The sequence below is a fragment of the Setaria italica genome, chromosome IX (genome assembly GCF_000263155.2).
Source record: "Setaria italica strain Yugu1 chromosome IX, Setaria_italica_v2.0, whole genome shotgun sequence".
In the NCBI taxonomy this organism is placed as follows: domain Eukaryota; kingdom Viridiplantae; phylum Streptophyta; class Magnoliopsida; order Poales; family Poaceae; genus Setaria; species Setaria italica.
In genome coordinates, this window is record NC_028458.1 from 57647365 (window position 1) to 57715371 (window position 68007).

At 47.4% G+C, this 68007-nt stretch overlaps 8 protein-coding genes and 1 long non-coding RNA gene across 9 annotated transcripts in view; 5 read left to right on the forward strand and 4 right to left on the reverse strand.

The window, feature by feature from the left end:
• LOC101782018 (serine/threonine-protein kinase ATG1a) overlaps positions 1-2834 on the reverse strand; it is a 5447-nt gene extending 2613 nt beyond the window's left edge. Inside the window, exons 1-9 of the mRNA XM_012848764.3 lie at positions 2545-2834; positions 2348-2465; positions 2203-2261; positions 1674-1738; positions 1368-1452; positions 1201-1281; positions 991-1102; positions 740-794; positions 1-10 (exon numbers count right to left, since the gene is read on the reverse strand). The exon at positions 1-10 is cut by the window's left edge and continues 112 nt beyond it. Coding sequence (XP_012704218.1) covers positions 1-10; positions 740-794; positions 991-1102; positions 1201-1281; positions 1368-1452; positions 1674-1738; positions 2203-2261; positions 2348-2465; positions 2545-2784 — 825 coding nt within the window. The 5' untranslated portion in view covers positions 2785-2834. The remainder of the gene's footprint in view (positions 11-739; positions 795-990; positions 1103-1200; positions 1282-1367; positions 1453-1673; positions 1739-2202; positions 2262-2347; positions 2466-2544) is intronic.
• Positions 2835-13557: 10723 nt separating this feature from the next.
• Positions 13558-25906, forward strand: LOC101782831 (endoribonuclease Dicer homolog 1). Its single transcript, XM_004985875.2, has 19 exons — positions 13558-15094; positions 15177-15290; positions 18327-18537; positions 18691-19085; positions 19167-19389; positions 19531-19703; positions 19794-19916; positions 20247-20407; positions 20490-20720; positions 20804-20954; positions 21046-21225; positions 21357-21518; positions 21595-21690; positions 21778-22400; positions 22505-22605; positions 23065-23264; positions 23694-24605; positions 24741-24905; positions 24994-25906. The coding sequence occupies exons 1-19, from the start codon at positions 14081-14083 to the stop codon at positions 25558-25560; spliced, it is 5802 nt and encodes a 1933-aa protein (XP_004985932.1). The 5' UTR covers positions 13558-14080; the 3' UTR covers positions 25561-25906.
• LOC101782431 (nascent polypeptide-associated complex subunit alpha-like protein 1) lies at positions 25868-27289 on the reverse strand. The gene is made up of 3 exons (XM_004985874.4): positions 26995-27289; positions 26659-26792; positions 25868-26564 (listed from the first exon to the last, which is right to left on the reverse strand). The coding sequence occupies exons 1-3, from the start codon at positions 27179-27181 to the stop codon at positions 26223-26225; spliced, it is 663 nt and encodes a 220-aa protein (XP_004985931.1). The 5' UTR covers positions 27182-27289; the 3' UTR covers positions 25868-26222.
• An 825-nt stretch (positions 27290-28114) lies between these two features.
• LOC101783234 (peroxidase 5) lies at positions 28115-29534 on the forward strand. Its single transcript, XM_004985876.3, has 4 exons — positions 28115-28332; positions 28397-28588; positions 28664-28829; positions 28930-29534. Exons 1-4 carry the CDS (start codon positions 28159-28161, stop codon positions 29346-29348), a joined length of 951 nt encoding a protein of 316 aa, XP_004985933.3. The 5' UTR covers positions 28115-28158; the 3' UTR covers positions 29349-29534.
• Positions 29535-30050: 516 nt separating this feature from the next.
• LOC101771109 (syntaxin-52) lies at positions 30051-31548 on the forward strand. The gene is made up of 6 exons (XM_004987147.2): positions 30051-30325; positions 30400-30501; positions 30602-30708; positions 30816-30916; positions 31022-31066; positions 31249-31548. The coding sequence occupies exons 1-6, from the start codon at positions 30051-30053 to the stop codon at positions 31375-31377; spliced, it is 759 nt and encodes a 252-aa protein (XP_004987204.2). The 3' UTR covers positions 31378-31548.
• A 2097-nt stretch (positions 31549-33645) lies between these two features.
• Positions 33646-37465, forward strand: LOC101783643 (peroxidase 5). The gene is made up of 3 exons (XM_004985877.4): positions 33646-34027; positions 34383-34571; positions 36505-37465. Exons 1-3 carry the CDS (start codon positions 33800-33802, stop codon positions 37081-37083), a joined length of 996 nt encoding a protein of 331 aa, XP_004985934.1. The 5' UTR covers positions 33646-33799; the 3' UTR covers positions 37084-37465.
• A 10819-nt stretch (positions 37466-48284) lies between these two features.
• On the reverse strand, positions 48285-50264 carry LOC101784039 (B3 domain-containing protein Os03g0120900). The gene is made up of 2 exons (XM_022822750.1): positions 50144-50264; positions 48285-49700 (listed from the first exon to the last, which is right to left on the reverse strand). The coding sequence occupies exon 2, from the start codon at positions 49623-49625 to the stop codon at positions 48720-48722; it is 906 nt and encodes a 301-aa protein (XP_022678485.1). The 5' UTR covers positions 49626-49700; positions 50144-50264; the 3' UTR covers positions 48285-48719.
• A 7994-nt stretch (positions 50265-58258) lies between these two features.
• Positions 58259-59320, reverse strand: LOC111258415. Its single transcript, XR_002678990.1, has 2 exons — positions 59047-59320; positions 58259-58979 (listed from the first exon to the last, which is right to left on the reverse strand). It is a non-coding gene; the product is annotated as an uncharacterized LOC111258415 (long non-coding RNA).
• A 6668-nt stretch (positions 59321-65988) lies between these two features.
• LOC101784456 (heavy metal-associated isoprenylated plant protein 30) lies at positions 65989-67940 on the forward strand. The gene is made up of 2 exons (XM_004985879.3): positions 65989-66624; positions 67253-67940. The coding sequence occupies exons 1-2, from the start codon at positions 66433-66435 to the stop codon at positions 67643-67645; spliced, it is 585 nt and encodes a 194-aa protein (XP_004985936.1). The 5' UTR covers positions 65989-66432; the 3' UTR covers positions 67646-67940.
• Positions 67941-68007: the final 67 nt, after the last annotated feature.

Sequence of the window (68007 nt, forward strand, 5' to 3'; positions counted from 1 at the left end):
CTCGCATTTCCTGAAATGGCATAACCAACTAGCTTGGTCACAGGAGCAACTATAACATAATAAAACAAAACTATTCCAAAGGTACAGAAAACTCTAGAAAATACTGCATGACTGTTGCACATACGAATAGTAGTCTCATTTATATAAGTATATAATATATAATGCACTACAAGCTTTAAAATCACAAGAATATAAGGCATGATAAAAAACAAAACTCCTCCAAACATACAGAATAAAATAGTGGAAAAACTGCAGGTTGCAAAAGCTAGGAAAGACTACAGGACTCTTGCATACGCAAGCTCCTAAGCCCATTAACCATTATAGAAGTACAAAAATGCAGCATTCTACAAATAGTTGAGAAACAGGGATGAACTAAATATGATGCAGCAAGAACCACCACAATTCTTAGGTCAAATTCATCTGTGGGCACAAGAATGGAAGAAAAAAGGTAAATGGGTGCATACATGTATCATAGGCATTGTTTGTGAATACTGGTTGTCTTTGTTTTTTTCCCATACCATTTGAGCATATCACCGAAACGATGTACATACACACTGCATCACTAGTGGGGAATACTTTTATTTTGTTGGGGCAAACATTTCAGCATTGATGTAAGGATAACTGCCCATACAGGCAGCAGGGTTTTGCTAAGCTAAGCCTGCAGCATCTTTATTGAAAACAAACTAGATGATGGAACATTGCATATGGATGAACAGTACCACCAGAGTAAAGGATTGACCTTGTTGTTGCCAAAAACTTATGATTGAAGAATTCCTCAAAACTTATTCTCTTCCCTGCAGAACCAAAAGCATATATTAACCTGATTGTCCAATCGGTAAAGACTAAACCATCCAACACTAACAAATGACTTATCCATTCGAGATTGATCACATAAAACAAGAAATGACCAACTAAAAGTGCTATAAGATAAATCAGTACACACGTGCCTGCTTTGCACAAGCAAAAAGTAAAGTGCAAAAGCAGACTCACTTGGATCACGGAGCAAGAGTCTTCTGCACAAGTCAATGCAATCAGGACATAAATCAGCTTCAATTTCTGAAGGGAAGTTAAGTTCATCAGAAGCCAGGATGTTTTGTTGCAGCTGTGTTCAGGAAACAATGAGCAACCAGCAGTTTTGGCGGATACATGCATTGTGGTCGTATGCATATGAACAGTTGCTCAATTGTAAGAGTAGCAAACCTGGAAACAAGTACTCCCAGTATATGGCAGCTTCCCAGTGACTAGCTGAAACAGAATGACCCCAACACTCCACAAGTCTGACTGCAAAACTTTTTTCAAGCAGAGTTAATTGCTCAGTTTTTACAAAAAAAATAAATCCATGAATTTAATGAAAGATAATGAGCCACCTTTGCATCATAGTCCTTCCCTTGCCAAATTTCTGGGGCCATATAATATGGTGACCCACATATTGTGGCAGCTAAATTTTCATGCCTGAAACCATCCCAAACATTTCACTACACATTGCTCACTTACAACAAGCTTGGAGTAAATACAGTATTCAGAAACAAATATGTTGAGGATAAACATATAACTGTGAACTGGAAATGGTAACAGCTATTAAAAAACTTTATGAAATCAAACCATTCAGCGGAAGAAGGAAAAAACTGTCTTTTAACAAAAATATAAGCAACAATGGGGAAGAAAATGCTCACTTGGCAAACCCAAAGTCTCCGATTTTCAATATAATGGCATCATCATTGGTTGATAGGAGAAGGTTCTGCCAATTTCACAGGTTGATTAGTATGGATTAATAATGTATCATGAAAACATAGGAGCATAATCGACCATTGTTAGCCAAAACAAATGAACACATGAAAAAATTGCAACGAGGAATTCTGTACTTTCATTCATTGTATGTTAGTTGGACTTCAAATGCAAGCATGACTGAACAGAACAATCCTATGTGTGGTTTGACAGTTGATGGAACTGAAATTAATATGGATTGACACATTTTAAGTGACGTTCGTTGCTATTTATGGACCTTGCACAGGCAACGACAATAAATGTATTCAACTCCACACAAAGTCAGTCTAGGTTTGGCACTTTGTACACACAACATAAACATCCCAGAAGCCAATCAAGGTAATCGGGGAAAAAATACCAATGAACACTATAGGATGTCCAAACGGGGGAAAAATCACGCCTAAACCAACCAAAATTGACCAAATAAAAGACGCCAACCTGTGGCTTGAGGTCCCTGTGGACTATGTTCCTCTCCCTCAGCACCTTCAGCCCTTCCGCTACGCGTCCAAAACAACAGGGTAACGTCAAAACAAGGCCCAGATTATTTTTCTCCCAAAAATTCGAATCCAGATTGAGGCCATACCGAGCTGCCGCATCAAGTCCTTGGCGGTGGCCACCGGCAGCCGGCCGTGCTTGTGCAAAAACGCATCGAGGTCTCCTCCATCGCAGTACTCCAGTACCAGGTACATCATATTCGTCGTCTGCAGCGAGAACGACTCGTGTCAAATCCTCAACCGTGCTGCTCAGTTCGATCGCGGGGGTTTCGAGGGGGTTGCGTACGTCGATGGTGTCGAGGAGGCGGAGGATGTTGGGGTGATCGATGCTCTTGAGGATCTCCCTCTCCTTGAGGATCCCTTCGTGGACGCGCTTCTCGACCCGCCGGCGGTCGATCGCCTTCACCGCCACGCGCGCGCCGGTGCGGCGGTGCGCGGCGCGGAACACCTTGGCGAAGGATCCCTGCCCCACCAGCCTCTGGAGCTTGTACTCCCCCACCTCCCCCTCCTCCACTCCCTCCTCCATCGCCTCCCCCGAGCTCGCAGCCGTCGCCGGCGAGTTGTTTTGGGGTTTCGTTCAGTTTGAGCGGAGCGTGTACGGGTAGTAGTTTGGATTAGAGGGAGGGGCCCGCGTGGTGGTGCCCTCGTCGGTCGCGGAGATTTGAGGCGGTGAATTTGTCTTCGAGTTATCTCTGCTCCGGTCCCACACGTCAGCCGCCCGCTGAGATCTTTACCAGATATCTCCGCGCAAAACCACTTCGATTTCCAGCAGCCGGCACACTGACGAGTGGGGCTCAAACTTCGCGGGACCCGGTAGTCAGTGTGTCGAGAGGGATAGATATCTGGTTTTCTTTGCTTATCCGGTGCCGGGCCGGGCCCGCTGAGGAGTCAGTGCGGGCCTGGGCGTGGGGCACGGGCGTGCCTTTTCGAAGCTTTTCACACGAAAGTCTTCTACGGATGGGTATCGTGTGGTTCAAGTTGTTGCCTGCACGCGGGTCGGGTACCCTGCTGACGCGACAGGTGGCGTGTGCGGTGCGGCCACGAACTTTGGCGCGGTGTCGGACGGTGGTGTGGGAAGAGAAACTCGGCGAGGCCGGTCGGTGCGGTGCGGGGAGTCGGGCTCGCGTGCAGGTGCAGCCGTGAGTGAGAACGCCATGCACCTTTTTGTTTTCTTTGGAAATGGGTGGAAGGGCTACGAGATGCTTGGGCCGTCAAAAAGGTGGGGCGCTGGGCTGCTGGATCCGGTTTTATCTTTTGTAGTTGACATTTTGCCAGGCTCTTATTTTTATCTTTTGGTTTGGGTTTGGACCCCGAATGTTCTTCTTTTGTGCCAATTCCTCTGAGCAGAATGCTAGTGTCAACTTGCAATTGCCATGTTGACTGAAAGTTGGATGTTCTCTGGAATTGAGTTGCAAGTTGTTGTTGTTTGCTTGGAATAAACAAGGTGGTTTCTTTCTACTAGGAGTACACGAGATATGCAACCTGCCTGTACCAATACCCTTGGGAAAAAAATCTCATAATTGCGTGATTAAGTTTCAATAGCACTCGACAAAACAGATGAATCCATCGGCCTAAGACTTTTTTTGGCAGAATTGCGTGAAGTCATGAGACAATTATATGAACCCAGTTACTCTACCTGCAAAAAAAAACATAATTTGATTGCTCTGATCTGAATTCTGAGGCCACGAGCCCATGACCGATGGCTGGTGTTGGGCGCGATACACGTGATGAACTGATGCCTGACCCGAGCTGGTGCCGTCTTAAAGGCAGCGCAACCATGATGATACAGGATTCCCGGGCAGAGGATCCCCTGTCGGGGCGCCCATAAATATCTTGCGACTGGCACACTAGTATTGCTCGCTTGAGCCACCCTTGTCAGAGGCGAAGCAAAGGAAAGGGCAGGAAGCGTTCACTCCGATGTCCTGCAGGCAGCTGACGGACGTAAATTTTGGGGTGGAAAGGCGGCAGATTCTTCTCCAGGAAAAGCGTCAGCTTTTGATCAATGGCTCAATGCACTCGCTGTCAGGCTCGGCCGTGGGATAGCCGGGCAGGGCGAGCGGGGCGGCCGCGTAAGACCCCGCGGCTGAGAGGGGCCTCGCTGATTCTGATCGGCTTAGGAGTAAACAATATATACCCGCTAGATCTGAGCAAAATGTGAGCCGGGTCGGCAAAAAGCTTGGAATGTGTTCGGGCCAAAAAAACGTGAACAAGCCCGTCCACAAAAAGCGTTCAGACCAGCCTTTTCAGGCTTTTTTCGGGCCAGGCTCGGGCTGAGCTGGGCCGCCTAATCAAGTCACATTGCCGAACGGTCACGTTGATCAGTAGTTGACCCCAAACTAGTCGTGCAACGGTTCGGGGCTGTGTGCCACGTGCCCATCGGTTAAAAAGTTTTTTCTTTGGATTTTAATAGAAAAGAGATACAAAATTACAGATTGACCCTCAGCCTGATTCTTCGATTCAACCTAAGGCTCGGGGACTACTCCATATGGAGTGCGACTTTCGCCGCACTTTCATATAAAATTCAAAGATTCAAGACCAAATTAAATGAAGCTTGAGCACATTCTAGCCGCATGGCAGTACTCGAGTACGTTTGAAGACTCAACCCAATGAAGTACTCGAAGAGCACCAAAAACTAGTCGGAGAAGCCTACCAAAGTACTCGGAACTGCTGCATTTGACTAAAAATTACTCAGAGGCTTGTCGTACATACATCTATGGGCCCACTAGAAGGTTTTGACAGTCCTAGATATAGAGCTATGCACCGAGACGTGTCAGACACGGAGACTACGGTGCAGGACGGCGTGATCTACGTGGCAAGACAGAAACTAGTCGAGGATTAGAAAACTGCTCGTAGCAATTAGAGTAGAACTCACTAGTCGAATCCGACTAGTATTCTTATAAACAACTGACATGTAACCATGCCCCCGACAATATAAGGCGAGGCAGGAACCCCCTCCAAAGCAATTCAATCCAATTAACACACAGGACGTAGGGTATTACGCAATCTAGCGGTCCGAACCTGTTTAAATCGTGTGTTCGCGTTCACCTTCGACTTACTGATCTCGGCGAGCCCCGTGCATAAAACACTACATGGGGCACCCCCCTCGGTAGGTTGTCGGGTCTAAACACCGATAAGGGGTATCTAGATCGGCAGATAGAGAACCACAACACGGGACCAAATCCTCAATACCAAACAACACCCAAGCGCAGGACCCAATATACAATACCCCAAATAGGACATAGTGTATTACACTACTCTGACGGCCCGAACCTGTATAAATTCGTATCTTATGTCCTTGCTTTTACCTTCGAGTCCAGGTCAAACAATCCCCCACCAATCAATCTACTACCTCAGGATATCCCTCGGTAGGTTGTTGGGTATAAAACACCAACCGACTCATAGGACCCTTTGTGGAAGGTGTCGCTACTAAATTTTGATGACCAATCCTTCAACGTGGCTGGTGTCGGTGTTTTAGACCGGCAACCCGCCTAGGGAGTACCCAAGGTTGGTCTTTTTGTGCGGTGGGTGTCGTCGAGAATCAAGGAGCCGATGGTGACGTAAGGAACATGATTTAGACAGATTCGAGCCACTAGATCGCGTAATACCCTACGTCCTGTGTGTTGATTGTATTGAACTTGGGTCGAGTTGCGCTTGTTGTTTGGAGGGGGTCCCTGCTCGCCCTTATATAGTCGGGGGAGCAGAGTTACAGGGCAGGAGTCCTAGTCGAGTATATTACAGAGTCCTACTCTAACTCGGTAGAGTAGTTTCCTTTGGACCCGACTAGTCTTCGGGGGGGTCCATGAAGCCTACGCGCCCTGCAGAGTAGTCTTCATGTCCGAGCAGGTTTCGGGTATGTTCTCCTGATCAGGTCCGTACAAGTCAGTCTTCTAGGCCCGAGGGTGCCCAGCCGACAAGCCCCTGAGTACTTTGTAGTCGAGAGGAATAGTTCCGAGTACTTGAAGAATGTCGCCCGAGTCTCATGGTGCTCCTCGAGTACTTCTTGCTGCGGCCAACTTTCGAGTACTGGAGCTGTCCGTGACTGGAAGGTACTCTTAGCAGTTCCTGACATTTGCTTCGAGTAAATTTTGTCCTGAAACCTTTTATATGGTAGTGCGATGACAATCGCACTCTGTATGGAGTAGCCCCTAAGCCTTAGGTTGAATCGAAGAATCAGGCTGAAGGTCAAACTTGTAATTTCGCTTTGACTTATCTTAGTCTTCAGACAAAGAAAACTTTACCCAACGGGTACGGTATACGCAGCCCCCGAGCACTTGGGCGACTACTTGTCGTCGGTGAAGGGATCAATGTCTTGGTCAGAGTAGCCGTTGGACACTATCTGGTGGTAGATCTGCATCTTATCTGACCGTTGCTTGATTAACGGGTGGATCCCAGAAATGTTGCTGATATAATAGGAGGGCCCAACGCTAATTCTTGGCATACGTGTTTCAGCAAATCTGCAATTTGCGCCCTTTTGCAACCCTAGCGTTCTGCTTCTGTTTGTGCTACCACTGCCATTGTTGCCTCGCCCAAGCTTTGAAGAGAAATTGTTGTGGCCTTCTTCACCCCCTTTTTTCCTCGAGATTAGTTGATGCGCACCAAGAAAATGGGCAAGAAGCGTGAGAAGATCCAGGGGAGGCCACAACCACCAACAAGAGGAGAACTAGATCCAAGAAGGACAAGGAGCCTGAGTTGCCGGCACCCAAGTGTGGCCCGACGAACCAGACTGCACCGCCGCCTCTTGGGGCCACCTAGCAGCATTCTGTGATGAAGGAGTTGGCGGTTCAAGCCTTGGTTGATGCGAAGCTGCTCCAACCGAAGGTGGAGCTTGAGTGGAGGCCCGCATATGGAAATACGTGGCAATTCGAAGAACACCCCAAGAAGACAGTGATGCTGGCTCACTTTATCGAGAGAGGCCTGGCGGTGCCTACCTCTGACTTCTTCAGAGATATTCTCGAGTATTATAATCTTCAACTAGTCCATTTGAATCTGAATAGTGTGCTGCATATGGCTATCTTTGTACACTTGTGTGAAGTGTACTTGAGTACTCTGCCTAGTTTGGACTCGTTTAGGAAGTTGTTTTGGTGTAAACCACAACCCAGTGGGACTAGGACAGAAGTCTTTGGAGGAGCTGGGTTTCAGTTGAGAAACTTGGGTGCGTATCTCGAGTACGACCTGCCTGAATCCCACGACGATTGGAAAAGAAGATGGTTTTATATTGGGAACCATGATCCTGTCTTGCCAGTAGTCACCGGCCATGCTCCGAAACATGCAGACAACTGGGTAACGGAGCCTGAGGATACCCGTGAGATCACCGACTTGTTGGCGCAGATTACCGAGTTGCAAACTTTAGGGTTGACTGGGATCCACGTAGCCGCCAGTTTCCTTAAGCGCAGAGTACAACCCCTGCAGCAGCGTGATCATTGGGGCTTCGAGTACACGGGTTTTGATGACCCGTCGCGTATGTCCCCTGAAGATGTATCCGACAACGACGTGGAGGCGTTGTTGGGTAAGTTCTTTATGAACTATCGAGGAGTGCCAGTATTCCTAGGAGTCCTCCGACACTTCGACGGCTGGTATGAACCAGCAGAGGTATGTTTGCTTCTCTTTGTTCATTTGCGTAGTCGAAGATGTAGTCGGTTGATTTTGTTGACAAGTAGTACTTCCCGAGTAACAATGTTGTCTTGTGGTTTGTAGTCCCGGGTGCTGGCTGGTTCCTGGACCACACCTTCCAAGGATGAGGAGGTAGCCGGGGATGAAACTGAAGTTTCGCCTTCCGCTCCTCCGGCTAAGAAACGTCGAGTAGTGCGGAAAAAACCCACTACTCAGCATGCTGCGACTGTTTCGGACTTGACCCCCGAGGAGTCACGAGGTACCAAGGTACGTAGTCGTGCGTTGTAATTATTTGAGTACTTTGAGTTTCTTGTTGACTTAGTCGTATTGCTTGCAGAATACTGATGATATTAGTATGTATGTTGAAAAGGCTGCCGACTTGACTTTTGGTGATGACAAGGCTACTTCTGCTGAAGTAGTCACGATTGCCAGAGATGCGGCTGCAAGTATCGAGGCCTTTGAAGAGCTGCTCGTGGATGAGGCGCCATCAACCTTAGGGTCAACAACCCCCAAGGAGGTAGCCCCCGAGCCGGTAGCCCTCGAGCCGGGAGCCTCCGAGCTGGGAGCCCCTGGGCAGGCTACTGACCCAATAGGTGATGAGGCCACGGCTTCGGTGAACGAGGTCTGAGAGCCGTCGGCTGATAGAGTGGCAGATGCTGTGAAGACAGCAGAAGTAGCTGCTGACGCCTCATTGCCCGAGGATGTTACTGGCGGTGAGTACGGGATCTGTTCTGGTAGTCGTGCATACGTAGTCTCAACCTTGGTTCTTTCAAGACTTGGCGAGAATGTGGAGGACTTTCCTCCCGTGGCCCCCTGTGGAGCTAGTACCGAGTGACCAGCCGGTGGTAGTCGAAAAGAGGCGTGTTCGTCTGGCACCGCGATCAGCCCGGTAAGGACTCGTCTAGTCTTTTCTTTTGTTTGATGATTTTTGTACTCTGTAGCCGGATGATAATCTTGTGACTTGATCGATCCAGGGATGCCGAAGACATTATTCCCATCGAGGTGGAGGCGGAGGTTGAGGTTGGTCTGTCGACTATTGTTCCTAAGCCCGTAGTCGACTTGACTATGGATGATGTACCTGAGATCGAAGATGCAAGTCTCGTGGGTGCTACCATGACTATGCTGCAGGAGGTCATCCACTCAGTGGAGGACCTTACAGTCCCCGAGAGTTCTGGAGGTGTGCTGCCTACAACAGCTGAAGTTACATCGACTGTGAGCGCGACTGGTGCTGATGCTCTGGCATTGATTATTGCGACAGGAGTAAGCGAAGCCGGTGCAACAGGTATGTTATTGGAGTAGAGATGCTATTGAGGGGGAGCTCCCTTATACCCAGTAGCTAACCTTTGGTTTTTTTTCTTGTCAGGGTCTTTGTTATGAGTAAAGTGCCGGAGCCTCAAGTCGTCAAGAGCACTATGGGTCCAATACTCGAGCTGCCATCGGAGTCGGAGATCAAGAGAGCTATCCAAAACTTTCAGGTGCGTATATAACCCATTTTTTTCGAGTAATTATATTTTGACAAGTCTTGATGCTTGTTTTGTGTTGTTGTAGGATCCGTATGATAAGGTCCAGAAAAATACTCGGGCTCTTCAGGAGCGCAGTGAAGCCGTACAGTGGGTGGCGCAATTGGAGCAAGAGTGTCGCCGCCTTACAGATTCCTTGAGAGTTCATGAGGAGGCCGCAAAGTCTTTTGCGATTGAGACGAGCCATCATGAAGTCCTTCAGGAGCGACTGGAGAATCGCTATAGATCTTTAAATCAGAGATATCAGGATGAGCACTCGTAGTTGAGTATGTTTAATCGTAGTCATAGATTCTTCTTTGATATGTTTGTTGCTTGACACAGAGCTCAAAGGCAAGAAGGCCACTGTGAGTAGCCAACTGCTTGACTAGAGAAATGCTCACGACCGGGTGGCCGATGAGGCTATCCACCTCAGGGCGTCACTGGCTGAAACTCAACCGGCTTATGAGCACGAAAAGGAGAGAGAACATAGGATGGCAGTGATGCTGGCGTTGGCTATGATGTCCTGTAGAGGTCATGCTAGAACTGTGGAGAAGGTAAAGGGTGATCTCCAAGAGTTTACTAGTGCCACTCAGAATGTAGTTGTGATAACTCGAAGAGACTTGATGAAAACAAGTCGAGGGCGGAGCGCTGGGGCTCGCGGAGCTGAAGAGCTCGAGTGGCTGTGAATAGTCGAGGAGTTGTGATAACTCGAGGAGACTTGGTGGAATCAAGTCAGAGGCGGAGCGCTGGGGCTCGCGGAGTACATATCTTGTAGTCTGCTACGGGTAATAGCTTTCAGAGCTTGATGTTACAATCTCCGTAGTGCTTCCCTCTACGCGGGTTGAATTAAGCGGGATACCCTCTCGATATGGGAGGTTGTTCATATGAGCGACAAGGCGCGACTCATAATCTTGGGCAAGGAACGATGGCTTCATCCCAGGCCAATAAATGAATCTACCTTGTGGAGTCGAAGTAATTACAAACTTTAAGCTGGGCCTGATAAAGGAATCTCTTGGATGGAGTCCGAGTCGTAGTCACAGTCTTTAACTGACTCGAATTCGGGTTGGACTTATTTAAGGAGTTCTTGGCAGACTCTGGCTGCGTTGCGGAGTTTGATTGGGAACCAACTTCGGGTTGGAGTCGGTTTGCGTGATGACTTAGACGCCAGTCGACGTTTGCTAGTCCGAGTCGAGGTTGAGTTCGAGGTGTAGTCGAACTCGATGTCATTGATGTTGAATTTTTTGATTTTCCCGACGAAATCCTCTGCTTCTTGACGATCAGAGTTTTCATCAGGACACTTCTTCTCCTAATTGTTGATGATGTAGCGTTGAAAAGATCCAGCGCCATCGGCGATGCAGAGCCAGGAGTCGAAGACGAAAGTTGCATCCGCTTCGAAAGCGAACACTGGCTTGATGACTACTGGTGCCATCGATCTCGCGCGGAGAAACTCGGCGACACCCCCTACCTGGCACGCTAGCTGTCGGTGTTTTAGACCGGCAACCCGCCTAGGGAGTACCCAAGGTGGTCTTTTGTGCGGTGGGTGTCGTCGAGAATCAAGGAGCCGATGGTGACGCAAGGAACACGATTTAGACAGGTTCGGGCCGCTAGATCGCGTAATACCCTACGTCCTGTGTGTTGGTTGTATTGAACTTGTGTCGAGTTGCGCTTGTTGTTTGGAGGGGGTCCCTGTCGCCCTTATATAGTCGGGGGAGCAGGGTTACATGGCAGGAGTCCTAGTCGAGTACATTACAGAGTCCTACTCTAACTCGTAGAGTAGTTTCCTTTGGACCCGACTAGTCTTCGGGGGGTCCATGAAGCCGACACGTCGTGCAGAGTAGTCTTCATGTCCGAGCATGTTTCAGGTACATTCTCCTGATCGGGTCCATACAAGTCTTCTGGTGGGCCCGAGGGTGCCCAGCTGACAGCTGGGTTATGGTAACACGCAGAGTCGTGTTAATTGAGCTGAGCAAGGTTCGGTTTCAAGTTTTGTTTTTATTTTTAGATAGAAATTATTCTATAATACTCCCGCCGTTTTTATTTAAAAGGCGCACACGTATATCATGGTTCAAACTTTATAATCTTTGACTAATAATTTGACTATTAATTTTTTATTTTTATAATTTAAAGTTTATATAGTTGAATTCGTAATCAAATATACTCTACAATGGTTATAAGTTTATTGCAATAAACAATATAATATAAGATAAATGAATGGTCAAAATGTTGTTTGGAAGACCGTGTCAAGTCATATCATGCATTATAACACATAGATGGAGGGTCTTAGAATAATATATTTTGTGAAAGTCAGTTATTTTTGGAGGTGATATAAAATAACATGAAGAAGAAGTATGTTTTAGATCGGGCTAAAGTAAAAAAAATGATATTTTATTTGTAGCTCGAATGGACAATCAAAGATCATGGCTATGTAAAGTTCATCGAATCTGTTTCATTTACCTATAGATCAGCGGCCAGCATGGTATTTTTCTTTTGTTTGTGCTTGTTCCAGGTGACCATTTGCACCTACTTATCAAGTTTCGGATCTCAAATGAGTAATTAGACATGGAAAAAATTTGCGACAGGAGACATAAAAGGTAATGTTGGTTTGTCGGAAGACATCACGTAATATGTTTGGTGACACTCTAGTTGTGTATTAATTTTGCTGAAAGACATATGATGATGAAAATAGTGCTTCTGGATTGAGTAGGGGAGAGAAATTGAGCGAAATATTCTTTTTGACCCATCGGCCAGACCGCCAGGCCCTTTCTTCTTCCCACCTCCCTCCGCTTCTCCTCTTTCTTCTTCCTTCATTCCTCTAGAAGTATCGACCTTGGTTTCCGGCAAAGAGATCCACGTCTTCTAGCTGTCCTGCTCGGGAAATTTAGACGAACCATGTTCCTGCTCTATCCTCTCCTCCTTCACCCAGCAAAGTAGCTGCCGCTGCATCTTCAAGCCGTTCCACCTCTTCTTCCTGCTGCGACACATCAGCACCAGGTCCGCTCGAGAAGGAGCTCGATTTTAAGGGCCCTACGTCCGCCCGCAGCAAGCTCCACGTTCAGTGTGGCAAGCTCCGACCCATCAAGCTTAGCGGCCGACGCAGCGAAGTGTGCCACACTAGGAGGTCCACAGGTGGTCAAGATCCAAGATCACACTTGGATCGTGGAGTGGAAAAAAAAGAAGGAGAAATAATTGGAGGGGAGGGACTGAGGGAGGAAGGAGGATCTGACCATTAGAGTCATGAGCAAAAGTGATATTTCAAATTGTCATAAAATGAGAGTGTGTGCCCAGCATAACGTGTTTTGAACTGTGTCCGTCAACAAATAGACGTTACTTTGTCCTATAGCAAATTTTGCCAGACATTACTTTGTCCTATAGCAAATTTTGCCTTAGGAATATTCTATGCGGAGCACGGTTCCTAAGCTAATTATTCCCTCCATCCTGAAAAAAATGTCCCGAGAAGTCAACTAATTTTAAATTTGATCAAATTTATATAAAATAGTATTAATATTTATGGTATAAAATAAATATCAATAAATTAATTATGTAATATATTTTCATACTAAATCTACGCAGAGACGTGAATATTAATATTTTTTTATATAAATTTGATCGAACGGTGTTCGACTCCGAGTTGCATTCTTTTTTTTTCCCCGCAGAGTATGCATCTCAAGCAACCGCCTCGCCGCGGGTACGGACGGGCACTGACGCCGTGCCCGCCGTACGAAGCCGCCCACTCCGGCGTTGCGGCCGAAGCCCTGGCCATGACCCATGAGCCATGGGCGAAGAGCCGCTCTGACACGCCCGCACACAGAGAGGACAGAGGAGTCCTTCACACCAGTGTCCTGTCCAGCCTCGGCACTCGCGGCACACGCCACCCCTCATGGACCCGCGGCCGCTGCGGCTGGGCCCGGCACGGCAGGTCATTCCCGCACGACAGGTAACAAACGCCCCAGTCCAAGGGCAGTTGGACCCGTACCGCACGCGCCCCACTAGGCGCGGCAGGCCCCGCCCATGCGCCCCGCCCCGTGCACGACGAGACGGGCCCTAGGCCCTAGGCCCGGTCCACCGCGCCACACCCTGGCCTGCACCCCTGGCCCGCACGTCAGTGGGAGAGCCACTGCTCCCAGGGGAGGGTGGGAGGGTCCATTAATCGGGTTCCCGTGTGCTGCCTCCGCCCTCCTCTTCCTCGCCCCCCTCTTCCCCCTGTTTCGTCGAGTCTCTCTCGGCTGGGGGCGCCTCCCTCCCTCAATCAGAGCTGGGAGAGCACACGAGGGACGTGAAGGGAGAGAGAGAGAGAGAGGATCAGAGCTAGAGAGAGAGAGAGAGAAGAGAAAGAGTAGCGTTGATACACCGTCGAATGAATCGGAACCCAGCATCGCCATCCCCCACCCCCATATCGGAATCGGAACCCAGCATCGCCATCCCCCACCCCCTTTCCACTCCATTCCCCTTCCACCCCCCCTGCGCTGCGCATCGCCGCGCGTTTGCGTGATTCGTACGGTTTATCACCGCCTCTTTCTCTTCCACTCTCTCTCTCCCGGTCCACCCGCCGCCGCGACGCCCACAAGTAGTAGCGACATTCGTCTTCGCCCCCCTTCCTCTGAGATTCTTATTCCGATTGTTCTCTGTTCTCCTGCTGCTGGTTGATTACTGGAGGAGTTGTGTGGTCTGTAACTATCGCTGTGACTGCTGTTGGTGCAGCTGTTTCGCGGCGTGATGGCGGGAGGAGGAGGAGGCGGTGACGCCGGCGGCGGCGAGCACGCGGCGGCGTCGTACTGGTACGACGCCTGCGAGGACGGCGCGTCGCTGCTGTGCGGCATCGACTTCGCCGCGTCCGCCGACTTCGACCCGGGCCTCATACCGGCGATGGACTGCGGCGCCGACGACGGCTTCGTCGCCGAGATCGATCGGATACTCGAGAGCATCAACGCCGAGAGCGCCCCCACGCTGGCACCGCCGCCGCCGCCTCCTGCGCCTGCGCCCGCGCCCGCGCCCGTTGCTCCGCCGCAGCTGCAGCCGCAGTTGCAGGAGGTGGCTAAGGCCGTGGCCCACAATGCAGTGGCGGTGGTGGACGCGGCGCAGAGGAACCACGCTGTGGAGGCGAGGAAGGAGCCCAGGAGGGAGTCCCCGGTCGCCGTGGCCAATGGCCGCGGTGGCGGTGGGGAGTGGAGGGACGGCAAGCGCCAGCGTCTCACTGCAGGTGGTACCGGGGAATCACGGCACGACTGTCGGCGGCGTCCGATGCCGCCTCCTCCCTCTCGTGGTTGGGAGGACCGGCGTGGACGGCGGGAGTACGAGAGGCCGCGTAAACGCGACCGTGACCACGGTCACTACGCCCATGATCACCACCGACGCGAGGCCCGGGGTTTCTGGGAGCGTGACCGTGGCGGCAAGATGGTGTTCCGCCATGGCATGTGGGAGGCTGAAGTGGACCGCCAAGGAAAGCGTGCCAGGACTCAAGATGGAAACCCTGTGGAGAGTAAGGTGGAGGTGGATCGGACAGTAGCCGCGCAGAAGGAAAAGCCTGTCACCGAGGAGCAGGCGAGGCAGTACCAGCTCGAGGTGCTTGAGCAAGCAAAGAGCAGGAACACAATTGCCTTCCTTGAGACTGGTGCCGGGAAAACTCTCATAGCTGTGCTACTCATTAAAAGTATTTGTGACAAAATGCTCAAGGAGAACAAAAAGATGCTTGCTGTTTTCTTGGTGCCTAAAGTGCCTCTTGTGTATCAGGTATTGATAAAAGAGTGAGCCTTTAGAAGTTCTTGTCGCAAGTTTTGTGGTTGCAATTCATATTTTCTTGGTGGAATTGCAGCAAGCTGAAGTGATACGCGAGAGGACTGGCTATCGTGTTGGGCACTACTGTGGGGAGATGGGGCAGGATTTCTGGGATTCTAGAAAGTGGCAGCGAGAGTTTGAGTCAAAACAGGTAAATTCTTGGTGTTGTTGCTCTTTTATTTCCAAACTGTTGTTATGTAAAAATGTCTCATGGCTAAGTTCTTACCAAACCTGTGCATAGCCCACTGCGCTTTGACTTAGGAGACTAATGCTCACTAACTTGTCCATTTAACTGGTTGATAGCCAAGACACCTGAATGAAGTCTAACTGTTTCTTTGCAGATTATTTGAGTTGTAATAATAATATCTTGCTCTAGATGTCTTGCTCCAGATGTAGTTTCCTTTCCTTCTATATGCAGTTGCCATTACTACAGTATATTTCCTCAGAACAATTAGTTTATATATTTGAGTAAAATAGTGCACTTGTCACCTAACAGGAATATTTTTTTTACTAGTTCAGCAGATATATTTTTTTACGCCTCTCAACCTTTAGCATCTGAACATATGCAAACACACACGCACACCCACTCACACCGTACGTACACCCTCAGACCTACCAACTGCACTTAGTATTATAAAACTGCATCCTTGAAGAGATCACCGGAACCGTTCAAGGTCTCGTATACGATGGGCACATCACATCCCAATTGTGGCTTCATGCGAGAGAGGCTACAGATTTTATTTGGAGACTCAGCCCGGTGAGAGCACCTGCTGGGAAGCTAGGGTTTGAACGCTGGTGAGAAGCGTGCTCACCAGCAAACGCCACCAACTGAGCTACAGCTCGTTCTCTAGTTCAGCAGATATTGATATAGACATAAACTAGAGTTTCTCTTTTCCTGTCTTAATAGTCTGCGTTCACTGATTCAATGTGGTGGCTGCAATCCTACCTGCTATTTTCAGTTTTTTTTGTCTGTATTTTCCCTTAAGATGCAAGGCAGGTGCTCTGTGATAATCATTTGGGTTGTATTGATATAATTATACTAGTTACTACAGAGATAATTTTCAACTGCTTTGCTTCGTAGTACGAGAGCTTGTAGCTGTAGGTAATATTAGATGGAGCTGACTAAGAGAAAATGACACGATGACTCCAAGAATCCAAACGCTCAATTTATTGATATTTGCAATAATTTGGAAATGTGAGAAAGGAGTTGTTTTTTAAATCACTTATTTTTGCATAACTAAAGAAAAATGTTTTAAGTAAAACAATTTTTCTTTTTAGAAAAGAAATCGAAATTCTTTTGAAATTTATTGATTAGAAGAGTGGCGGAAAATAAGGATCCACACCAAAGAGGCTTCAGACCTATGTCCCCTGAAGCAAGGTGTGCTTGTTCAATTTTCTAGAAAATATGTTTTAGGCATACATAACTTTAATCAAATTGACTTGTGTATTTATGATTTCTAAACTATTCCATTCATAGGTGTAGTCATGCATAAAAGAATAACGAATGATTCTTTCTTAAGGACTTTAAAAACAAAAACCTATAGTAAAGCTGTTACTAGGGGGGAAATTCCAGCTGTTACAGGAAAAAAATCCATCTCATGTAATAACATTGTTATTAAGATATTTTTTTGAATGTTGTGTTTGCTTAGAGACCAAACCTGACATGGGAGGAGGCAGGAAAAAAGGACTTCAAAGGGTGGAGTATACCGAGAGAATTGTCCTGGGATAGAAGCGCATGGAAATCCATGTGCTTAACCATGAATAAACCTTTATCTCCTAATAATATTACTATTATTGATGTTTTGTATTTTTATATAAGGTTTTTCCCCTTTTTTCTTTTCCTTCCTGTTGGTGGCTCATATTGGTTTTCATCTCTAACCTACCCCAACTTGCTTGGGACTTTGGCTTTGTTGTTGTGTTTGCTTAGACTTAGAATCATTTACACTTAATTTGCAGGCAATTCAGTCAGAATTAGCAAATCTATAATAGAGATATGTTATTTACATATCTAAAGGTGACTAATGTATTGGTGATGTGGTTTTATGTAGAGACTTAATTTATACCTTATTTTAGGGAGGGCTTAGTTTGTACTTAATAATGTTAAACGGGAGAGATAAAGTGTTGCTGCCTTCTATCTTAGCTTCTTTGTTTAAATTAGGAAGGTTGTAGATGTAATTAGACTGGATCCAACATATTAGTCTTGGTAATCATATTAACTATCTATAAATATATAGGAGTACCTGTAAAACGATGAAAGATTTAGAAAACTCGCACTCCCGATCTCTATCCCTTGGGTGTGGGCAAGCCGCCACCCCTGTCTCCCCCTCCCATGTGCATCTTCCCTGCCTTAGCCATGACCCTCTACAGGACTGCCGGCTGCAAGGGAGCTGGTCATGTCCTCCTCCATCTCCATTAGAACAGTGAGGAGCCGGCAGTTTTTTCCACAGCAAGAGGATTCTCTCCGTAAGACTAACAATTAGAAAGGTACCCCTTTGTGCTTGATGGCTATGGTTCTGGTTGAGGTCGGGTTTTGTATGTATCAGAAGGCGAGTCTGTGCAAGCTTTTTGTTTGGTGAGAGAGTGGTGTTGTACAGGCTCTAAACCCTTTTCTTCTTAATATAACGATACACAACTCTCCTGCGTGTCTAAGAAAAATACACTAACAATTAAAATAAAAAAATTTAGAGTTGAATTTTATTCTTTTTTTTATTAAGAACGTTTTGATGGAACCTCTTCCATGTCGAGAGGTACATTGTTTCTTTTTTGTATCTAACAGGAATTCTCATGGTCCTGGAATGCAATACGTTTAACTGATTTGTATCCTTATTAATTATGTTTTTCTTTCTTGCATTAGCTTGTTTTAACATGGTTTATATGCACAAGTTGAAATCTCTTGGCTTGTTGGAGCTGGTAAGTGACAAAAAAATTCTTAGAATAAAATTAGACTAAACTTGCAAGTATAAGAGAGCTTTTTGTCTTGCAACTAAGTAGTGGATTTATAGCCTACTTAAGGGATCCTGATTTGTAGCCTTCAAAATTAACGCGCGTTCATCTCACCCATGGCTTCCACTTTATATGATATAAGATGTGGCACTTGTATTGTACTGCACATAAATCACATGTTTATCCTTTTCATGCTATCGTTTCTATCAATGTTATTTCTGTTACTTATCCATGACTCATGCAGGTACTTGTTATGACAGCTCAAATTTTGTTGAACATCCTTAGGCACAGTATTATTAAAATGGATGCCATACATCTTCTGATTTTAGATGAGTGCCATCATGCAGTGAAAAAGCACCCATATTCTCTAGTCATGTCAGAATTTTATCACACCACTCCAAAGGACAAGAGGCCAGTTGTGTTTGGCATGACTGCTTCACCTGTTAACTTAAAGGGTATGGCTTTGCTGTCCCCTCAGTGTATCCTTGCTACTCCATGTACAATTTTCTTTAGCATTTCCTGACTCATGTTTAGTTTAAATACGGCTTTGCCTTCTGTTATATGTATGTTTTTTTTTCTGATGCTTCTTAATACTAATATTTGGATAGGAGTGACTAGCCAAGAAGATTGTGCTATCAAGATACGAAATCTTGAGAGTAAACTGGATTGCATAGTATCTACGATCAAAGACCGGAAAGAGCTTGAGAAACATGTTCCCATGCCATCGGAAGTCATTATCCACTATGACAAAGCAGCCACTCTTTTGTCTTTCCATGAACAGATCAAACAAATGGAGGCCACAGTTGAAGAAGCTGCACTTTCTAGTTCTAAGAGAACTAAATGGCAGTTCATGGGAGCTAGGGATGCAGGCTCCAGAGATGAACTGCGCCTTGTCTATGGTGTTTCTGAGCGTACAGAAAGTGATGGTGCGGCTAATTTAATTCAGAAGTTGAGAGCTATAAATTATGCTCTGGGTGAACTAGGACAATGGTGTGCTTACAAGGTACTGGCTTCACATTTAACAGTGAACTAGTGTATTGCTAACTGCCATGTGTTTCTAACTGCTATTTCTGCACAATTTCAGGTTGCACAGTCATTCTTAACAGCACTACAGAATGATGAAAGGGCAAACTATCAGGTTGATGTCAAGTTCCAAGAGTCATATTTGAAAAAGGTTGTTGATTTGTTGCACTGCCAGTTGACTGAAGGGGCTGCAATGAAAAGTGAGAATAATGATGTTGAAATGCATAATGCTGAAAACCACAAGCCAAATGACCTTGAGGAGGGGGAGCTACCTGACAGTCATGGTATCTTTTTCTTTTTAACCTTTTCCTTATGATTTTTCATTATTTCTTCATTCTATCATTAGCACCTATTTTGTTTATTCTTTTTATCCTTTATTGTACTGATGCCCCAGTTTCACTTTTAACGCTGTTATTTTCCACCAGCTGTTTCTGTAGGTGAACATGTAGATGAAGTTATTGGTGCTGCTGTGGCTGATGGGAAAGTTACTCCTAGGGTGCAGGCTTTGATTAAAATACTTCTCAAGTATCAGCAAACTGAGGATTTCCGTGCTATCATATTTGTAGAGCGAGTGGTTACAGCATTAGTCCTCCCTAAGGTGAAGACTATGCTCTTCCACATTCCAAGATCAATTACTTCTGAACCATTTATGAATTCTCTGATTTGTTTCCCTTTCTTGACATCATAGGTTTTTGCCGAGCTTCCATCATTAGGCTTTATACGGTGTGCAAGCTTGATAGGCCATAACAACAACCAAGAGATGCGGTCAGGCCAAATGCAGGATACAATTGAAAAATTTCGTGATGGTCGTGTATGTTTCTATTCATAATTTTCAATGGGATGCACCCATCTTTTGTACATTCAGTGCTATCTATGCTAGCATGGCTTAACTATCTGTGATAATGTGTGACTAGATTTTTAAATTTCATGATTTCCATGTATGTTTCTACTCATAACATAATTTTACATTTGTATTTTTCTTTCTAAGTACCTATCTATTATAGTTTTAATATTAAGTAGGTTTAACTGTGTGCTATGCATGTTATGCAGCTCTATTTTAGGGGCATCTATTAGAGCTAATCTGTGCAGCTTGTACTTTCATACTTGACCAATTATCAAAATCACTGTCATCGGTTTTCAGGTTACGCTGCTAGTTGCAACTAGTGTTGCAGAGGAAGGACTTGATATTCGACAGTGCAATGTTGTCATTCGGTTTGACCTTGCAAAGACTGTTTTGGCTTACATACAGTCTCGGGGTCGTGCTAGAAAGCCTGGATCTGACTACATATTGATGCTTGAAAGGTACTTGTGTGTCACCTAATTTTTTGGTACAATTAAAATATGCTCTGTTTAAGTCCACGAACTTATAAATTGATTGTGCTAGGGGAAATTTGTCGCATGAAGCGTTCTTGAAACATGCTCGGAGTAGTGAGGAGGCATTGAGAAAAGAAGCTATTCAGAGAACTGATCTCAGTCATCTTGATGGTACTTCTATGTTAAGCCCTGTTGATACACCTGACTCTATGTATCAGGTTGAATCCACAGGTGCTGTTGTCAGTTTGAACTCTGCAGTTGGACTCATACATTTTTACTGCTCACAGCTGCCAAGTGACAGGTACAGACTTCTTCTAATTTGTTGGTATACTAGCTCAAATGATTTTTCAAATTGCAGGCTCATCCTGAGTTTCCTACTCTCAGATACTCAATTCTTCGTCCGGAATTTATTATGCAAAAGCATGAGAAACCAGAGGGTTCAGCAGAATATTCTTGCAAGCTTCAACTCCCTTGTAATGCTCCATTTGAGAAGCTTGAAGGCCCTATATGCAGTTCAATACGTCTGGCACAACAGGTAGCGGCAGTTCCATTGGAAAAATTATTATTCAGTTTTTGACCTATATTTTGTCCATAAGTTTGAACCATGTCTTACTCTTTTTGTGCAGGCTGTTTGTTTAGCTGCTTGTAAGAAGCTACATGAAATGGGTGCCTTCACGGATATGCTTTTACCTGATAGAGGAAGTGGGGAAGGAGAGAAGACAGAACAGAATGATGAAGGTGATCCACTCCCTGGAACAGCACGCCATAGAGAATTCTATCCTGAAGGGGTTGCTGAAATTTTGCGGGTGAGTATTTGCTTTCTCACTCATTATCTATGAGTTTGAACTTAGGATTGGTCTTAGTGGTGCTTTGCAATTGGTTTATAATTCTAGTTACTTTCTCGCAGTCTCATTTCACTGTATTTTGTTTATGACAGGGAGAATGGATTTTATCTGGAAGAGATGGTTGCCAAAGCTCCCAGTTTATTAAGTTATATATGTATTCTGTGAACTGTGTGAACATTGGGACTTCAAAGGACCCCTTTGTTACACAACTTTCAAATTTTGCTCTTATTTTTGGCAATGAGCTGGATGCAGAGGTAAATTTGTTATCTGGTGGTATTATACAATTTGATATAACAAATGTTCTAGAGTCTGTAATGTTTTGATTTTTAGGTTTTATCGACGACGATGGATCTCTTTGTTGCTAGGACGATGATAACAAAGGCATCTCTCGTATTCCGTGGGCCAATTGAAATTACAGAAAGTCAGGTTGGTTTGCTTGGCAAATGTGAAGCATCAGCCCTCATTTCCATAATTTTACGCTAATGTAGCTAATACCTACTCCTGTGATTCCAGCTGGTCCTGCTGAAGAGCTTTCATGTTAGGCTCATGAGCATTGTACTTGATGTGGATGTTGATCCCTCAACAACACCTTGGGATCCAGCAAAAGCATACCTCTTTGTTCCTGTGGGGGCTGAGAAATGTATGGATGTTTTGAGAGAGATAGATTGGACATTAGTTAACAGTATTGTGAACTCTGATGCCTGGAACAACCCTCTACAGAGGGCACGCCCAGATGTCTATCTGGGCACCAATGAAAGGACTCTTGGCGGAGATAGGAGGGAATATGGGTTCGGAAAATTGCGTCATGGAACTGCTTTTGGACAGAAGGCCCATCCTACTTACGGTATTAGAGGCGCCATTGCTGATTTTGATGTTGTCAAAGCATCTGGATTACTTCCTGCTCGTGATAGGGGGCATTATAATGATTATCAAAACCAAGGCAAGTTGTTCATGGCAGATTCATGTTGGGATGCTAAAGATCTTGCTGGAATGGTTGTAACGGCAGCCCACTCAGGAAAGAGGTTCTACGTGGACAGTATTTGCTACAACATGAACGCAGAAAATTCATTCCCCAGGAAAGAGGGCTACCTGGGTCCACTGGAGTACAGCTCGTACGCTGATTACTACAAGCAGAAGTAAGATAACGTTTTGAACCTGAATACAAGCAGAGTACTGCCTTTCTTTCTGTTAAAATAGCTTTACAGCAGCATATTGTGATCCTTCGTGTTTTTGTTCTCAGGTATGGTGTTGAGCTAATTTATAAGAAACAACCTCTCATACGGGCACGTGGTGTTTCATATTGCAAGAATCTACTTTCTCCTAGATTTGAGCATTCTGAAGGTAAAGCTGTGCATTTCTTTTTCATGAGACTTCATTTAGATTATTTCAGTCTTAATATTTTACTATTCTTTATTAGTCTTGGTCTATCAGTCCCATCCAGGATGTCCCATTGAGCCTTGGATCAACTTAATAAAGAAATACTCCGCCTGTTGCAAATTATAGTTCACTTTATATTTGTCCCAAGTCAAACTACTCTAAGTTTGACCAAGCTTATAGAAAAAAGCAATATATTTACAGCATCAGGTTAGTTCATTGAATTCACCATGAAATATGTATTGGTGGTGCATTTATTTGGTACTGTAGATGTTATTATATTTTTCTATAAACCTGGTCAAAGTTAGACAAGTTTGACTTAGAGCTAAAGTGAACTATAATTTGGAACAGAGGAACTTAGTTCTTAACACAGTTACAAGTGGGACCATTCATGTATAATGATTGTATGCAACTATTGTTTTGCAGCTACCAATGGAGAGTTCTCAGAGAACCTTGACAAAACATACTATGTATATTTACCACCCGAATTGTGCCTTGTGCATCCTCTTCCTGGATCACTCATTCGTGGAGCTCAGAGGTTACCCTCAATAATGAGAAGGGTGGAGAGCATGCTTCTTGCAATTCAACTGAAGGACATAATTGGTTATCCGGTTCCTGCAAATAAGGTACATCTGCATCCCTCAAGCCAACATTTTTTAGGGGAGACTTTCTAGTATCCCCTAGTACTAGAATTTACTCGCAAATGGGACACTTAAAATTTATCCTAAGACTACTGACATCCAAGTGAGTGTGCAACACACCTCTAAGCCTTCATTGTGGCTCCTAGCCTTGGTGGATCATGGTTGTTAGTGAGAAAAATAGCTAAATAAACCAGGACAAAATTCATGTGCTATTAATGCTAGTTTTGGACATGACAATAGGCATGGAAAAATTTAAGTGTGTAGCCTGCATTATAAAGAAAATGTGAAAAGAGCATAAACCTGTTCTCTATGCACCTAGATTCATCGAGCAAGAGATAAATTATATTCTCAAATAAAATAGAGATCGTCCATATCAATTAAGAGCTCTTTCTTTTTGTGTCTGGCTCATGGCAGATATTAGAAGCCTTGACTGCTGCATCATGTCAGGAGACATTCTGCTATGAAAGAGCAGAGCTGCTGGGTGATGCATACTTGAAATGGGTTGTAAGCAGATTCCTTTTCCTAAAATATCCTCAAAAGCACGAGGGGCAGCTCACAAGGATGCGACAACAGATGGTTAGCAACATGATCCTGTACCACTATGCTCTGAATAAAAGCCTCCAATCTTATATCCAAGCAGATCGGTTTGCCCCATCAAGATGGGCAGCTCCGGGAGTGTTACCTGTATTTGATGAAGAAACAAGAGATTCTGAACGATCCATCTTTGATGAGGAATCTACTCCTAGTAGTGAATTACTAAAGGATTCTTATGATGACTACGCAGATAGCATGCAAGAAGACGGTGAAATTGAGGCAGATTCAAGCTGCTATCGTGTTCTGTCAAGCAAAACTTTAGCAGATGTCGTGGAAGCACTTATTGGTGTCTACTATGTAGCAGGAGGGAAGATGGCTGCAAACCACCTGATGAGATGGATTGGGATTCATGCAGAGTTGGATCCTCAGGAGATCCCTCCTTCAAAGCCATATATCATACCTGAGAGCATAATGAAAAGCATCAATTTTGACACATTAGAAGGTGCACTGGGTATCAAGTTTCAGAGTAAAGGCTTACTTGTTGAGGCTATCACACATGCATCAAGGCCGTCATCTGGTGTTTCATGTTACCAGCGCTTGGAGTTTGTTGGTGATGCTGTGTTAGATCATCTCATTACAAAGCACTTATTTTTCACTTATACCCACCTACCTCCTGGTCGCTTGACTGACTTGAGAGCTGCAGCTGTTAATAATGAGAACTTTGCAAGGATTGCAGTTAAGCATAAGCTGCATGTACATCTTCGCCATGGATCGTCTGCATTGGAGACACAGGTAGGCTACTCTTTATTTGTTCAGCAGTGAACTTCCCTGTCTATATGATGTAATGGTTGGACTGGAGTTCTGTTATGTTGAAATTGTTTCCGCGTTTTGGAAGCAATGCTGACTATTTCTCTCTGTCCTCTGAAGATTCGAGAGTTTGTAAAGGATGTCCAGGAGGAGCTTTCAAAACCAGGTTTCAATTCTTTTGGGCTTGGGGATTGTAAGGCTCCCAAGGTCCTTGGAGACATTTTTGAGTCTATTGCTGGGGCAATATTCCTCGATAGTGGGTATAATACATCGATAGTCTGGAAGGTAATTAGTTTTGTATCCTTGAGACAAAGCTCTGTTCATCCTCATGTGAAAATACTGAAGTTTCTTTTTTATTAAACCGCTATGCCAGGTTTTTCAGCCTTTACTTGATCCAATGGTAACACCGGACACCCTTCCAATGCATCCTGTAAGGGAGCTCCAAGAGCGCTGCCAGCAGCAAGCTGAAGGATTAGAATACAAAGCATCCCGGACAGCCAATGTAGCTACCGTTGAAGTTTTTGTTGATGGTATTCAGATTGGTGTAGGTCAGAACCCACAGAAGAAGATGGCACAAAAATTGGCAGCGAGAAATGCGCTTGTTGTCTTGAAGGAGAAGGAAACCGCAGCAAAGAAAGATTCAGAAAAAGACAGCGAGAAGAAAAACGGCTCTCAGATGTTCACTAGGCAGACCCTGAACGACATCTGCTTGAGAAGGCAATGGCCAATGCCACAATACAGGTGCATAAACGAGGGTGGCCCTGCCCATGCCAAAAGATTTGTTTATGCGGTAAGGGTGAATACATCTGACCGTGGATGGACTGACGAGTGCATTGGAGAGCCAATGCCGAGTGTGAAGAAGGCTAAGGACTCTGCGGCCATTCTTCTCCTTGAGCTTTTGAATAGGAATTACCGTGACAAGCCTGACGGCAAAAAATAGTTGTGTTCTTGGTGGCGGTAGTGGTGATGTGGGGGCATTCAGCATTCTTATACCATTCAGTGCTTTTCAGCCTTCTTATACCCATTCAGTGCTTTTCAGCCCTGACAAATAAAAAATAAGCGGAGCTGAGGAGTGAGATTAGAGGATTATTTTGTTGAGGCCGCTGGTTACTGTTAGGTATTTACTGGTGAGGTATTGAGGTGTCACAATAGGAGTTGCAAATTGCTATAGAAGAAAGGATATGTCGGTATAGGATATTGTTGGCCTCTCATTCGTCGATTGTACAAGGTGTTTACAGAACAATGCATTGATCCAATAAATTTACAATAATGATATCTATGTTGTCTTTCTATGAATTCAGTGCTTAGTTACTGCTTACAGCATCTCACGTTCTCACATTCCGTGTAGTAACATGCACGATCAAAACTGTCATCTTTGCAATGGCATTTAGACTCGTCTAGAAATATACTAGAATTCGATTAACAACTTGAAGATGACACTAATCTGGAAACTGACATGATCACAACGTCCTTAAGGTGAACAAACAAAACATCTTATTCAAATCTCAAAATTGAACGGCGACACACACGATGCATCTGACTCCACCGGGTGTTTTCTGACGACGAAGCAGCAGCAGTACCAGCAAACGAAGGCAAATGGTATCAGGCCGTGAGCTCCATGATGGCGCTGACGATGTCGCCGTCGTGCGCCTTGAGAGCCTTGACGGCCTTGGCCCTCGGCACGCTGGCCTGCGTCATGACGAGGTCGATGTCGCGGGGCTCTATCCCGGTCTCGTCCACCTCCTCCTCCTCGTCTGCCGCCGCCGCCGCCGCCGCCGCGTCCTGCTTGGCCATCACCTTGCTGAGGTCCTGCATCCTGAACTGCTGCGCGGCCTGGGCTTGCAGCTGCGAGCTCAGGTCCTCTATCTTGGCCTCGCCGAATATCACGTACGTCTCCGACGTCGGGCTCTTGAAGACGTCAGGCTTCGACACCACGAACAGTATCTGAAACGAATAACGGCTGTCGGTAATAAAGACTAGGAATTGCACGACGAAATCAAGGAGGAAAATTTTGTGTTCCTGCCGAGTTCTGGCTTACGTTCTTGGCTCTCTTGATGGTTATCCTGCTGACGCCGGTGACGGGTTTCATTCCGAGCTTCATCATGGCCTTGCGGCTCTTCTTCTCGCTCCGGCTCTGCTTGGAGCCCTCGGTTGCCCCTGCACCAAGCTCACCTGCACGGGCACAGATACTGCAGGTCATATTCCCAATCTGGCAGGTGCTAAATCTATTCAAGCACCACATATACTAACTAGCTAGCTATTCAAACTAAGAAACATTCACACTGTTGCGTGCTGTCAGTGCCAGAAGACGAGAAGATTCCACTCGGTGGAGACAAAATCAAACAGAGGCCAGGATGGAAGAGAGCTCTGTTACCTTCACCAGCGTCGTCGTCGTCGTCGTCGTCATCTTCATCCTCGTCGTCATCGTCCTCGTCCTCCTTGACGTCCTCGACGACCGGCGCCTCGTCCTCCGCAGGCTGCTCAGCCTTGGGCGCGGCCTCCGCGGGCGCCGCCGCCTCGCTCTTCTCCACCTCCGCCGCCGGCGCTTGCTCGCTGACCATCCTGCCTGGTCCGCGGCCGATCGAGCACGGGGTTTGCGGTGGCGGTGCACGGGAACGAACGGCGCCGGCCTCAGGATAAGGGGCGGGGAAGCGGAGTGAGCGAGCGCGGAGACCGAGTGTGCCGCCGCCGCAGGCCTTATCTATCCGCAACCGTCTCGCGCCCGCTGGGCTTGGGTTCCGGCCCGTGTTGGCCGGCCTGTTGGGTTTACAGCGCAGCGCGCGCACTCACGGGTGGAAATGGCCCGAACATGAATCCGGCCCATCAGATTATCGTAGAAAACTGTTGGTTCCTTGAGAGTCTGATGATGCATGCTCGCAAAGCTCCCAGTTACATGAGCATCATCTAGTCTACAACAGTATAAAATAGTTTCAAGGTTGATCGTTGATGGCCACCGGGCTATCTCCATTAACTGCTCGTGCAATCTCTCCGGAAATTGCATGGTGGAGTGGAGCACTACAGGGTGGAACAGAGCTCGCTCGGCACCAAAAGTAGACGCGCACTATGCTGCACAGCACACATGTTAGTTGATCGACTTCTATGGTCACTGCTCCCTAAGTTAATTGCCGACGAGCATGTGTAATCCACGGCCAAATCCTAGGTGACACCAAACATGGATGAGAGTTAATTTAGACAGGTCGAATCGCGTGCACTCAGTTGGCAGATGATGCAGGGAGCTGGGCAGGTCAGTGATTTCCTGCGTAACACCCACATTGCAGATCATGCTGCAGAGCCTTCAAGCAAGTGCCACTTCACCTAACGACATGCATAGCACGTGTCAGGATCAGGCCTGGCTATATATACGCTCCTTGACTTGCCTGGTTTGTCAGCTCAGCTCACAATTCCCTGCTCCAGCTAAGCCGGCGATCGTAGAGAGAGGCGCTTCACTGTTTGGATAAACATTGGTTCCAGTACAGAGTGTGTGATGGGGTTGTCGATCACGATTGGAGCAGTGTACTCGCTGTGCGCTCTGGTGGCGATGTGCGCTGGCTTCCCTGCCGGAGGGAACGGGGCGCTGCAGCCCAACTTCTACGGGGCGACGTGCCCGCAGGCGGAGACGATCGTGCGGCAGGAGGTCATCCGGTGGTTGCACAGCGACATGGGCTTCGCCGCCGGGCTCGTCAGGATGCACTTCCACGACTGCTTCGTCAGGGTAAACTACCTGACTGGCTCTCCGCATGCAAGCGGCGCACGCGCCCTTAACGATTGCATTGCAGGGGTGCGACGCGTCGATCCTGCTGGAGTCGACGCCGGACAACACGGCGGAGCGGGACTCCCCCGTCAACAACCCCAGCCTCCGCGGCTTCGAGGTTATCGACAGCGCCAAGGCCCGCCTCGAGGACGCCTGCCCCGGTGTCGTCTCATGCGCCGACATCCTCGCCTTCGCCGCCAGGGACAGCGTCGCGCTGGTACCTAAAACCTCAACACACACATGCCTCTGCCTGCAGTGACATTTGACGACCGTGCCGTGGATGGATGTGCAGAGCGGCGGGCCCCGGTACGACGTGCCGGGAGGGCGGCGCGACGGCACGTTGTCGATGGCGTCGGAGGTGGCCGACAACATCCCCGCACCGACGTTCAACCTGGACCAGCTCACCCAGAGCTTCGCCGCCAAGGGCCTCACCCAGGAAGAGATGGTCACCCTCTCAGGTACATACGTTTTTCCCAGTGCACGACACGGTCATGTCGCGTTCCCGTGTGCATGACAGCATGAGCACGACGCGTTCACCTACTGCATATGCCATGGCAGGCGCGCACACCATCGGGCGGGCGCACTGCACGGCGTTCAGCGACCGGCTCTACAACTTCAGCGCGACGGGCGTGGCGGACCCCACCCTGGACCCGCCCTTCCTGGCGCAGCTGCAGCACGCCTGCCCCGCCGCCGGCGACGGCGGCGTCGACCCGGGCCTCGTGGTGCCCATGGAGCCCCGCACGCCCCACGCCCTCGACACGCTCTACTACTGGGGCGTCCTGCGCAACCGCGGCCTCTTCGCCTCCGACCAGGCGCTGCTGGCCAGCGCGCCCACCGCCGCGCAGGTCCGCCAGAGCGCCTACGGGGGCTACCCGTGGAAGCTCAAGTTCGCCGCCGCCATGGTCAAGATGGGGCAGATCCAGGTGCTCACCGGCGGCGGCGGACAGATCAGGGCCAAGTGCAGCGCCGTCAACTGAAGAATCGGCTAGCATCCCTACGTTCCACCGATTTTTCGTCGTGCAGTGCAGTGCAGTGCTATTCTGCTGCTTTTGTGGCCGTGGAAATAAAACAGTTGTTCCTGACTGTTGTGACGGTGTCCTATGTTGTTGATGTGTCGTGTTGTATACTGGTATGTGGTGACAATAAAAGAAAGATTAGAACAACAGCGCCGTGCTAAGCTGATCTCTTCTGCAAACCACTGGCCCGACTGGTTTCGAGAGTTAGTTTCTTTTTTTTAGTGGAATTTCGAGAGTTAGTTTCTGATGTGATAGGAAGAAGCACGCGGGTTTTTCTTTGCCAAAAGAAAAGAAATACGTTTTCAAAAAAAAAAGAAAAGAAATACAGGAAAAAAAGTGTTGGGCCCTGAACAGAACGTGGACGGGCCACGACTCAGTCTGGACCCAGAAAGCCCAAGCTCACATTCAGATGGGCCACAAAGTCGTGATCGAATCGGAACCAGGAAAGGAAACCTGAATCAACTCCTCGTGCTCGTAGCTAATTTCTACCTCCTGGTCGAATCGCGCAATGGACGGCACAAAATCCTCCTTCGTGCTGCAATGCGCAATGCACAGGAGTAACTCGAGGAGCAATTTCCTTGCTGGTGGAATCCGTCGGGATTTTGCAGGGCGAATCAAGCAAGAAGAAAGTCTCCCAGCATAGCCGCCGGATAGGGCAGCGGCATGGCGCGTCCGATGCTTCCGATCACAAACCCGCACGGAGGCGATGCTCGATCGTCGTCTTCCGCGCTGGACCAGTGGACGAAGCGGTTCCAGGAAGCCGAGCGGCTGGTGGACGACGTCGTCGAGCGGATCGCCGAGAGGGACTCCGTGCCGCCGTCGCTGCCGCGAAAGCTGCAGCGCCGGACAGCCGAGATCCGCCGCAAGGTCACCATTCTCGGGACCAGGCTCGACATGCTGCAGGAGGACCTGTCCGATCTCCCAAAGAAGCAAAACATGTTAGTATTGCAGTTACTACCTCGCTTGTTTATAACAAGAACATATTAACAAGTTGTTTTCACGTTCATTGCAGAAGCTTGAAACAGCTGAACAAGCTAGCCGAGAAGCTCTCCGGTCTGAGCTCCAAGGCGAAGGAGGTTGGCGGTCAGTTCACGATGAATCACTCATCGGACGGGTGAGTTAATCTGCCATCGTGTCGATCTGCTATCATCTTCTGCTTTGCTTCAGGGCATGACTGAATCTCGAGAAACTTTTTTCTCCACCTGAATCTTCAGGAATGACTTGTGTGGATCGAGCGAGAAGAGCACAAAGATAGATGTGAACAGCATTGCCGACATGGACAACCGAGACATGGTCAACTTGCAGAGGAAGGTCATGAAAGGTAGGGCTCTGCCTCTTCGTTTTATTAGTCAGTAGCAATTGCGCCCCTGAAATTACCTGTCGGTGCGATACGCGTATGCTAAAGTGAGGTCCTTATACATGGTGCAGAGCAAGATTCTCAACTGGAGATTCTGGAGGAGACCGTTGTCAGCACGAAGCACATTGCGTTAGCGATCAACGAGGAGCTGGATCTGCAAACTAGGCTGATTGTAAGTGTCAGCCTGCCAACAGTATTTCCTGAAAATAAAAACCGGACTCAACTCGCCCTTTTCAGAATAACCTGGTTCTAAATCACTTTTACTTGAACTTTGCAGGACGACTTGGACGAGAGCGTTGAAGACACAAGCACCCAATTACAGGTACATGTCTCATCTCTACTTCAAAACTTTCATCCTTCCATATCCAAACGAACCTGCTAAGTAATTTCCTCCAAGATAGATGACAATATCACTTCTCATCAAGTCCATGTTTCAGAAAGACCTATACGTGCTATGGTTCTTAGATAAGCTAACATGTTGATCCTTATTTGTAATACCTGCAGCGTGCCGTGAGGAGGCTGAAAAAACTGAGCACGCGCATGAGGAAAGACGGTTCTTGTTGGGGCATAGTCTTGGCGGTCATTGCCGCTGTAATCTGTGTTGCCGTAGTCTGGGCTCTGATAACAACCTAGTAACACTGACGGCCAAGAGACCTTAAAATAAGTTTCAGTAACTGAACTTTTCTTTCAAGGATGCTCAAACATTACCGACCGAGATCTATGTCTCTATTCATGTATTCTAGTATGTATATGATGTGCACATATACCGGGGGCGCCTGCGTACCTGAGAATCCTCTGAATAATGGGCACCAACCAAAACGCTGCATGATTAGCGCGCCTGGCCTGAGCTCGAGCCTTTCTTCGTGCTAATGGCCTAATGCTAGTTTTTGTCCGTAAAGCCGAGGCCGGAAAGGAGCAAAAGCTTGCGATGGCTATGAAAGCGAATCCAACTTTGCAGCGCGAGCCAACAGCATGGGGGGTTAGTGGCTGGCCTTGGCCACAGCACACGATAAGGCTTTCTTTTCCTCGTATAAAAGATGAACCTGAGCGTTTTTACTTTCAATAATAGAAAAAAAGGATGGACCTCTGCAAGCATAAGATGCCGAATTTGATCCGCAAATTGAGACGTCTCAAGAAGAACACAAAACTGGCTGCATTTTGTTTTCTTTTTTCAGCAGCGTTGCCTTCCAAGCATGAACTGAAGCTTCCTCTGGGCTGTGACGTGGCGTTGCTCTTCCTGGAATCGCGGTCAAACCGACAGCGGTCCATGATCTACTGACTGATGGGCTTCGAATAGCAATGGATCCCTGACTTGTGCGTCCACCCAACACTCACCTGCATGTGCAGCCACCCTTTTCACCAGATTGCGTTGGCATGGCAGCCCCCCTACAGCAGAGACCTCAACAGGTAGGTAGTAGCAGTTAGCGATATTCTTTTCAGTTTCCACTTTACAGTGAAAAGCACATTTCCGATCGTATGAATGACAGTATAGTTTCCTGATGTCCCCTGAAGTGAAGTGGCCCCCTAAATTTTACCATAACAGTACCAAGCAGAGACCTCGACTAGAGTGCAGTCGTCGAAGCTGAGCTAGTGATGTTACAGCACTGTGACAAGATAAAGCATTCCCAGTTAGTTCCACAGTGAGCCAGCGATGCAGATCTCAGTCCCTTTCAGCATTCAGAGACTAGCTTTCAGCCTTTCACTAACTTTACCAAGAAACTGCGTGGACCAGCCGGGGCGCCCCTGCTCTGCATGCTTCCCTTTCGGTAAAGTTTCTGCACTGACGGATCCGATCTAAACGTGGTGGACTCTTGGCACTTCATCCCCGTTAAGAAATGGCTCCGCTGAAGAAAGCTTCACCTCCTTAACGTGGAAGGCACTCGAATCTGGCCTCTCTTTTTTCTGAAGCCACAGAATCTGGTGTGATCTGTCTGGCCCTGACTAACCACACTTCACTGCTCCAAGTAATTAGTACCAGGACAAAATGGAATTGCTTTAATCATGCGTCTTAAGAAAGGCTTTCACTCCATGCAAGCGTTAGAAGACAGGAGTCCAATCCATATCCATGAATCAATCATGCAGTGCATGTTGGGTGCCCGTGGATCCCGTAGGCGGCGCGTAGCTAGCTAGCTGCCATGATTGCGCGTTCCGCCGCTCCTGATGACGACGATCTTTGCTTACGGGACGCAACTGATGAAGCGATGATAGCTCACAAGCACTGACATTGTTTACCACCCTGCTTTCTGAAGCAACAAATCGTTATATACAGTAGACTATAAAATAGTAAAAAACGTCCACGTGTAGCACAAGGGAGGTGGCTCACAATGATGAAGTTGTTACGTGTTATTATTATGCATCTAGACGTACACTATATTTAGATGTATTATAATATTTATGAACATAGAAAAGTCAGAACGTTTGACACAGCATTTTAATGCGGCCACTGTGCTGCCATCCCCATTCATCATCCACCCATCTCTTGAAGTACTAGTACCCGGTGCATCTGAGCTTGGCCTTGGGCGAGAGATCGAACTGACGAGAAAGTTCCATGTCAGAGAAGTGGAAAAGAACATTATCATCACTACGGTTCTTCCCAGCTCATCCTAGCATTACAGTCCAATCATTGGCTTTGTACTGCTGGAATCACTGGGCCGGGCCCTCTGTCCAGTCCGATTGTCCATGCAACAATTGCTCGACGACGTTTTACAGCAGCAGCAGCAGAAGATGGAAACCAAAAGCCTGAATCGTTTTTACAGATCTCATCAAGCAAGCATCTGGCGCCTGCCTGTTTTATCGCCTCAATCATGCCCCAAAAGGGCCCGTCTCTCCTCCACTAACGATGGCCCTCGCACATGGGGTGGCCACCCCGCCTTGGCCTTGCCCTATAAATCCGACTCGGCCGACCGGAGTCCCACAACCTAGCGTGGAAGCATTAGCGACGCTCCAAGAAAGAAAGAAAAAACGGTGGCCTCTTGCAGCAGCCGCCGCCGGCCGGAGTAGCGCCTACCGCTTAAGCAAGGACCGGAGGCGAGGCGAAGCGAAGCAAAGGGAAGGGATGGAAGCGCGAGGCAGCAGAGAGAGAGCGGCGCGGCTCCTGAGGCTGTGGGTGGTGGTGATGGCGGCGGCGGCGGGGGCGCGGGCGCAGCTGCAGGTGGGGTTCTACGACATGCTGTGCCCTGCGGCGGAGATCATCGTGCAGGAGGAGGTCAGCAAGGCCGTGTCTGGGAACCCCGGCGTCGCCGCCAGCCTCGTCCGCCTCCACTTCCACGACTGCTTCGTCAGGGTACGTATACGTCAGTGCCTCCGATCTCTCGTTTCATTGATGGCACTGGCAGCTGCTCCGATTGGCACAATCGCACTAGCAGTAGTTGCCTGATTGAGATCGGGTGGCTTCGAGTGATCCAATGCAATTCGCCTTGCATGTGGAGCCTGCCTCTTTCGCCGTGCACATTGCTCTGCATCCTCTGCTCCCGCACATATTCTTTTTTTCTCTCTTACAGCAATCAACCACCGGTGGGCCGTGGCCAGCGCACGGTAACTTGCCGGGTGTTGGAATGTTGACAGCCTGCTGCATGCAGTAAAAAGCAGCTGGAACAAAGTCGTTTTTACTGATAGTGACGATTAACGGCTTCTTGCAGGGCTGCGACGCGTCCGTGCTGCTGGACTCGACCCCGGGCAACCAGGCTGAGAAGGACGCGTCCCCGAACACGAGCCTCCGGGGCTTCGAGGTGATCGACAGCGCCAAGACGCGGCTGGAGCAGGCCTGCTACGGCGTCGTCTCCTGCGCCGACGTGCTCGCCTTCGCCGCCAGGGACGCCCTCGCGCTGGTACGCCATCCCCTGCCGGCCTCACTCTCACTCCACCTACCACAGCATCCCCTCCTCCTCTCCTCCGGTTCAGCCAATAATAAAAGCGATTACCGAGAGAGCAGAGACACCACGCAGTCCTAGCAAGTGGAGAGCTCCTGTCTAGGATCACGCGCGCGGCGCACGCACAACGCGATTGAAGAGGCATGGCCGATCCGTCGGTGCTCTGGGTTTCTCTTCTCTAATCCAGTAGTAGCCTTTATTCGGCGATCCCAAGCCTTTGACAGAAAGCAAGCCTGTGACTGCACCGAATGAACCTGCAACTGCACGTACGTCGCCATCGGCATCATCATCCGGACAGGACAGGGGAATCCGGTGCGGCCTCAGCGTAGCTACGTTCCCAAGCAACGCAACGCAGCGCACGCGCGGCCGGCATGGGGGCCCCGTGCGGCGGCGGGGAGCCGTGAGCCATCGTTTTCTTTGGGTACACGCCGGTCGCCGGTCCCTCGTTACTGCACGACGCACGGACCTACCGGTCGGTGCCCGTAGCAGCGTCACACGATCGTGTCGTGCTCACATCAAAGGCTGTACGATCAGGAAGACAACAACCTGCTTCCTTTTCCCTAATCCTCTTTTGATGAGAATGAGATGCGGCAAAGGAAGGCTCCAAAGGGGAGCAGTACAGTCCAGCAATGCAACAGGTGTGTTCGGTGCATTGCTGGAGAGAAAAAAACTTGGTAGAAAAGCTTGCTTTCTGCAAGCCCTTTTGCACAAAGGTAGTATTTTTAGCACTGGAAATCAAAAGACTCGTGTACCGGGCAGCGCCAATCATTCCCCAAAGCTCGGGCGGTGATCTACACGCACAAAGTCCATGTAATTCAGTGCAGGGGATGTTCAAACACCAAGGCGTGCAGCTGCCTCCACTCTCCGGTGCTTCTCAAGACTTTTCTTTAAGGAAGTGCAGGCCCAGCGTTTGTGATTTTCTTTCATCTTCTTCTGACGCTTCCAACAACGGTTCAATCCAATGCAAGTTGGAGTGTTTTATGCACCGCGGTGATGTTCAGATAGATGCCGTTAGGATCATAGCAGGGAGATTTCTGATGCATTATTGGTGTGGTCATACGCCCGTTGCAGTTCTATCGTAGTGTTCCAGCAGTACTAATAATTTAAAAGTTGCCTTGAGCCATTGTGGCTGGGTCCTATCTGGTCAGCTACATTCTGAACTAGGATTGAGTACATGGGCAGCAGCAGCAGCACTAAAAACATTGATACTGCTAAGTCAACTACTAATGATATATGATTAAACATCTCGATTGCTTAGTACTCCTAGTAGTTGTCTAGTCGAGCTTGAGTGGCTGCAGTCCCATTCTGACGGTGCATGGTCATGTAGCACCAGCTGGCGAGATCGCTCGTCGCAGGCAGCGTAGGAAGGAGAGCTTTCCGTTTTGCAGCTGGAAAACAGAGCATGAGAAGGACATAAACCAGCCAAAGGCTGGCGGTTTGACGTCCATGTCCCGTGACGGATCAGCGAAACCACCGGCGTCCGGCGAGGAAAGAGTGCGAGCTACAACTGCGAGGAGGGCCTGGGTAACCTGGTGGGGCACGTTCGCACCCATGTGACCAGTGGCCGGCACACCCCCTCGGCCCTCCCTCCCCACATGCCATCCCATGCCGGCCTCCCTCCCAGTTGAGGTTGAGGAGCCGTGCCCGGCCATGGCCATGTGCCTAGTCCCCGTCATTGTACAGTTTCAAGGGGGACAAGCTGCCCCATGTTCTGCTGGCACTCCCAAAAAACTGCGCCTTCGTCTTGTTCTGTATCCATCAGCTGGTGGTCCGTCACCTCCACTTGACGTCCAATTAGTACGCTACAAAGGAATGTATGAGTCCAAATTTCACACAATAACCGCTCACGTTTGGTTCTGAATGAATGAACGAACGGGATTACATTGTGCAGGTGGGAGGCAACGCGTACCAGGTGCCGTCGGGGCGGCGGGACGGCAACGTCTCGGTGGCGCAGGAGACGAGCGGGAACCTGCCACCGCCGACGGCGAGCGTGAGCCAGCTGAACCAGATCTTCGGGAGCAAGGGCCTGACGCAGGCGGACATGGTGGCGCTCTCCGGCGCGCACACCATCGGCAACGCGCACTGCAGCTCGTTCGACAGCCGGCTCTACGCGTACGGGCCCAACGCCGGGCAGGACCCCAGCATGGACCCGTCCTACCTGGCCGCGCTCACGCAGCAGTGCCCCAACCAGAGCGGCGGAGGGCCCGACGGGACGGTGGCCATGGACCCCGTCACCCCCACTGCCTTCGACACCAACTACTATGCCTCCATCGTCGCCAAGCGCGGCCTGCTCGCCTCCGACCAGGCGCTCCTCGCCGACCCGACCACCGCCGCCCAGGTCGTCGCCTACACCAACAGCCCCGACACGTTCCAGGCAGACTTCGCCGCCGCCATGGTCAAGATGGGCGCCATCGGAGTGCTCACCGGCACCGCCGGCACCATCCGGACCAACTGCAGGGTCGCCAGCTGATCCCGTCCGTGTCCATCCATCGGTGGGCGCGCTGTCTTGAACCTTCATTCCTTGATTGGGGGGTGGACCGTGTGATTAAATTGTATGTAATGCGCGGCTTAGTAGAGTGTTGCTCTGCCTCTGATAAGGATGGTTCAATCGTGACGGGCTGTAGCTGTGTACGACTTAGTAGAGTGTTGGTTTACATTTTTTTTGGTCGTCCTCTTCTTCTTCTATACTTTTTTTTATGGTTCTGATGATGAGAGATATATAGCTTTGTTTATTCTTTTATTAGCTTGATTGAGTGCTTGTTTGTAACCATGAGCCGGAGGTCATCAAGAAACTGTATGTATATCTAAGGATTGCGAGAACAGTGGTCAATAAAAAAGTGTAGTTACAGAAATCCTCTGATCTCCAAGGCAGTGTTCCTGACTTCCTGCTTACCAGGTATGACCGTATGAGCAGTACAGTATCAGTCATGGTACATCCAACATCAAAAGAGAGATGAAGCAAAGCCCCGAGCAGAAACTCAAAACACTGATTTTGGAAACAGCCGAGGAGGATTGGGTTTTTTTTCTTTTTGAAGAAAGCAGAGGAGGCTTGCTGATTTTGCACTTGAACCACCACCATGTGACTGTGATTTCGGCGCTCGTAGTGGGCCGGTGGGTAGAGAGAAATCTTGATGATGGATGGGCTCTAAGCAGTAGGCTTGGTGCTTGGACTATTTTTGGGCTTATTACATATACAGTTGCGCCAGACAGAAGGGTCTGTACACACCAGGTGGGCTGTGCCACTCAAAATCCTTGACAACCACCTAGCTAGGGTGTCTACAAGGGCCCGTAAGAAGTGGACACCAGTACGGGCCATGAGCTGTTGGTGGGCCTCTGAGTGCTCTAGTTACAGAACGAAGCTCGCCGTCTCATGAAATGCGCATATCATATCACAGAGGATCAAGTGGCAGGCACCACCACGGCTGCCCACCCCACCCATGAGGAGGATTGAGGATGAGGGGGACCCAACCCAACCCGACGCCATGGCCCACTCATGCAGGCAACGCAGCACGCTTCGTGGAAAAAAGGCTGGACTGACTGACCGGCTAGTAGCTGGTCCAGGGCGCCTACACTGTGCGGCGTGGAGTAGCACAGTGCCCGCTACAGCGGCGTCGCGTACCACGGTCGATGCGCTGCCGCTGCCGCTTCGGTGGTGGTCTCCCAGTCTCGCAGGTCGCGCAGCGGCAGATCTGTCTGCGCACGCATGATTCCTCATGCATGGGGGGTAACATGCCTGTTACCTGTCGTCGCCGCCAGATCGCCTGCACCGGCCTGGCCGATCCATCCGTCCATCATGGCGGTGCGGGTAGGTAGGCAGGCAGGCCGAGCGCACCACGCACACTCACTCGCACATACAGTAGCGCCTGCTTTCCTACTACAGCCCCTTCGCTTTTCGTTGCTGTTGGGACCTACAGTACTAGTTCATATTCAGATACCCCACCGTGTAATCTGTTCACTAACTAGTGTCCGTATATGTACTAAGTATTCTTGCTCATGCTCTCCCGCTCTTTGTGGATACCTGAGAACGCTGCATCCGATACGTCGATTCGAATCTAGAACAGTCTCAAGTTTGGTCGATTGGCTAACCAGCTAAGCATGCCAGAAACGCATGCACGCCCGATGCTTTTGGACTTGATGAAAGAGAAGTACCTGTCGACATCGACGGGTGGATCGGTCGAACAGTCAGCTGGGAGCTTCCTGCAGGGCCCCATTTGTTCAACCCCGCGTCGTACTGTGCGTATTGGCTTCTACGACAAGTCATGATCCGTCAGAGATGGGCGGCAGAGAGATTGCGTTGCGTTGCGTCTCCCTCTTGGCCGGCGCGGTCTCTAGCTATCGTATCGATCGGTATGCATGACGAGCGCCAATCATCGTCCATGATGAGGGTTACTTCATTCGAGCAAGATATTGCTAGCTGCTGAGATGTTGATGACACGGAGACAGACATCTATCGATCGATCTCCCTCTGGAGATAACATATACGCTATCGATCCTCGGCCGATACGGCTCCTCAGCTCTCTTCCAAGTGTGACCTGACCTGCCTGAAGCTAGCTAGCCTGCCTGAAAGCTCCATGTGTGGAAGCCGTGCGTTCGCTGGAGGTAGCTATATTCCAAGGCAGGCGCTCTGATGCCGTATGCGCTTGCGTCCGCCTCTCCTGATTTCATTTCTTCCAGAAGCTAGCACCGTAGTGTCCCCGTCGATGTATAATCTCCTTTTGACCTGACCTAACAACAACCCTTTTACACATGACACGTACGGTTCGTTCCTGCAGGGAATATGGACTGGATCGATCGGCACAGGGCTTTCTTCCTGATGGACGCGACGTGGGAGCAGTAGTAGTCTCTGATTTGGATTCTAGCTCCTTTCACTGTGCTTCTCAGCTTCTCTTCTCATGCAGCAGGCAGCAGGGGCACTTTGTGTGAGCAGTAAACTAACAAAGCGATAAGATTCCGCGTGTGGCATGATCGACGCCGCCTCTTTGGCTTTTGCAGCAGCGCGCGCGCTCTGAAGTGACGGTTGCCAGCAGCTGCAACACACACTTCGTCGCAGCACGCCCCCGGCAGGCATCAGCTATTCAGCTCGACGGGATCCATCCGCCGCCCGCCCCTGCCCCTCTCAAAAGTCGTCGCCGTCCCGTCGCCTTGTTTTGCTCCTCTTTTCCGGTCGTTCGTTGCTGTCTTTTCGATGAGACGTCCCTGTTCAGGGCCGTCCGGGACAGCCGGACCCCGGCCAGGCTCCGGCGGGTTCTTCGACCGGCCGCCTGCACCTGCACGGGAGCCGAGAGCCCCATCCAGGTGACGTGTCTGCACTTGCCACTGTAGCAGTCATAGCTTGCATCGTGTAGGCCTGACCCTGACCTGACCTGAGAGACCTTGTTTGTGTCTTTGTATCTAGCTCTAGCTAGCCCGTGCATGTTCACGGACATGTATCTTTCGCGCCATTAATTGTTAATGACCGTGCGATGCAGGGCATGCTCAGCAGCTCGATCTCCATGCTACAAAACGCCGTGGTGGCTATGGGGCCTATGGCTATGTTATGTCGCCAACAGCTATCATATCCCCGCCGTGGCTGCCAGATTTTCAGTTGCACGGACAGGGTTGGGTCTATCCGCTAGTATATACCTAGGCTCTAGGCCTAAGGGGGTGTTTGGGAACAGCGTGCTAAACTTGAGCACCTATCACATCGGATGTTTGGATACTAATTAGGAGTATTAAATATAATCTAATTACAAAACTAATTGCACAGATGGAGTCTAATTCACGAGATGAATCTATTAAGCCTAATTAGTCCATGATTTGACAATGTGGTGCTACAGTAACCATTTGCTAATGATGGATTAATTAGCCTTAATAGATTCGTCTCGCGAATTAGACTCCATCTGTGCAATTAGTTTTGTAATTAGTTCATATTTAGTCCTTCTAATTAGCATCTGAATATTCGATGTGACCCTGCTAAAGTTTAGCACCTCGTATCCAAACACCCCCTAAGACCAGCGATTAACTTTGCGCAAGTACTCTGTTGAAATTTGGCATCATCAGCAGCAGCAGCTGCTAGCTTAGCTGCGAACTACTACCAATGAAAAGCTGATTTTGATGGTGATTTTCATTAACCGCAGTGCGTGATCGCCATTAATTGGATTGCTTGTGCAATTAAGACCACCGTCCTTTAATTTCGCAACGGTCAGTGTGCAGACCTCATATGGGACACCACCTATCGGTGTGTACGTCGATCCACTTGACTGTCCAATCACGAGCTCATAATTTCGTGTAAATGTCTAAAATGTGCAACAGGAGGATCCGAGGACCAGATCATTCAGAACTGCCAGATGCTCCACCACATGCATCAGGCACGTACAAGATGGTATATCACGTAGTACGATTGCAGCAGGAGTACATGCATGCTGCCTCATGACCTATATATCACACCAAACAATCAGGACGAAATAGGTGTACGATTTTGCGTACCAGCACATGTATTCCTACAGCACCGCACATGTACTCGTATAAGTCGTGTATCACTAGCTCAGCAGCCATCAGCTCTACTGTGCACAAATCACGCAATGGCTGGGTATGCCCAAGCACAACAGAGGAGCAACAATGTTTTTTTAAAAAAAAACTGAGGGGCAACAATGTCAACTAGGAGTACATGTCTACATGCAGCAGCTTACAAAAAAGAAACTACACATGCAGCAGCAGGTACCGAACGGGGGAAAAAGGCGGCAACGAAGCATGCAGAAAGTGCACAGCACTTTTGAATTTTCGTCTCATGGGGTGACGAGCCAAACCTGTGGTCACTGACGTGTGGTCCCAAAACTGAACGGGGCCACGGATGCAGTGGCGGGAGATGAGGACAAAGATCACACTGCGTCCTACCCATTGGCCTGCAGCGCCCAGTTTTGTCTTGCGTACAGGCCTTGCGTACTAAAGTACGCACCTACTAGTCACTGGCGCGTGGGCCTGAAGGTAGTTTTGGTCCCACCGAGTGGAGGACGGATAAGCTTTCTGTTACTACTCCAGCTCAGCGAAGTTATTGGCGTCACAGGTGAGCAGGGAATGAGAGCCTGCGCCGACACAGCCGGCCCTGCCCACTGCCAATGCACCATGCACGCCTGCTGGTGCCTGCAGAACGGGTCCCACTACGAGGACCAACTAGCACGGACCTCCGCAATTTCTTCCAAAGATTTTCACCCCGTCGGTCTTTTTTTAAAGAGTCAACAGGCCAACAAAGCCCATCTAAACAAATTAATTTCTTAAAGCTGACATTACAAGATCATACAACTCATGCTCATCTCACTAAAAAGGAAGGGTAACTGATATAAAGGGGGCATACATGCACCGAAAGAAACAAAACAACTGCATAAAAAAACAAGAATATAAAGGAGCTGAGAGTCCATATTTATAATTGGATCCAGAGTTAACCTAGTATATATGCATGCATGTATAATTTGTAAAATCTATTATCTTTCTTGTGTCCTCAACATTATAGTCTGATATCTAGCTTGATATAGACCAGCTTAACAATAAAAAATACATATGATTATGGTAGAGATTTCCGTTTTAATTTGTCTCTAAATTCATATAATTGGTAAATGCAACTAATCAGTTGTGTCGAGTACGCGAGCTGGCTTTTGCTCGCCTGCTGGGATCTACAATGCCACTGTTGCACACCACAGCTCCGGCCGGCTGCTGTTCGTACGTAGTTGTCAAAAGAGGCACGCGTCACACGCACTGCACAGTATGCAATAGTTTCTGCTCAGTTTTCGTCCTTCTAGCCCGCCGTTTTCAGCTACTGTGGAGCTTCGTTGATGGTCAGAGGTAGCTGGGCGGCCTTTACAGCTTTAATTGGTGCGTGTTAATAGTTAAGACATTTCTCGTATATACTTGATGCAGTTGCAAATCATGTCAGGAGGCCCAGGGGCCGGGCGTACGTGTGTGTCGAGCACAGGTGACACGTTCATGCATGATATGGAGCAGCCAACCGCACGAAAAATATGTTGCTCTCAAAACGGATGTGTGCTCGAGAGTGCAATGACGAGGCTTTGATTACTTAGGCAGGCAGGCGCAGCTTTGTTTGACTAGTCGATTATCCTAATATTTTAGTAGTAGTGTTAAAGAAAACATCATGTTCGCTCTAAAAATTACCACGTCAATTTTAGATTTTCTAGATACATAACTTTTACGCAGATATACTATTACATTTTGTGTGTACGTATATGTGTTGCAGAAAAATGGTGCTGGTGGAGCACGTTTTGGATGATTCTCAGGGGGCTCTGGTTACACGGGCGGCAAATGAGCTCATCGATGAAAAGCCTGTTCGCTTCAGCTTATAAGCCGGCTGAAAAGCTGAAACGGCTAATTTGTTGTGAGAAGAAAACACTGTTTGGTGGCTGATAAGCCGGCTGAATAAGCTGAAGCGAACAGGCCGGAGAACGTGATGGAGACCAAACCGAAAGCAACCAGACAGTGCAGGATGGACATGCAAATACATACTACACCAGAAGAGGGAAGGAAATGTAAAGCATTCAGCTCATTATTATCCGTTGTGGTTTTAACAGAAAGAAGAAAGTACTCCATCCGTTCCAAATTGTAGGTTATTCTGACTTTTCTAAGCTCATAGATATTATTATGCACACCTAGATAATCTACAATTTGGAACGGATGGAGTAGTGTTGAAGGGGCTTCGGGAAAAAGCATGATGTGTGGACTGTGTGGACGGATAATGATAGAATTAATAAGACACGGTTGTTTCTTTTAACCCCGTTCTCACCGTTACCTCCTTCGCCTATCTATTTGGCAGCTAGCCAGCCAGTGCTCCGGACTGTCCATGCTCAACTTTGTTGCCAAGCTCTAAATCCTGTCCTTTTTGACGGGTTGTACCGAAACTAAAGCGCTTTTGAACCGAATCATACCAACTAGTCTACAGTAATACATGGTCCACCTTTTAGCGAGTAAAAAGAAAGCGATGGTTTTCACCCCCCGTGAGCTTTAATTTACCAGCAATACACGCACAGCTATTGGTACCTTATCCCGAAAAAAAGAAACAGCTACTGGAGTAAGTACGTGATTGTCACGGAGGGCGGCGGCGAGCCGGCCGGTGAGAGGTGTGGTTTCTGGTCTGGCAGACGATGGGCGCCCGGCCAGCTGAGGCGGCGCCGCAGGCCGCAGGAAAGAGATGTAACAGCAGATATATGATGATTGGCGCAGGCGCGCGCGCGCGCTCACATGCATGGAGATGGACACCGGCGGGCTGCGGCGGCCGAGCGCATCCGGCTCCCTGCTGGTGCCTGGTGGTAGCGGTCGCAGCGTCGGCGTCGCTTGTACGTCGGGCGCGCGCAAGGTGTGCGAGCGAGATGGAAGGCGACCCATCGGCCTTGGCCTCTTGCATTGGACGATCCCTAGCTAGTATATATAGGGTGAGCCCCACAGCACGTAGCTAGTGTGTGAAGTATTGTACTCCTAGCGCTAGCCCAGCGTGCTCCCCATATTCTAGCTGATCTCGTAGCTAGGATGGTCCATGCACCGTGTGTGTGTGTGTGTGTGGTATGGCCATGGTCTCCTTGGTGATGATCCCATCCACCACCTGCATGCTGGGGCCGGATCGGATCCTTTGCGACTAGCTTTCTCTCATCAATCTTTCCCTACAGGGCCTGTGTTTAGAATTGGGATTTCCCCTTCATTTCTCTCCAATTCTCTGCTGAATAGTTTCAACATCTATCAACGACGACGCATCACATGGATTATTCTTAACGGGTCGCAGTAGTAGTAGGTCATATCAATTCCGATGTGAGATCTTTGCCACACGATTGGAATGGAGACCCGTGCACATATCCTTAATTCTAGAACACATAAGCACACACAATTGACAGTCCAGCTTTACGAACGCTTCTGAGAAATTGAGAAACAGAATTCAAAGGAACGCGTTCGCATTCCAAGTACAGTAAATAAGACTCCCAAGCAGAACCTGCGATCGCCATGTATGCATCGATTAGTATTTTAGAAAGGCAAAAGAATTGAAAACGTGTGGATGATTAGCAGGTCGTTGTCTCACTCGTGGACATTGGCTAGCTAGCTAGGTAGCTATATATACTCACCCTATATATTCACACTTCACTTTCATGACATTGATATCGAAAATTAGATGGAAAGAAGATCCCAACTCACATGAACAGGACGTTTCTGTACGTGTTCCTCCTATTAAGCTCTTGCTAGCTTCATATATAATACCCCATGATGAGAAATAACGATGCATGCTAGATCCGTATATATCATCACACAATCATGCTGACATGTCTAATATGAAAACATGGGCGAATAACATATCTACGCATTCCCAGCTGTATATAGATCGAGGTTCTTTCATATACAGTCCTTGAAAAGGAAAGAAAAATATAATTTGAGTCTGGCACGCACCAATTTTTATAATCCCTTGGGTTATAATTACTGGTACCTTTTCAAGGTTGATAATAAAACTCATGCTAATAAGATTGGAGCGAGAGACAGTGAACACCAAACAGATTGTTAAGAACTCATGGATGATGATTCCTAGTTCCTTTTTAGTGCAAGCAGTTCCGATCCCCAATGTCTTAGCAGTTTTCCCTATATACTCCCAACTCAATTCCTTTTGATGCTGGCAGTTTTCCCTAATATGTGCTTGTGTTTGTGGCACATGCTAACTGTGAGTATTTCCATATTTTCATATATGAGTCTACCAATTTCACTATAAATCAAAAGTCCAACTCATCAATAAAAAAGGAAATAATTTTGTGGTTTAAGTCGATGCAAGGGAACTAAATATGTATTGACATTCATGAAATGGAACGACATTCTAAACAAAAATGCATGTTATTCCAATTGCCATCCTTACCGCAAATAAGCAACAACCGATAAAAACTCTCATTACCCTTAAATTATATGCAGTATTCATTATGAAAAACTACAAGCCACTTTAGTTTTGTCCAAACTTTTCTAGTTTGACAAGTTTTATGGAAAAAATATACAAATATCTATAGCATCAAACTAGTTTAGTTAGATACCCCACGAAATATATCTGGATGGTACATTTATTTGATATTGTAGATGTTAACATATTTTTGTATAAAACTTGATAAAAAAGTTAAGAGAAGGTTGACTTTAAGACAAAGCTGAAGTGATGAACTATAATTTGGAAGTATACTGTAAAGTTAATTTCTACAACAAAACTAGTATGAATGCCACATCATTTTTATTATCGACTAAATATTAAATTTTTGTTGATCAAAGTTGTTTGAGCAGTGGAGGTCAACATGTATCATTATTTTGTGAACAAATTTAGTAATGTATGTAGTATACCAACATTCTACGAGAAACATGGCTTCATCATCTTACATCTTTCTATCTAGTTTGATCCCTGAAATGAAGAATGGCTATGATATATTACCTAGACTATTTCAGAACTCATGAACATAAACAATTAATCGCCATGCTAATAACATTTTTCTTTCTCTTTATTAAGAAAAGAAATTGAGTTCCCGAAGTGCAGATAACTAAGAATTCGAAGTGCTAGCTACCAATACACGCAGTCTAAATTTGATAATTTACCATATAGAGCCTTCTTAAACCATAACCTAGATATCATTGCAACTAGGATATACACCATTTGAGATTATAGCACCTGGAACTCAAAACAATTGTGTAAGCTGCGCTTTATATTTTTGTGCATATATGCACCAAATTATAAAGATCTTGCAGGACTATATATGACTATATCTAACACACCACAATTGTTAGTTCTTAACTTGCCATTGCTTAATTATCTACCAGTAGCGCATAAGGCAAGGATTATCTACTTCCCCAAAAGCTGTGTATATATATTAGGAACAAAGAGACAGTTACTTATCAATTAGTTGATGTGTAATTCTATGTCAACAAGTTACCTTAATTTAGGCGAACTATATGAGCTATATACGTGCTGATATATGAATGCAGTGCAGAATGACTGAAAACAACAAATAAAGCAATATGACAACCAGAAGAGAGCCAATTACATTACAAAGTACTGGAAGTTCAAATAAAAGAACCAGCATGCATGTTTCATAAAATTTTGTCTCCTGAATAAACAAAGCATCTCCCGAAAGAAATTTGAAGGATAAACAGTAGCGAGTTTCTAATTGCTATATTAAAAGTATGATCTTGATCTCATGTTTAATTAGAAGTACTAAAACTTTAAAGAGATCTATTAGTATGAACCCCATGCATGCATGGTCCTGAGTCCTTTTGATACCAGAGTTAATTGTCCCATTACTGTCAACAGTAGTAAGATGGAGTACGCTACAGAAAACACACACGACATCAAAGCTGCTGCTATATTTATTTCGTATACTGAATTTCTTTCTGACAAGGCATTGGAGGCTGAACTCGTAATAACCGAAGAGAGAATCAATAATTTATCTGCAAATCTTCCATGGTCTAGGGAACAGCTAGCTAACCTGCATTAAGTTCTAATAATTAATGCGTTAACACTGAGCAATGGCAGAGCCTGCAGCTCATGCATGGGTAAAGCAGAAAAGTTCTCTCATCTCCCACCAATGACTACAGCTACTTATATGAGTAGAAGTCAGACCTGATTAACAAGGTTATTCGAATAATATATACTACTACTTGGTATGGAGTACTTGTCTGACTCCCCACAAGTGAAGTTCTTTGGTCTTTCAAAAAAAAAAGTGAAGTTCTTTTTTATTGCCTCATGCAATGCACAACAATGCAATGTATTGTGCTCTACTATGCAATGTGGTCTGCAATTTCACAGTGAGCATGCATCACCATGCATGTAGCGATTCTTCTATCCTCCTTGCTCTGACACCAAAAAAGATCAAGAGGGAAAACTGACTCCAGCAGGAAAAAGGATCTCTCGTGTGCTTTTCAATGCACCACTTCTTCCCCCCCCTTTTTTTTTTCTTTTTAGCTTTTCTTGCAGAAAGGCAGGATACCATACGCAAATATTGACATTATTAGCTTTCATGTTTCGTATGCATGCCTGAATGCCTGATGAACACCTCACACAGTATAGCAGACAGAACTGCTGGTGCAGAAGAGACAGCAGCAACAGAAACAGCAGAGAAGGGATGGCCCAAGAGACAAATGCGCAAACCAAATCAAGAAGTGGAACAGTATGTAGTATGTACAGAGAGAGAGAGAGAGAGAGAGAGAGAGAGAGAGAGAGAGAGAGATGCGCAGAGAGAGAAAGACGGAGAGACGAGAGATAGATGAGCAAGCTTACGAACATAGAGTGTGCGCAGCCTGTGTAGAATAGCAGAAGGATTTAGGATCTGACCTCCACTCATCCCATAACTGCCTGTCCTAGAGAGAGAGAGGGAGAGAGAGGGCTGGGGCTGGCAGCTGAGCTCTGGCATGGCTTTGGCCTTTGGCTTGGCTGGCTGCCTATCTCCCACATTTTAAAGGCACCTGCCTCCCCTCTCCTCCCTACAGCTTAGCTGCTTTGGAAGGGGAGCCCCAATTGACCTGCCCAAACATCACAGCCGCAGCAGCAAGAACAAGAACAATCCATGTGCACAATACATGCATGCAGCACAGTAAAACACACATACTACTACTCCATACCATGCAGCCCATATTAGTGTAGTAATTGTTATCATATGTGGGGAGCACACCGTGTTTCGTTCCTATACAATTAGCTTTCAGAAATGCAAGAAATTGACTCCCCTCCTCTCTAATTATTAGTCTCCAGCAGGCAAAGAAGATCAGATCGAGCAGCCGGAGATAACACAATTATAATTAAGCACACGATCGAGGAGATCAAATCAAAGCGAATCGAGAAGCAAGAAATTAACCACCAAGAAATAATTTTCTGTTGCTGCTTTTTTCTGAATTTTTTCTTGTTTCCCCTCGCCCTGAAATTGCTAAAGGAAATTGAGAGAGAGATGAGCTATATACGGGTTACGAAGAAGATTGCTGCTGGCAATTCCTTTGCACCGGCCGCCGCCGCCTTTGTTTACTTGGATCTCGCTCGATCCTCTCCACGACGACCATTTGGGCCTTGAGCGGTGGCCGGGAAGTGGTAGCTGCTGTAGCAGTAGATCGTATCGTACGTACGACCACGACCTCCCGCCTTCACAAGTCAAGATTCAAGGAGCACCTCGCTTTCCCGGAGGAGGAGGACGACGATGAGGGCGGCGACGGCAGCTGCAGCGGCATGGTCGTCTGCGTCGGCGGCGCCGCCCTCCCGCCGCCGCTCTCCTCCTCGGGGCCTGCGGCGCAGTCGAGGTTCACACCGAACAGCCGCACCCGCTTCGAGGCCGATGACGCCACGGGCGGCGGCGGCTCCGCGTGCTGGCTTGGCGTCGTCGGTATCCGCACCGGCACGGAGTCCAGCACCATCGTGGCCTGCGGATGCTGCTGGTGGTGCGGCCGGTAGAAGAGCAGCTGCCTGCCACCGGCCCCGTAGGCGTCGTACCCGGCGTAGCGGCGGTGGGAGTCGTAGTCGTAGAACGAGGAGGGCGAGGGTGGCAGGTGGAGCACCGTCGTCCTGGCACCGACGGCGGCGTGCGCCGCCCACGGCGCGTAGGGGATGGAGGGGAGCGGGAGGCGGTGGTACTGCACGGGCGGATCGGGTCGGCGGCGCCAGTCGATGAAGAGCCTGCCCCTCGCCGCCTCCCCGACGCCGCGGCCGAAGGAGACGGTGTCCCCGGCGTCGAGGCGCTTCTCCTTGACGAAGCGGCTCCACCCCTTGGTCATCACGTAGCTCTGGCTGCTGTTCCAGTAGGAGTAGCGGAAGCGCCACGGCTTCCCCGTGCGGTCCTCGAAGCTGAGCAGCAGGCCCTTCTCGTTGGCCGCCGCGTCCAGGGGGAAGTACTTCTCCGCGTGCTGCTTCGGGATCACCAGCCGGTTCAGCTTCCCCACGTCGCTCGGCGTCACCACCTTGTCGAACATGTGCTCCTTCTCCACCGCCGCCGCCTGCTCCGTCGTCCGCTCCTCTCCGCCGCCCGGCCGGGTCAGGCCGCCGGCGGTGAACTCCATCGCTTCCAGCTAGCGATCGAGATCGAGGCGTGGAGGTAGGTAGACGCCGATATCTCCTGCCGCTGCTGCCTTGAACTTTGACCAGTAGTATACTATGAGCTTATGGTATGCTACCGGATGGCAAACAGTGGTGCGCTGTTACTATAGTTAGTATAGGACTTTGGGGATTCTTTTATATAATAAGTGGATGGCTTAGGATTGGGATAACTTAGAACTGCAGGGCTTGGTTCTTGGTTTCTTCTTGGATACCTGGGGACTACTGGTGAATTACCTTAGCTAGCCAGGGATGAATTGAGGAATCAGGGTTTGTGTGCAAGCTAGCTAGCTTGTTCTTCTATGGGATTTTTCAGGGCTCAAATCAAAGGGGAGAGGATGGGAAGGAAGAGGGAGACTGGAGGAGGAAAGACTGAAAGGAGGAAGAAGTGGCTGGCTATAGCTAGGAGATGTGATGACTGGTAGCAGTACTATGAAGGTTCTTTGGTGGGGGAAAGGAAAAGGGGAAGGTGATGGATACTTACTTTTGGCTTGCCACCAAAGGTAATTGGCCACCGTGTTTATATGTATGCTTGTAGTTGTAGTGACCTCTCTGTCTGTGTAGGAGTATATGTATGTATGTATCCATGAGGTATAGAGGGAGGGAGGAAAAGGGGGTGGGCACAATACACAAGTAGCTTGCTTTTTAAAGGGATGAGATGAGACTTGAGAGAGAGTGGGGAGGGGGGAGAGAGAGAGGGTGGGCCCCACGAATTATCTGGTTGAGCTCATGTGAGCTTGTCCTTCTCATGCTATAGGGGGAGCCTTTACGTGAGTTAGGCAGGTGATGAGCCCCAAAATGCCAGTTGTTGCCTGCAAGTCTTCAGCATGCTATTGATTGGTAGGAGCGTCGACTACTCCCTCCGTTAACGAACGCTGTTCATTTAGTACTGGCCATATAACTTTCGAACAATCTAACAAAGATGCTCGTGATACATTCTAGTCCTTTAATGAATTGATCATTTACTCCCACCATCGATGTCTGAGCCAAACTCGCTAAATAAGGAAGGCTAATAGGTCCAACAATTACTGCAAGCTTGCAGTATAATTAATTTTACTTGGTAATCCATCTAATTAAGAAGAGTTATTAAGGGTACTTTGAACTTTTAGCATTACTACTATCTTGTTTAAATTTTTCTAAACGAACAGTCTTTGTGGGACGGAGGGAGCAGTAGTAATTCTAGTTGATGCATGCTCTACCTCAAACTTTTATTTGAAGTAGGAGTACTCCACTTTGTTTTACACTTAAATCTTGCGATGTGTGTTATTCCTGCGATAAGAATAGCCTATTTTTTCCAGGTTAATTTGTAGTGGAAAATATATGCAGTGTGCGTGCTAAACTGGTAACGGACAATTTTGCATCGCTCACTAAGTTAGTTGCGCCCGGCTTTGTTTATATGCTCCTGTTCAGGGTACACTAAACATGGTTGACACAAGTCAACCTATGTTATATCATTTCAAGTTTCCTTGCACTTTCAGGTGGTGAAGCATGCAAGATCATATATATTCTTAATTTGTTATTTTAATTATCTAGCTAACGTTGCCCCATTAATAAACTGGACAGGCCCATTTCAGGATGCCGATGATCTCATCGTGCTTGACTGCGTGCTTGGGTTGCTCAGTCCGAACGACTCTCTCGAAACATCCTGTGCACAGTTCCTGCCTCTGAAAACTGCACGCATCCTCCGTTTATTTTCTTCACAAATTTAATTCGAAGTGAATCAGATGGTCGTACTGCAAATCTGCGTGCAGCTAGCATAGCATCGATCCCCCTGCAGCTGGTGGTCGCAGGATGCACAGTGATCGATCGTACGCTCTGCGTTGTTGTTGTTGCTCTTGTCCTGAATACGTTAAACAGAGTTCAGCGAATCATAACTGAGCCACGTATGCGTCCAGATAGAATATCTCTGCGATGTGAATCCGTGATGCGATTTTTTTTTAATACAGTCCGCACTGGCCCTGAACTTATTTCAGGTTATCTGCTTGGCATATTAGAAATTTCGTTGGCAGATGCGCCTGCAAGCTAGGCCAGCTAGTGTTGTTTGTTGTGGTAGCAGTAGCACAAGAGAAGAGATGAGAGGAGAGAGAGGGAGTTGAGGTCAGCATATCGGGCCATCGGCATGGCTGCTGGTCTCTGATTCGGCCCCAGGAGTGAGAAGAGAGGCGCCTATTTTATGCGCACGCGCATGCACATGTGGTGCATACAATAGGATGCGATGTGCAGCTATACTTGCCGGTAGACGGCGTGTGTATATATTTTAGTTTATTTATATGGCGCACACACATGTTGTTGGGTGTTAACTGGGCAAAGCAGGCAGGGGGTGGTAATGTATATGGCAATTTGGCCGCCAATATGGTTATGTTTATCTTTTGTGGTTTACTTTGGGGAGAATTGGAGGCGGCCTTGAGGATTAGTTGGCTTGTTAGGCTCAGGAAAGATACTTTAAAGTTGATAACTCCTTATTAATCTGGCTTGCCTCCTCCGTACCCGTCTTCCAAAGCAAACACGGAAAAAGCACAAGCCAGATCAGGATCATCGTAGTATCATTTGGTGAAACTAAATACAATAATAGGGATAAATAGTTGTTCACGTAGTTAATAAGTTTGTCCAGTTCATCGATATCCCTCATCATCTGTCGATAACTTTTGTGCCGCCTACCCTTGATTGCTCTCCTGGCTTCTCCGTTATGCAATTCAACAATTTGATTGAAAGAATAAGGTCAGATAGAAACCTCTTGTTTGAACATGTTCTTGAATCTCGATCGAGCAATTACATTGCTTGGAACCATTGTTCCCAGGAAGCAAGAATACCCATGAGAGAAGCTAAAAAGTCAAACTCTTCCATCCCCTCACCTGAACGGCTGAACCCAGCAGCCCCAAATTAGGGCAGTACTAAAACCATACATGTGGCGACACGCCATGCATGGAAAATTCAGAAAAAATTATGCTTGCGACAATACTTAACGTTTTCCATGGGTGAATATATAATTAGATCCGCTAATCAATGGGCCGGGGCAAAGACAGTTGGCGCGATCGATCACTGATCCCCGGAGTGGAAGAGGAGGAACGACGACGACGCACCTGAGACGAGCGGGAGGTGAGGCGAGACAAACCCGCCAGCGGTGACACGCATGGGGCCGATACCATTTGATGGGTCAAAGATGGGCGAATCCCAAGATTCCGTTGCCCTCTTGCCACCTGGTTCCCCAGCTAGCAAAAACCTCCCAAGTTGATCGAAGCATGGCACTCTTTGGATTGGCTGTGCACATTTGTTGACCCGTGTGTACAGCAGCACGGGGTGCCCGTTGCATGCATATACACTAATGCGAGCGCATGTGAGGGTTAGCAGAAGATTGCATTTAGTATTCGTTGCCATGGACTCGTGTAAACCTCTGGCATTTCTCTGACCAACTCGCGATCCCCGCGCGCGCGATCCTCGCCGTCCGAGACAATGCCTGCAGGGCCCAGGGGACCGTACAGATTCCTCGATCAATCGACGACACGGCATGTTATTAAAGTTAAACTGACCTCAACTCCGTGATGCAACGAGCTGGAAAACCTCCAGCAGATACAGTCGTTTCCCTTGGTCTGTACGCGTACACACGTATGGAGTACGGGCTGCCACTGTTACCTGACCAAACTGAGATAGAAATACGTTATTCACAACGGGAAGTTCGCGTAAAGAAGCCTCTGTACGTATGTGGAGGTACGCACGGCACAAATCGTACGTGTGCTCGCTGTTAACCAGCTTTTCGATCTGATGTCGTACAGTCGGTGTAAAGCTAGGACGATCCTTTTACCGCTGAAAAATGATGGTCCAAATGCATTAGCCATGTCCCATGTATGTTCTGTTCAGCAATTCAGTATGAAAAATGTTTCAGCTCACTCAGGCGGCTTGCATGATGCATTGCCTTGATCAGATGAATTTCACTAATCAAGTGCTAAATTTCCATGCAAATTAAGCACTCCCTTGTTTCATATGTGTATCTTGAACTAAATAGCTTGTTCTAAACGTCATATATTTCATATATGGTTTGTCTTCTTCAGATGGCTCTAACACTTTAGGACAACGAGGGTTAACTAGACCACTTACTAAAGAAGATACACCATGATGTGTTCATTTCTTCATGATGTGAACCCTGTACCACTACTTCCATCTCCACCATGCATGGACTTCCGTTGTTCACTAGCAGGACTACACTATGTTGACTGGTTAACTACAGTTATGCATGCGTGCCTCCGATAATGACAGGTCGATAAGATCTGTATAAAGATCGATTGCGACGTATGCTCCGATATGCAGATTTTGGATCCATCAGAGGCGATCCTGGAGATGTATCAAGAGGTGGTCACCATGAAGACCAGGGCACAGCTATAGGCAGCATCCTAGTCCATTGACTTTTTACCCATACACCAAGCATTGTACAATGCAACTTGTGTTACAAAGCAAGCATGGCATAGATATTGTTTAGTATGACTACTACTCGATGGTCAGTGTACAAGTCTCTTCCATGAATGGACAAGGTCAATGACGCAATTTCCTCTCACAATGACGCGTCAATTGGATTCCCCACTTTTTATCTCATTTGCTTCTCCATTCATAGCTGACTTCATGCCAATCCGCTCAAGTTGAAACCCCTCTCGATGCATTAGCAGAGTCGTGGCTGTATGACTCTGCTGCTCTTGCTTGCTAGGGGCGTGCATGTACAATTTATTAACACATATATATATGTTGTTATATACAAAGATAGAGAGAGTATTTAAACATATTGGTCAAGCTAAGCTAGAGGCATGTGCTACCAGTTCTAGGCCCCCAACACCCTGCAATCATAATGCTTAGACACAAAGACGCATATAGTTAAGGGAGGAGAGGGATGTAGGGTAGGAGTCGAGGCAGCTGGAGATGGGCAGAGATGTCGATCGATAGGCCTGTTTCACACAATTGTCTGCGTCTGCGTGTAGTAACAAGCTGGCAATGCAATACGGGCAGCAGAGAAAGTTGCAGGTGAGAATTAATGAAAGGCTAGCTGCAGCCTTTTTCATTCTGGCTAGTCATGAGATAAGAAGCTGCTTGCAGGCCACAGCAGGGAGCCCAGCAGGCCTCCAGAAAAGAGAAGAGAAGCTAGAGGAGAGGGAGAGATCAGAGTAGCTGCAGAGATCAAGCTGTAGCCTCTGTAGTGTAGCCCTCCGCCCTTTCCATTGCACTGCATGGCCAAAAGGAGCATTTAGCTAGGCATCATCTGCATGCCCTCTGCAACCCTTTGCCTTTCATGGTGTCTCATCTTATATGAAAAAAAAAATCCATGTATAGCCACAGCTACATGTGTCTAGAAAAGCTTTGGGTTAATTGATAGCACTGGCAATCCCACTGTTCAAGCAGTATGGCCAGATCAGAGCAAATACCAGGCATGTGCATGCATGACACTTGACAGGGAAGGCTTCAGTAAATCAGTATCGATGCATGGACATGTCTGTCAGCTAATGACCGGCAGAATACACCACATGTTTACCAATCACTAATTACAGCGTTTATTATACAGCTTAGTCAATTATCATCAGTGATACTATTATGGTTTGGGGATAAAAATATCTGCATATATACTACTGATTCCGGAAATATCGGTTGTTGCAAGCATCACATCACTACCACGTGGAAAACCTAGATGTTTTTTTTTCGGCTGGCCTTTGCTTACCCCATTCTGCATCGAACTTATTCTACAAGCATGCCTCATCAGCTAGCTAGCTAGCTTTGCCTTTCCCCGGAGGCCAAGTGGTGGCCCCAGGGCTTGCAAGGACACATACCGTGCACATATTTAGAGGCCCATGCCCCTACTCCCGTATACACTGCGTAGCTCCACTAGACCACTACTAGGGCAAAAAAAAATAAAAATTAGAGGATAAGCTGAGGTGCATGAATCATCATCGTTGAGAGATAGCATGGCATCTAATACCTTTGATAAACCTTCACTGTATGTAGTTTGCCGCTAAACATACAACTTTAATTTCTATCTTCACTCTTTAAAAATCTGCAGGACGAGCTAGCACGCAAGAGATATCATCTGTTGAGGGGTCCTCGTGATGCGTGCCGTCACGGCGACAATGGCTCGCCATGGCCATGGCTGGAGGTTATGGTGGGGGGAGAGCTATGTATATGTGCGTGTAATGTAATAGAGGCGAGGGGACCGGACGCTTGAGACAGAGCGTGACCGGTGAAGGGAGTGAGTGAGGAAGGGGAGCAATGGAATGGTACAGTGCACATGCGTTATGGTGGCATGCAAGCATGGACAAGATATTGATTAGGATTACACCCTCCTCCCTCCCTCACATACTACATATCTTTGGCTAATAGAGGGGGCACATTTCTGTTGTTTTTCTAGGGCATATGCATATGCCATGGACCACCCCAATTATATATGCTCTTTGAGAGGAGAGGGTGTGGCCCTTCCAAGTCTCAACATCACCAAGCTAGCTAGGCCGCCTTTGGGATTGGGTCCTGGCTATCCTAGCTCATCTATCATGCATGTATGGGTGTATGCGCATGCTTAACTATCCTTATGTGAGGTATAGATGTTCTGTCCTATGGATGCAGGCAGGCTGCATTTGTGCAGTGCCAGTTTGTGCAAAGTCTTTAGGATTGGCCCAAATATAATCCTGGCTATAGCTCAAACCTCTATATAAGGATTAACTGTAGCCAGATTATATTGGCCCCTTTGAAATATATAGAACTACTGTAACTACCTGATTGGCACATCCTTTTTGTAAGGAAATAAATCAATTGGTATACAACTCATTGTATTTAAGGTGAAAGGGATTAATGAGATCAAACATGCATAGTCATTCAACAAATGGATATATTATAATGTGGGGGACCAGGCAAAAGTATAGGCAACTAAACTAAATTGTAGTAGGTTATTTTTAGTATTTTTTAAAGAAATCTGAATTGCCTATGAATAAATAAAAATACGCTTGGATGGTCCTTACAATGAGAATACCTATCAAGGGGTAGCCAGGGTGTGGGTCTGTGGGGGTTTGATGATTCCTTGCCTTGCAGGTGAAAGGTAAGCTAATAGGGGACCTCTCCTGGGCATTTTATTTCTGAATTAACATATTTTTGCTAGTTTTACCAAACTGCGCTGTAGCTAGATGGAGTATCAATGATAATCTCATGTGAAGTTCTGCTTATGCACTATTCTTTGGTGAGATGGCATTGTCTTATGCATTAATGTCTTTAACACTTATATATCTGTATATGAGCTTGATTATTATTAGCTTCTCTAATCATGGGTCTGTTTGATATGTTTCTTGTTTACCAATCCATTTGAGATCAAATGTGAACACCGCTAGCTGGTCCCTGGACTGGATGCATGGGCATGCAGCTAACTAGTCCCTTGCTTGATGGCATATGTCAACCAATAAGGCCAAATTAAAGCGTGAGTAGTAGCTGGAGATATAGGTGTTGTTCATCCAATCAACTGCATGGCTCGAGATCTTGTTAGATACATGAAAAAGCTCTAACAACCAAGCATAGCCTTACCAGATGTTTATTATTCCCAGTTAATTATTAAGTGCTTCAGATGTATATGAGCACCCAAACCATGCATTACTATCTGTCCAGGCACTCGGTACTACTGTTCCGTAGTTGTTGTTTCGAGAGTATCTACTTGAGAGATTGAAAAAAAGCTAGCTTGGCCAAATGATCTCTATCTCCATTTTCCCAAACACAAGATAAATTAGATAAAAAAATAAATGACACGAAACTAATTAAGCTGCCTAATGAAGAAGAAGCTAAGCCGATCGAAGCACATAAAATGAACAAATGAAAAGTATCAGTCATATATAGTAGCAGTATGAGTGAAGATGCTGGACCAATGAAATGATTTTTTTTCTCTAGGGTAATGAAAGTAGTTTTCATTCTTGAACCGATGAATCTAAAGGATATATCTGAAGTGCAGCAAGTAGTGTTAATATAACAGCAGTTGGCGGCCATCTCTTTAGAAGAAAGGGGAATTTTTTTTTAGCAAGCCGCAATTGATATTTCAGTGTTTCATCACATGTTGTTGCGGGCTCCTTTTAATTTTTCTCTCATGGAAAACTGGATAATCGACTGTCTTTACCATGGAAAACTGGATAAATAATCTCAGAGATATGTACCAGCAGCTTGCTGGGTGGGCCCCACTGGGCTGTGGCCCATGCCTGCTAAAACCGTTGGGGTTGGTTCTATCGCTTTCTGCAATCTGATGCACACTCTGATCGACTCCTCCTTGCCCATCACATGCATGTCCTCTCTCTTTTCTACCCCATGGATCATGTATAAGGCAGCTTTATGATGGTTGGAAGTTAGGAGCTTGATTAAAATGTCCAAGTGATACTTCCCATAGAACTTACTAAATGGACGATTATGACAGGAATGATTCGATGCTCTTCCAGTAAACTAAAAGAGACTAAACACCTTCTCCACAGCTAATAAAAAACCCAAATGGCCAATATGCAAAACCATAACGAAGTGAAAAGTATTCCTAATACTCGCTCAAGGGAAAATATCTATGCTCTTGCAAAGGGAAAAAAAATAACAAGGGAGAAATATCTTAACGCACCAACGGTGGAACCAAAGAAATAGACCGCCATTTCTGGCTATTACCATCAATCCACATTATTCCGGGCATATTTAGTCCAGGAAAGATATACTTATTAGTACCTGTTAGTCCAGGAAAGCTACTTATCAGTACCTGTATATCACTGTATACCTATTTAGTGCAGGAAAGATACTTAGCTTATTAGTAGTACCTGTATAAATCACTGTGTACTTATTTAGTCCAGGAAAGATACTCATCACCTTTGTTCGCTCAAACTAGCGTCAACAATGGGCCCACATGTCAGTATCACGTGAAAAAAGCAAGGAGCCTCCTCTTTCCTTGAGTATTGCACCATGGCAGGGGAACACAACTCTGAAGCCACTGCTGCTGGCTTGCTGCAACTGGGATATGCTAAGAATCTACAAGAACCGGGAGCTGGGCACAGTGCTTGCTTACTGGCTCACTGCGGAGCTGGAGATCACCAGCTGTGGCAACACATTGATGTACTTGGCCCGATTCATTGGCCTTCTGCTGCGCCTGCCTTCGTTAGGAAGACCACGCTGGCCTCGCGTCCTGTTCATTTGTTCCTGTAGACATAACTCGTCCACTGTGCAGGCATCACAGTGGCTGCCATCGTCTGTAATCACCGGAGCTTTCCAGGTGGTCCATTCTTTCTTCCATGGCGAGCACGGTGTCCCCTCCTCTCCTCCTGTCGCTTGCTCACATGAATCACCGTGCTTGCTGCAAACTGGAGAAGTAATTTGTTAAAACTGAATCCAAGGCAGTTGTTCAAAGGCAGAGTTCAGAACACCTACATGCTGGTGCTGGATGAATCCAATGGATTCATCAGAGGTAAGGATGCCACAGAGTAATCCCTTCCTAGTCGGCCGGCCGGTGAGCTTCTGCAGTCTGCACAACCTTCTGGACAGCGAAACTCCAAATAAGTCTTGTCCTCGACCAACCCATCAGGCCTTCTTGATTCACATGGCGCAAACATGTGACCGACGCCGTCGTTATCCATCTCGCCTTTGCCATCTGTACTGCCCGCTGTGCAGACACATGTGACCGAAGCTCGCCGGAGGAGCAACGGGCTGACGCGGTGAGCAGTATAGCGCGCGTACTAGGCCTCCAGCGCGAGCGCATCTGGGACTTCATCAGCTCACTCCGACTAGGGCTGAAGTGTTGAACTGATCGAATTGAAGCCATGATGATTTCCCTCGCAACATCGCTCCACCAAAATCGATCGAACTGGAGAGCAGAAGAGCTAATCTGAGTGCCTTACTACATCGACCCAACCCTACCAGCCTACGTCCCCATCAGTGCCCTCCAGGTTGTAGCCTGAGACCTTCTGGTCCAGAAAACCTGATGTGCACCGGAGATTAATGGCGCATCACATGCATCGAGTAGGAGGGGTGGGGCTGTTTGGCGCATGCAAGTAGCTAGATACGCAGTTACCCACCACGCTGCGCCCCAGCATGCTGCAGGCAGCGACACCGACGCAGACCTTTGCTAACGATCATCAGGTACGGGCATATCACAAGCTCAGCATACGGACACCAGCAGATCACGCGGCGACGGGAGTCGCCAACTCACCTGTGTGTGTATGCTGGCACGGCGGCGGCCGGGGACCCGTGGAACGACGGCGAAACGGGTTAGCGCTCAGGGTGGGGGGCGTCGGGAACGATCGGCGGCGGGCGGGCAGCCGGGAGCGTCGGAGGCGGCGGAGATCGGGAGAGGGGATTCCGTTCTTGTTTGGTCAACTGCCACAGCGTGGTGGGCTCTTGCGGCCTGGATCACCGAACCTCGTGGGCCAACTGACAACATTCCGGAGTAAGATAGCGATTTTTTTATTTTTTATTTTAGTATTTTACAAAAATATATGTCGTAATGAAAAAAATTACAAATCTAAACGGCTATAGCCAAATGAAATGACAGAGGCGGAATTTCCTTCTCTAGGCAGCACACTTTCAAAAAATCATAACTAATTCATATAAACTCGGATGAAGATAAATTTTATATGAAAATTGTAGATCGAGATCTACAACTTTGTAAAAAGTTTTCATCTGGAGCTATTTTGGTACTCAAATAATTGACACAATTTTCAGATTAAAATTCAAATTTTAGATCTGAAACTGGGCAACACACTTTTAAAAAATCATAACTAATTCATATAAACTTGGATGGAGATATAATTTATATGATAATTGTAGATCTCGACGAGATCTATAACTTTGTAGTTAAAATTTTTTTCATTTGAAGCTATCTTGGTATTCAAATAATCAACACAAATTTCAGATCTAAAATTCAATTTTAGATCATAAGTAGTTCATTTCATTCTTTTCCCTCCCTGATCATAAGTTCAGAATGTTTGTTGTACTCAGACTGATAGACTCATGGTCTGTTCAATTTTCTCACAATGCTAATCTGCAATTTCTATATGAGATGCTGCACACAATGGTGACGCCCACACATCTCTAAGGTAATATATGTTGTCCATATATTTGATGAAATGCTTCAATTGATTACCAGACTCTCTTATTTCCAATGCTCTTTGTCTCCAATTATGCATTCTTATTTCTCAAAATTCCTTCTTGCCTGATTGTTTATATGGTGAGGCTTGTACTGTTTTGCTCTCGATGGAGAGGGGAACGAGATGGATGGATTCTGCTTGGATTAGAATCTAATTGAGAGAGGATTAGAGGAGGCGGCATCGGTGCTTTGCAGCTGGACTGGAAGAAACATGAAGGCATTGGTGCGTGCTCTGCTCTGTCAATAAACTTGGAAAGGAAAAGGCAAAGTTGGTACAAAAGGGTGGTTCTGGTGCTTCGATGGCTGCTGCTTGGATCTTGAGTGGAGATTGCAGAACAGGAGACCCACGGGCACTGTGCTGTGCTGCTTAATGCTTAGTTTGTGGAGAAGTAGTAAAGAGGAAGAGGAGATACACGATGAGCAGTGGTTGAGGAGAGAAATAATTGTCAGGGTGATGACGGTATTCAGTGTGGTTGCAAGATAACCAGAAATATTTTCTTGTTTCAATAAACTATGTTGAATCCTGAATTAGACATCGCGAGGGGGATCTCGGCGGATCAAGGGTCTCATTTTTATGGTGTGAAGATCTACAGTGCAAAATTTTTATTGGTTTAGAGTTGTCTAACTTTTGAAAAATTGTAGTTATGATACGCACCAAGTTTGTAGGCAGGATCATGTGGAGGGCGACGATGGAGATGTCAGCAGTGGGAGGTGGCAGATAGGAGGCTGTGGGGTGGCGAAAAGTCGAGGGCGAGAGGAAGTTGATGAATTTGCAACTTTTCTTAATCAACTGGTGGAAAGATCGTGTTTCAAAATTCATGTTATATTACAAAATTAGATGTCAAAATTAATATTTCAATTGTTTGCAAAATTTCATATTGTTCACTGTGGGAATATACACTTTTGTTTATCTGTACACATTTTCCTCAACTTTTAGCAAGTTTGATAATTGATGGAATTTGAATATGTACACACTATGCTATCTTACAAAGTTACTTTTTTTCAACAGCTTTGTGATTTGCTAAGTATTAATGTGAAGGTTGTGTTGGCTGTTGTAGTGAATTATATTTGAAATGTGACCCTATCATAAGCTCCAGTCTTTGTAGAAACTACAATTTGTACTTCTATGTTAAGGCAAAGTGCAAATATTTCATATGATGAGAATAATGTTTACAGAGGTAATTTGTTTTTGCCCGTAGCAACACGGGCCGATCCTAGTAGTATAGATTTTTGCAATTTTACTACGATAGCCGTCCAATGGGCCTGTCCATTTTACTACGGGGCTGCCAATATAGGTCCATTTTACGGCCTAACCAAATGCCAGCTATGCTGCGGGCCTGCGTCTCTTCTTGCGGCATAGGCATGTGCTGGGCCACCGGAACCTCGTGGGCCAAACACGGCAACATGCGGGGTAGATCCCAATCAATAGGCGTTCCAATTTTAGTACGGGCCTGTGAATATAAGCCCAGTGAGCGGCCCAACCAAATGCCGAAAAGGCTCCGATCTGTTTGCTTGGGCCTTTGGGCGCAGAGACAATGACGGCAGACACAGATGACGTGGCAGGATCGTCTTCTTCCTTCCCACATCATTCCCACCCGTCCACCTCCGATCTCTCTGAACAAATTCCTCGACCAGCAAATCCGCTTCCTCCTTAGTAACCAAGGAATCGCACCCGCGGACTGAGACGGCATAAAGATAAAGCGCGCTGCCTGCGTGCGTATAGGTTCGTCCGTCTCCACATATTCTCGCCCGCGGCGCGCCCAGTGCGCCGGGAATCTCACGGCCGGCCTGCCGGCGGCATCGTGTAAATTCGGAGCTATCCGTCCGAATCACATGTCCCTGCGTTACATCCATCTGCTCCATCAATCGGGCAGTCAGCTCGGCTCGGCCGATCGATCGATCAGATCGGCCATGCCGTTGCCGTGCCTGCCTACATTGCCGTTGATCTGGTCCAGCAGAGGCGGAGTGCCTTCTGGTTCTGGATAAGGAATGGATTCCATTCTCTCCTAGCTAGACATCTTGCGGATGCATGGATCGTCGATGTGATGGCAAAGCTGCCCTACAAGTGGTGCGTTACTAGTGGAAAATTAGTCACTTAGTCGTGTGACACCTATCGTTTTGTTGCCACATATTCGAAGCAATTTGGAAATGGGTGCGATGATCTGTTCGTCCGCATCTTGTTATCTGCTTCACATCGAATCAACTGCTCTCATGCAAGTGGTTACCTAGTCTGCAGGATTTTCAAGATGTCTGAATATAAGAATAAGCATTACTACTATCTCGCACATATTCCCAGCATAATTGACACCGCATCCACTGGGTGGAGAAAAATCACATCTTGCGCCCTACAACTAGCAACAAGCTGAATACCAGTTGGGGAAATGGACAGGTGGCAACTGAAAGTCTGAAACATCACTGAACTTCAACGTGTTTCAGACCAGAGGCTGAATCTTACCGTGGCCTTCTGAATTGGAATACCTCAACAAAATATCAGAAGGAAAAATCTGACAGCCACTAGAAGATATTTTAAAGGATAGAGGCAGCGACACTACCTCTTGTTTCACCCCTACTTTTTTGCAGACTGCAGCTGTTTCGTGAGAGCAACTTGAGCAGCAAGCATGTTGAGTATTTCTTGCTTTTCGATGTTCCCAGTTATTCTCTCTCAGCTTTTGGGATACATGTCGACTTTATTCCTAGAGTTTACAGCTCCTCCAGAGTTCCAGTGGTTCTGAGTCCTGACACACAACTCTAAGTACTTGTGTTCCTTCAAAAGCACCAGCTTTTCCTCTTAAATCTGACTTTGCGTTCAGATCTGATTCCTGCAACTCCCGGCATTTCGTATTTCAGAGAGTGGCTTGCTTACCTTCAGAGACCTTGGTAGAATTGCTTACTCGGAAAGTAAAGCATTTTCATTCTTTCAGGAAGCTCACTTATCGTACAAAAGACCAAACAGGGAATATAAGAAAAAGGATGGGCAAAAATCTTTACCAAGAAAGTAGTAACTTTATCCCTATCACAGGAACTAAAAAATAGAGCATAAGATTATCCTTTACAACACAAGGAATACTTGCTTCAATTTCTCTGTCTCCTCTCTCTTTTTTAGTATCATTTTGCATTCTGACATTAGTATACTCGCTTTTCCGTGAGGAGTTATCATCCTTAACAAGGACCAACCTTCACCATTATCTCACAATGCAGGTTCTAGTAAATCCAGTTCCATCATTGTGCTAGCAATATAGTGACATTGTTTAGTTTGTAAATGACTAGCACCAAACTAAAACTTATTCTCTCTTTTTCTTTACGTAAAGCTGGAGCTTAAACAAGGTCCTCTACAAGCACACAATCACCGGACCAGCTGCGAAGGCTGTATATTATCCAATCCTTTCCACAGCTTTCCGAATCAGAAAACCATTCGTACATCCATAAACAATCTGGTCTCATCATTTCAAGTTATATCCATGGTTCATCGGTCACAACCAATATCTCATTACCGAACGATTCGCATGCTCTGCCCAAAGGGAAGTTTTGAGTGAGTGATGCACAATGATTATGGTGGACAATTTGCAATTAGACATCAGTGGCTGGTGCTTAAAGTTGACAGAAGCATAACTCTTGCACTGACAAAGGTCGCCGAAGAAGTGCGGCTCTGTGGCTGAGTTCTGAATAAATATTAGCACAGTACTGCGTTCGAGGGAAAAAAAATAGTATTGGTACGGTACTCTCTAACTGAAGAAACATGAAATGGGAGCCATGAGACAGGCTCCCTGATTAAGTCTTATCAGACCGAGACAGCAGGACAATGGTCAAAAGAGCTGCTTTTGATTTAAGTTTCCTAATTAGTGGGCGTAATGAGGACAAATCTCTAGCCGAAAGAATCGGCAGCTGGGGCCTATTATAATCAGATAATCCATTGTTTTCTGGCAGACACTGTTCTTTAACAGTCTGACCATTGTTCCATCACTTGAAACAAGGATTCAAATATATATCCTTCAGATAAGAGTGGATTACGGCTTGATCAGAGAAAGGCTAATTTTCGGCGCCGCATGTCAACTTGTTTGTCACTGCACTCATGGCGATTACGTGTAGCGCATTTCCTGGTCTAAGCACTAGCTCAACCTGCCTTGGCAAATGATTTGACACAGTACTATGCTAATCTGTAAGCTCTGAGGTGTGAACTGCGATCCATGTTATGCTGATTGGGCCACCAATATGATCTGATCTAACCTACCAGCGCCCTGTCAACTCTATGATGCAATCATGCAACAAAAGATTATCTAGATAGCTAGATACCCTTTTGCGAGGCATTATTGATCGTATAAATGCTGTTCTAGGTTCGAGAGCTGGAATAAGCACAAGTGCGAGGAAATTCAGAAACCGACAGACAAGATCGAATTACATGCACGCAGTGTCAGCACACAGAAAGAGCAAGAGCAAGAGGAAGGATACTTCCTCTGACAGGTGCGGACTGGGTTAAGAGAACATTGCAATAGGAGTGCACGCTGTGTGCACAAAAAGCCTGGACAGAATAAGCACAAGGCATAGTATCGTCGAGGGAGGGAGGCAATGAGCTTTGGAACTCTCGTTCCAGCGCGAGCAAGAGGGAGAGGAAGATTTTTCAGAATATTTCCGAAACTTTTCCTGCTTTTCGCCCCCAGACTGACAATATTCCTCCTCCAGACACTTTTCCTGTCTTGTGCACGACTACTCAGTTAGTGTTGGTCACTAAGCAAGCAATTTTGTTTTTTAGAACGAAATAAGAAAGCAATTTTTGAAGAAATCAGTCACTAAACACTAGAGGAAACGTGCAATTAGACGTTCCCTTTTGTTGCACACACTTTACACAGGCAGTATCATTGAGTGATTACAAGTCAAACTCGAGCGTTAATTCGAAAGAGAGAGGATCGCTCATGCTCGATTCTGATCATTGTTCTTCTGCCGAACGTTTGAATTGCAAGAGCGTGTAGAAATGGGGTTTCGCTGGCTCACTGCTGGGCTGGCAGCCAGGCGTAGATTACTCGCTCTCGCTGGCATTCATGTCCGTCATGATGCGCACAAAAAGAGCTCGACATGGGCATCATTGTGCAGCTAGCTCATCTGCCCGCAACAGAACATCACTAGCAATACCTCTTTTGGATTAGCTTAACCTGCAGCATTTCAAATTTGTATCCACATCAACAAAATCATGATCAGGCAGTAACACAGTACTGATCAGTCTCCCAGAATTCAAGCATTAATACGAGGGCGAAACGAAAAGACAAGAGCAGTAGAGCACGGAGCACCCTCCGCTGCTCGGCTCCAGGATACCATTCCGCCCATAAACTACTGCACGGCACCGGGGTGGTGGTAGGCCGCGGCAGCGGCGGCGACAGAATAAAAGCAGCAGCAGAGGCGAGAGGCGAGAGGCACTCCACTACCCCAGTGTCCAAGTCTAACCCGAGCGAGCAAGCAAACCCCACGCATTCATTCTCTTCTCCCTTTCAACAGCCAAGGCAGGCAAGCTAGCCGAGCAAGAGGCGTGCACGGCGACATCTCGGGCCACCCAACCCAAGCTTATCAAACCTAGCTCCCTGGGCAAGGCTGCGGTGAACCTGCCGAGAGGGTAGCTGGCAGCTTGGCGTGAGAGGCTTGCTCGTGTATAAGTCGCCGCCTCCGGTGAGCTAGCCCGGCCGGCCATGTCGGTCTCCTCCACGCTGTCGTCCTTCCTGCTGTGCTGCTTCTACCCCTCCGGCGGCCACCGCCACGGCCACCGCGCCGGCGCCTACTACTACAGCAGCCACCCGACGAGCACCAACACCCTCTACTACAACGAGGGGGGCCCCTTCGCCGGCCGCAGGATGGGCCGGAGCAGGCCGCTCTCCCTGCAGGTGCGTCGTGCTACCGGCCGTTTCTGGCTCTGCTCCTTACTTTCTTCAGCTGCTTGCTCTGTTCTGTTCTTTCGTCAGGCATCATCAGACATGCATGTGAAACAAATGTGAGGCCTGGTATGCGCAAGTACGGCTACTTGGCTGCTATGCGAATGCGACGTGACATGCTCTGAGTTATTCTCTGTCCGCCACCAATATTTTCGCAGTTTTCCTGCTCCTAATAACGTTAAAGATGGGTATTCATTCTCTGCATGTTTGTGTAGTCACTGTAGTAGCATAGTGCAAAGGCATTTGCAGCAGTAGTCCTTCATATTCCTCAGGCGTGCGCGTGCATGCGGGAGTTCCTGTTGAAAACAGCAGGGACCTCGTGCATGCGTCCTAAAAAGAACGCGAGAAAAGGAGAGGAAAAAGAAAGGTGGTACTAGTATAGGGAGGAACTTGCTCTACCTAGGATAAGAAAAGCCATTTTCCTCGGCTGCTGCAGGCGCCGCTGTCGGAACGAACCAGTAGTCGAATTGTTTACCCCGGCGTGCGGTTAATTGTTCGAGTAAAATAATTCACTTTTATCACAGTACTCGATCGAGACATGAACATGAACTGACCAGCTGATGAACATGTACGACGACAGACCGTGGAGCTGAAGGTTCGGATGTGCTGCTCCGGTTGCGAGCGCGTGGTGAAGCACGCGCTGACGAAGCTGCGTGGCGTGGACACGGTGGAGGTGGAGGTGGAGATGGAGAAGGTGACGGTGACGGGGTACGTGGACCGGCACCGGGTGCTCAAGGAGGTGCGCCGCGCGGGGAAGAAGGCCGAGTTCTGGCCCAACCCGGACCTGCCGCTGCACTTCACGTCCGCCAAGGACTACTTCCACGACGAGGAGTCGTACCGCCGCACCTACAACTACTACCGCCACGGCTACAACGGCGACAAGCACGGCAACCTCCCGGAGCCCCAGCGCGGCGCCGACCCCGTCGCCAACATGTTCAACGACGACGACGTCAACGCCTGCTCCATCATGTAATCAAGACTCAAGGGAGATGCCGTGGCGGCAATGGCCAATGGTACGGTGTGCCTCGTCGGCAAGAATCAACGATCGATCCAGCGTGTGCGTGGAGACCGCAGCGACGAGCTGGGAGACCGGTCACTCGGTCAGTGTGATCATTGCGATGTATGCCGGCCCGGCGTGTCGTAGTAGTAGCAGGTCAAGTCGGAAATCAGTGTATTTGTGCTCATCAGCTAGCTCATGCATGTAACAAATGGATGGAGATGGGCGCAAGTTGCAATATGGAATGAGTAGCGGTTCCCTTTACAGGTTACACCAAACGGATCGCATGGCCACGCGCTCTCTCTCTCTATCCACTCCATAACCCGAGAGCCATGCGT

Excerpts from the sequence above, each read along its gene's own strand:
- LOC101771109 (XM_004987147.2), top strand. The coding sequence starts at position 30,051 with ATGGCGCGTCCGATGCTTCCGATCACAAACCCGCACGGAGGCGATGCT. Across the intron at positions 30,326-30,399 it reads CTCCCAAAGAAGCAAAACAT|AAGCTTGAAACAGCTGAACA; the intron begins GTTAGTATTGCA and ends CGTTCATTGCAG. Across the intron at positions 30,709-30,815 it reads GCAGAGGAAGGTCATGAAAG|AGCAAGATTCTCAACTGGAG; the intron begins GTAGGGCTCTGC and ends TACATGGTGCAG.
- LOC101782431 (XM_004985874.4), bottom strand. The coding sequence starts at position 27,181 with ATGGTCAGCGAGCAAGCGCCGGCGGCGGAGGTGGAGAAGAGCGAGGCG. Across the intron at positions 26,793-26,994 it reads CGACGACGACGCTGGTGAAG|GTGAGCTTGGTGCAGGGGCA; the intron begins GTAACAGAGCTC and ends GTGCCCGTGCAG. Across the intron at positions 26,565-26,658 it reads CCATCAAGAGAGCCAAGAAC|ATACTGTTCGTGGTGTCGAA; the intron begins GTAAGCCAGAAC and ends TATTCGTTTCAG.
- LOC101784456 (XM_004985879.3), top strand. The coding sequence starts at position 66,433 with ATGTCGGTCTCCTCCACGCTGTCGTCCTTCCTGCTGTGCTGCTTCTAC. Across the intron at positions 66,625-67,252 it reads GCAGGCCGCTCTCCCTGCAG|ACCGTGGAGCTGAAGGTTCG; the intron begins GTGCGTCGTGCT and ends GTACGACGACAG.
- LOC101782831 (XM_004985875.2), top strand. The coding sequence starts at position 14,081 with ATGGCGGGAGGAGGAGGAGGCGGTGACGCCGGCGGCGGCGAGCACGCG. Across the intron at positions 21,226-21,356 it reads GGGTTGCTGAAATTTTGCGG|GGAGAATGGATTTTATCTGG; the intron begins GTGAGTATTTGC and ends TGTTTATGACAG. Across the intron at positions 21,691-21,777 it reads TTGAAATTACAGAAAGTCAG|CTGGTCCTGCTGAAGAGCTT; the intron begins GTTGGTTTGCTT and ends CTGTGATTCCAG.
- LOC101784039 (XM_022822750.1), bottom strand. The coding sequence starts at position 49,625 with ATGGAGTTCACCGCCGGCGGCCTGACCCGGCCGGGCGGCGGAGAGGAG.
- LOC101783234 (XM_004985876.3), top strand. The coding sequence starts at position 28,159 with ATGTGCGCTGGCTTCCCTGCCGGAGGGAACGGGGCGCTGCAGCCCAAC. Across the intron at positions 28,589-28,663 it reads CCAGGGACAGCGTCGCGCTG|AGCGGCGGGCCCCGGTACGA; the intron begins GTACCTAAAACC and ends ATGGATGTGCAG. Across the intron at positions 28,830-28,929 it reads AGAGATGGTCACCCTCTCAG|GCGCGCACACCATCGGGCGG; the intron begins GTACATACGTTT and ends ATGCCATGGCAG.
- LOC101783643 (XM_004985877.4), top strand. The coding sequence starts at position 33,800 with ATGGAAGCGCGAGGCAGCAGAGAGAGAGCGGCGCGGCTCCTGAGGCTG. Across the intron at positions 34,028-34,382 it reads TCCACGACTGCTTCGTCAGG|GGCTGCGACGCGTCCGTGCT; the intron begins GTACGTATACGT and ends GGCTTCTTGCAG. Across the intron at positions 34,572-36,504 it reads CCAGGGACGCCCTCGCGCTG|GTGGGAGGCAACGCGTACCA; the intron begins GTACGCCATCCC and ends TACATTGTGCAG.